Raw genomic sequence first — 72,089 nt, forward strand, 5'->3', positions numbered from 1 at the left:
TAAATTCTTAGGTACACACAACCTCCCAAAACTGAACCAAGAAGAAACAGAGAATCTGAATAGACCAATCACAAGTAAAGAGATTGAAACAATAATCAAAAACATCCCAAAAAATAAAAGTCCAGGACCAGATGGCTTCTGTAGAGAATTTTACCAAACATTCAAAGAAAATTTAATACCTATCCTTCTCAAACTATTCCAAAAATAGAGGAAGATGGAACATTTCCTAATACATTCTATGAGGCCAGCATCACCCTGACACCAAAGCCAGACAAGGACAATACAAAGAAGGATAACTACAGGCCAATATTGCTGATGAACATAGCTCAACAAAATATTGGCAAACCGAATGCAGCAATATGTTAAAAAGATCATACACCATGATCAAGTGGGATTTATACCAGGGATACAGGGATGGTTCAACATCTGCAAGTCAATCAACATGATACACCACATTAACAAAATGAGGAATAAAAACCACATGATCATCTCAATAGATGCAGAGAAGACATTTGACAAGATCCAATATCCATTTATGATAAAAACTCAACAAAATGGGTATAGAAGGAAAGTACTTCAACATAATAAAGGCCATATATGACAAACCCACAGCCAACATCATTCTCAGTGGGGAAAAACTGAAACCATTCCTCTGAGAACAGGAACAGGACAAGGGTGCCCACTCTCACCACTCTTATTCAACATAGTATTGGAGGTTTTGGCCAGAGCAATTAGGCAAGAAAAAGGAATAAAAGGAATCCAAATAAGCAACAAAGAAGTGAAACTCTCACTATTTGCAGATGACATGATTTTATATACGGAAAACCCTAAATAATCCGTTGGAAAACTATTAGAAATAATCAACAACTACAGCAAAGTTGCAGGGTACAAAATCAACTTACAAAAATCAGTTGCATTTCTGTATGCTAATAACAAACTAACAGAAAGAGAACTCAAAAAGATAATCCCATTTACAATTGCAACAAAAAGAATAAAATATCTAGGAATAAATTTAACCAAGGAGGTGAAAGACCTATACAATGAAAACTATAAGATATTACTGGAAGAAATCAATGATGACATAAAGAAATGGAAAAATATCCCATGCACATGGATTGGAAGAATAAACATAGTTAAAATGTCCATTTTACTTAAAGCAATCTACAGATTCAATGTAATTCCAATCAGAATCCCAATGACATTTGTCATGGAAATAGAACAAAGAATACTAAAATTCCTATGGGGAAACAAAAGACCCTGAATAGCTAAAGCAATCCTGAGAAAAAAGAACAAAGTTGGAGGCATCACAATCCCTAACTTCAAAATATATTACAGCGCTATAGTAATCAAAATAACATGGAACTTGTACAAAAACAGACACACAGATCAATGGAAATCCCAGAAATGAAACCACACATCTAAGGACAGCTAATCTTCAACAAAGGAGCTAAGTACATACAATGGAGAAAGGAAAGTCTCTTCAAGAAATAGTGTTGGTAAAACTGGACGACCACGTGCAAAAGAAGGAAAGTAGACCACTATCTTTTGCCATACACAAAAATTAACTCAAAATGGATCAAAGACTTGAAGGTAACGCCTGAAACCATAACACTCCTAGAAGAAAATATAGGCAGTACACTCTTTGACATCGATCTTAGAAGGATCTTTTCGAATATTATGTCTACTATGACAACGGAAACAAAAGAAAAAATAAACAAGAGGGACTTCATCAGATTAAAGAGCTTCTACAAGGCAAATGAAACCAGGATCAAAATGATTAGACAACACACCAGCTAGGAGAAAATATTTGCAAATCATATATCCAACAAAGGGTTAATCTCCATAATATATAAAGAACTCACACAACTGAACAACAAAAAAACAAACAACCCAATCAAAAAATGGGTAGAGGAAATGAACAGATAATTTCCAAAGGAAGATATACAGATGGCCAATAGGCATATAAAAAGACGTTCAACATCACTAATCATCAGGGAAATGCAAATCAAAACTACACTAAGATATCACCTTACACCGTTAGAATAGCTATAATCACCAAGACAAAAAATAACAAATATTGGAGAGGTTGTGGGGAAATGGGAACTCTCATTCACTGCTGATGGGAATGTAAATTGGTGCAGCCTCTATGGAAAACAGTATGGAGATTCCTCAAAAAATTAAAAATAGAAATACCCTATGATCCAGCTATCCCACTACTGGGTATCTATCCAACGAACCTGAAATCAACAACCCAAAGAGGCTTATGCACCCCTGTGTTCATTGAAGCATCATTCACAATAGCCAAGAAGTGGAAGCAACCCAAGTGTCCCTCAACTGATGATTGGATAAAGAAGATGTGGTGTATATATATATACAATGGAATACTGCTCAGCCATAAAAAAAAGACAAAATTGTCCCATTTGCAACAACATGGATGGACCTGAAGGGCATTATGTTAAGTGAAATAAGCCAGACAGAGAAAGACAAACATCGCATGATTTCACTCATATGTGGAATATAAACCAGCACGTGGACAGAGAGAACAGTTTGGTGGTTACCAGGGGCAAGGGGGTTGCCGGGTGGGCACAAGGGGTGAAGGGAGACATTTATATGGTGACTGACAAACAATAATGTACAATTAAAATTTCAAAGTGTTATAAACTATTAAGACATCAAGAAAAAGAAAAAGAAAAAAAAAAAATAGACACCATACGTATTTGCAGTGCTAAGAAACATTTTTGTGGAACATTTTGTCCTGTGAAGAGGCTGAAAATAGTACTTACTGATCATTTATCATGTGCCAACGATTGTTCTAAATCTGTGCAGTCCAGTAAGGTAGCCACTAGCTATGCATGGATATTTAAATATAATTTAAATTAATTTAAATTAAATTAAATTATAAATTCAGTCCCTCAGATTAGCCACATTTTAAGTGTTCAATAGCTACCTATAGCTAGTGGCCATGCTATACAGTAAGTCCACCATCACAGAAAAATTCTATAGTAACCATTTTTATCCTCTCAACAATCAGAAAGTATAGTTATTAGTATTATTCTTAATTTATAAATGAGGAAAATGAGGCAGAGAGGTTAAGTAACTTGCCCAATATATATTACACACTCAGTGGAATGTAGACAATTAATCTACGCATATTTTCCAGAAATAAAATGTCAATACCCAAATATTCTAACTTACTAAATTTTACCTGAAGATAGGAATTTTACTATGAAACAATAGAGTCTCTCAGACATGAAACAAGATCATCTTCTAATATTGCTTTATGCTGTTTCAACTCCAGAATAAATGTCTTTCTTGAAAAAGCAAATTTGCAGTGGGATGTTGTCCTAATAAATGAAAGAGGTGAGTATGCTTTACTAGTCTGTTTCATTGTGGCATTAACTGGAAGTGACATTGTGAGTATTTTATAGGATATGTATTCTTTTATCTATATACTTGTGGGTTTGAGTTATAAACTGATAATGTCTTCTTTGGATTTTCTGGTGACATGACAGATATATAGCTGGAAACAGATGTTCCATGCTCATAATGGCTGTGACGGAGGTAGGGGTACAGCAGTATTGCTAAATTCTCTCTTCATAGGAGATGTCAGATCCATTGTTATTAGATATAGGGATGAGCCCACAGTCTTTGTGGTTTAAATTTATGACTTTCTTTGCTGGAAATCCATGCCAATTTTTAATACTTGTCTAGCCAACATGTATCTACTCCAGAACTTTCTCTCATGATAATGTTTAGCTTCTTTGCAACCAATCTCTCACAATCTCAATCGTACTCTTTAAAGATTGAGTCAATATGTCCTCCAAGTGCTAATTACTTTCATCATATAGAGAAAAATGACTTACATATATAAAATCTAAATCCAGAAAAGATCTAATAATTCAAAGTTTTTCCAACACGTCACCATAGAATAGTATATATTTTTTGTGTGAATTATATTTACTGAGAAAATGTGAGCCCTTTTTTTGATTGAAGAAAATCTATTTCTTCTAGACTATTTTGCTCAGGAAGTTAGACACAATTGTGTGATGAAATTATAGAACAAGAAATCTGTAAAAAACAGAACTTTCCCACTACCAGGAAACTGCTCAAATCAGAAAACTTAGGGTTCATCTGACTAATTTTTAGACGCTTAATTTACCTTCTCAGGAAATAAATAGTAACAAATATAAGGTCTGGTGCTTGTTGCTTAGGATAGGACTAATGCAAAAATGAATACATTACAGCCTCTGCCTTCAAGAAGCCTACAATCTTACATAATAGTTAAATAATATAAAACAGTGTTGCTTGATAAGGGGAAAATCATTTTTCATTCAACGGTAATGGATAGAATCATTAAGAAGTTTATGTTGAAGATTGACCTGGAAGGCTGGGTCTGATTTTAACAGGCAGCAATTAGAAAAGGGTATTTTACAGGATAAAAAGGCAGGAAAGATTGGACTATACCAAGGAGTTGGATGTGGCTATCATGTGGTTGAAAGGAAATGGTGGGAAATCAAGCTGAAAGTTGATTAGAGCTGGAGCATAGCAAATCTTGAGTACATGAGCAGATACTGTTGGTGGCCTGCCTTTTCCTGGATGACTCAGTGATACTAATCCTATCCTCTGATCCAAGACTGAATTCTCAGTACCCCACCTAGTTATGGTAGCCCTATCCCCCCATAATTAGTTGGTTTAGGAGAAGCATATGGTCAATTAGATAAGAGGGCTGTCTGCTGTGGGCCTTCTGGCAAATGTTACTTGGCTCTTAAACATTAGAAGGAAATGGTCCCTCTTCTTCTAATGTTGGGTGTGCATGTGATACTTGAAATTTCTACAGCTATCTCATCATCAACCTAAAGTAGAAGCCAATGAGAGAGAATATGGACCTAAAAGAACTGCTAAGGAGCAAAGACTGGAGTTATGAATTTCTTAATATTTGAGATATAATAAATCCTTGTATTGCTTAATGCATTTAGAATTGGATTGTGTATTCTTTTGCATATTAAAGCATCTTAAGTGATATACCCAGGCTAAGCAATTTGGACTTACCCGTAATAGAGCAGACATAGGGGAACCACAGATATTTGTAAGTAGAAGATGAGTATAAGATAAATCTGAGCATGGTATGTGGGATGGATTCAGTTGGAAATGGATTCACTTGGGGTGGATTAAGAGGAAAGTAGATAGGAGTTAGTTAGGAGATTGGCCGGGTAAGAGATAATGCAGTTCTGAGCCAGGGCAGGGGCCATGGGAAGGAAAGCTTTGAACAGATATGAGACATTGAAATAAAAGTGGATTAGCAAAGAATGTCTGCAGGTAGGGAAAAAATTAACCAATAAAGAGAGAAAGAGGAAATGATGTTTAAACTGAAAAATAAACATGTTCTTGCCCTTTTCTTGCCCAAACTGAATGTCAGCAGCCAGTTTTTATGGATTCTTGGAGGAGAGTCCTACAGATTGGAGCACTCAGTTGCATGTACATGCTGACTTCTTGACAATATATCTTCACATCTCCTTCCTGCCTCATCCCCTTTGTCTCTCACTCTGCTTCTTAGGATTGTACCCTTTAGTAAAGTAGGAGTATAAGGCTTTACCTCAGGCTCTGCTTTCAGCGGAACCCAAAGCCAAGACACTGTCCTAAAAGGAAGGCTGTACCAAATAACATTAAATTGCCTTCCACATTTAAAATGCTATGGTTCTAATAAACAAAATAATGTGCTTTCTAAAAGCAATTGCCCCACAGAGGAGGTAAGGTAATTTCCCCTCTCAAGATTATTATTAGAAGATAAATCCTATTATTACAGTCAAACACAGGGCCTTCCAAGTTCCTCTGTTTCACTGATATTTTGTTGAGTTTAGTGCTTTTTGATTTCCCTATGTTATTGATCTTGGGTTTAAAAATGGTTTTTCCATTCTGGGACATTTGTTCTAATGGTTTCATTGTGTTGGAATGTATCCTGTAGTAAGAATTCTGGGACATACTCAAGAGATTCCTCAAAAAACATATTCTAATCTCCAACTGGATTAGCTAGTAAGAGTGAAGTAAATGAAGCTGAAGGAAGGCAAGAGGAGACAATATTGAGATTTCCAACTTACCAAACATGAATACAGTCATGGTTCACAGAGTGGATAAGCAGTTCACAATCTAATCTACCTGCCTCCTCAGTGCCATCAGTTCCAACCATTTCAGTAGGGTGGTGAACCACCTCTCACGTGGTGGTAATGGGGTGAACCAAGAACTCAGCAATTGCTTAGGAAAAGCATACAGACCTCAGCCATGGCAAGCAACTGTGAGCTGCACGTGCTAATTTTTTCTAGCTGAGACTAGTTATGAAATAATTCTAGGATGATAAATACTCAGAAATAAAATATCCTAAGTCCTGAAAGAATGAATATCTGAGAGAAAAAAATGAATAAGCATGGACTTCACTCCTCAAAACTGGCAGTTATTCAGGGTTTTTGTCCTTTAACTTCAGAGATGCCCCATCAAATCTGAAAATGAAACCCCTTGACTTAAAATAAATTGAGTTAGAATAGTTTTCACCTGTTTCAGTAGCATGGGAATTTTCCAGAATGCCTATGAAATGTAAGGCATGAACTAGATTCACTCATCCAGAATTAAATAGTAATGTTCTTGTCTCTAGCATTTAGTGAACAGTTTTCCAAAGAATGAAGACAAACTCCAGCATATTTAAGAGGACTTACATACTCAACTCCCACATCTCCAGTTGCTTTGCCATTGGGGGACAGTTGGCTGAGCTGGCAAAGGGCATTATTAGGCAGCACAGGCATTCTTTTGGATACATAGCAATGATTATTAAGCAGGCTTGCTTTTTCTCTGTAAGAATTTGTCTCCCCTTGTAAAAGACCCTCCTTTCTTATCTTTCTTTGATCAAGGATCTGGTAAATTCATTTATAGTGACATAAATTTAGGATCAGTTATTCTAATGCCATATCCCTCTAATACTAGTGTATTGCACAATGGGCAATTTATTTCTTCTCCCAGCACTATTTGCATTATTTTCCCATCCAATGGAAAAAAATACCAACTGTGGAATTATAGGCTTAATAGGTCGTGGAACTATAGGGATAAGAAAGGTCTAGCCGCCACATTTCCCAAAAATAACACCAAGGTGTCATTCTCCTATCCTGCCTTCACACTCACACAACTCACTTTATGGCCTTTTCTGAATGACAAAGACCTAACTGACTGTTTTTTGCAAAAGATCTACTGCAGAAGATCATATAAGGAGGAGGGGCATTTTCACTCTGCCCTAAGGAGTCTTTACATGAGGAAGAAGGGAAATGAAATGATTAATCCTAGGCCATGCAATTTTACTTTTTGTTAATACAACCTTCCTACAAGAGCTTCTTCCTTCCTCCCTCTATTTCTCTTGTGGGATAAGAACGCCAAGCTACAGAGAGCCAAGCTAATGGGAGGTCAGAATCTGGGCAAGGGGCCTAAGATGAGCAGGGGGCACCAACAGACCATAAAGAAAGAGTTGGGTTTGGTAACAAGCCAGCAGTCTGTTGAGCCAGAGGCTCCCTATGGACTCGTTCAGTCATAGAACATTCAACACTTATTAAGCCCTTATAGACTGGGGAATGGGGACAGAAAAATGAAAAGATAAAATGTTTTCCAGTTGCTCAAAGTCAAGCAGAGTAGCTCTTCAGCCTAGACCAGAACTGGAGGGGAGAGTGGTTGGGCCCCGGTAACAGGGAGAGGAGCTCTGACTAACAGTGAAAGGGCAAGGTTGGAAAAGAACCCTGAAAGCTTTTGCTTTTTGCTGTACCTTAATTTTAAGCGAAATGGTCTTTGATATTCCTTGCAATTTGCTTATCCTTTTTTACTTACAACTTCCATGGTGTATTAACGAAACTCTTGTCGGGGTATTTGAAGCTGAGAATAATACCCTTTCTAGTATTCTGTGGAATTGCCATCTCTCCCACTGCTTTGTCTCTCTTTCTTTTTTTTTCTTTTTTAAGTCAAACGTGGTTTACTTTCTAAAGGAAAATGTATCTTCCTCTTTTTATCCTGCTGCCTCCAACTCATTTCACAAAATGTGAACATTCCTTCATTATGCTGCACACCAACTCCAAGAAATGTCATCAGAACTGCAAAGTTATTCAGTGTCTTGTGACTGTTTTGCAGTATTTACCCAAGTCTCCTTGCACATCTATTCATGAATAAATTTTGCATGCTCTATAAAGTTAACTGCATTCTCAGATATTGCCATTCATAGTTTTATGAGATACTAATTGTAGGAAGTTGATGTTTTCCCTGTCACATATATGTCCTTGTTGATTCCAGAGTATTTTACTTCGGAAAACAGCTAAATGGGAATAAACACAGCACGTAAACCAAGTGGTTGCCAGCAGGGAATGACATGCTTAATTACTGCTGGCTGTGGTCCTTTAAACTAAGGAGATAACCTTTGAATAATTAAAAACACACAAACACATATTAGTTCTTTCCAACACAAATCATTTCTAAAATGCCGGAAGTTAATGATCCTTCCCAGTTCTATCAAATCTATGATCCTTTTATTTCCAGTCTAACTCTGGTAGACAGTTCAGGTTTTACGCTTAAGCCCAGCGCTAATGCCTTTCTCATCCGCGCTCTTGACTTATGGAAATGACCAGGAGCGGTTGCTATGTAAGTACAGGGCCCATCAGTGTGCCTAACTGGCTTGCTTCCCAGATGCTCCTGCCATCTGTTGGAAACGCAGCCCAGTGGAAACAGAAGGTAGACTAAAAAATGCACTTTTCCTCACGTCTTTGAAAAAGTGTGTTTATCATGCTTTAATAATTAGCCATATAAACAGGCTTTAAATCGTGGCCTCAGACACTAAAATGAACATTGCTTGTTTTGGATATTTTTCTGCTGTAGGATAGCTTTGCACCATGATACATTTAAAGAAAGTTTCAATCTCTTTGTCTCCAAGCTCCGTAAAATACAATATTCACCATTAAAAGAATAAGTCATAGAGAGCAAAATGCAAGATGAGAGAACATTTTTTTCAGAAGGAAGAGGTCAATTAAGAAAGAAGGAATGAGCAGAAAAGCAGTTTGTGAGCAAGACGGGCACTATTTTATTTCTCTTACCACATGGTCTGTAACTCTTGGTAAAAGTCACTGTTGGAATTCAGATGTGTTTCATAGGACACTAGTCTACTCAGTATCATGCACATAGACTTAAGAAATAGGATTTTTTTCAGCACTCATATTTTCTGAACCATAGAAGATATAAATTGTATTAGACCTCACTCCTGCCCAAGTATGCTAAAAAACATAAAAATAATTGGAGTCTTGGATCAGTAATTCTCAAACTTTAATGTGCATCAAAATCAGCAGAGATTGCTGGGCCCACCCCAGAGTTTCTGATTCAGTAGGTCTGGGGTGGGGCCCAAGAATTTAGATTTCTGACAAGTCCCCAGATGAGGCTGATGTTGCTTTTCTAGACTACAAAGCATTAAAAATAAGAAAGTAAAAATTCAGAGAAGAGAAAGACTGATGCAGGCTAGGAAGAGAAAGCCTCCAAGGATCATTGAGTTTTAGAGCTGAATAGCACATTAGTGTTAGTAGTCTTTAAATATAACCCCCTTCAATTAACAAGTTATAAAACTGAACCCCTTAGGATCACCTGACTTGCTCAAAGTCACTTAGTGGGCTGGTCCAAAACAGGGGCAGGTGAAAAAGTTGGTTGCTTTCACCATGACTCCTGGAACCGAAGATACACTTGTGAAATTTGTGTGCTAGTTGCACTATCCGTGGATGTTTCTCCCTTTAGATAAATTTAGGGCAATGCACAAAGGGGAGAAAAAAGAGCCTGACCCCTGACCCCTGAAAGATCATGTCCCTTTGGAGAGGGGATGAATAAATGTCGTATGTGCCCTCCGCACCTGGTGAGAGGAGTGCTTCAGAGAAGGGATTTGGGGAATGGATTGGCTTCACCTCCCAGTTTTTTCAATTCCTTTCTTAGTTTGGTCTGCCTTTTCACAGGCAAGCTGCAAAAGCGCAAAGCCCTCTTCTTGTAGTATGTTACATAGGGCCCGATGCTCTGACTGTCCCCAAGAGCTGAAAAATAAGCCTCCCAACGGCAATCAATTCCCACTGAGCGGTGGGCGCAGACACCAAGTGAGATGGCCAGGAAGCGCCACTGTCATCTTGCAGAAGAGCTTGCGGCATCTTTGTAAAAATCATTTTTCTAAAACATATAACACCAAGACGTTGCTGCTATTAGTAAAATGCTTGCTGCCCATAACCCTGAAGGTGTGTTATGTGGGTTAGTAAAACCTTGTCAAATGCCTCTAGCATTGCAAAATAAGAAATTCCCTCTTGTTACAAACACAAGGATTCATTTACATGGGAGGAATTCCCTAACAGGCAAGGCTCATTTTTCCACTAATCAACCATTACTTAAATTTTGGTTCTGCATGAACCACACACCCCTCATGTAACTTTGAACAGCAAAGGTTGAATAAATGCAGTCACAAAATTCGATCTTGCCGTGCAGCTCTCGGGCAGGCAGAGCAAAGTCAATGATGGGCAAAAGACTGTAGCAGAGGCTACCATAGTTCAGCCATTTTCTAAGTTGTTTCCATTTGAAAACACTTAAATGTTAGAGATGTAATCAGCCCTCATTGCTCGTTGCTATTTCTGGTGGTTCTGAGAGGCCCAGGCTCTCCGAGGGCACATCTGGTCACACTAATGGCTCTCACAGGCAGGGTACTGCCCTATCTGCCAGGGCCTATGGAGACAGAGGCAGGGCATCTCTTGCCCCCCAGAGGCTCCCAGCTCATCACACAGCCTTCTGTGGTTCTGGCCATTTGCCTATGCAGAGAAGGGCACTGGAGCAGAGGTATAGTGCTGTGGGTCAGCTCAAGGCATAGATTTAATGAAAGGTCTGCTGGAAGCCACATCAAACAGCAGCATGAGTCCACAAATCTGCTCAGCAAGGTAACTTGGAGGGCGTCTGTCACAATTCTTTTCCCCTGATGGTTAGCCCTTGATATGCCTGGGGAGAACTCTTTGCAGCATTTTAAAATATTTACTGTTGAAAATATTTACCTCTCATATTGCCTACAAACAACTCTGAAGCCATAATACAAGGCTTGTCGCCTGTCTCAGGCATCCACATGGCAGGTGTCCAGGCCCACCCGACACACTGAGGAAGGGAGAGGTTGTCTTATGAAGTCATGGTTGGGCAGAAACAAAGCAGGTCATGTGTCACACCTGTGCTTGAAGTCAAGCTCCTGAGCCAGCTGGTAAACTTTCCTCAAGCTGCTTTTCAGAATTGCTCTATGGATGGAACAGCTCAGGAGATGGAGAATTTAAACATGCAACATACATATACTTTGAAATTTCCGAATATACAAGTTTGTGTCACATTTCATGGCTATATGGAAAGCCATTAGGCATTTTATAAAACACATTACATTAATGTTCCCCCTCTCTACCCAACTACATCATTGTTTCTTTAAGTCTCTTTTAAAGGGAAATGTTTTTAAATGATTTTTTAGGTCATTGAGTAAAGCATATTTTATGCTTCGGCAGATCTCTACTTTGCCATCAAGGGAAAGGAATAACAAAATACACTCAAAAATAATTTATGAGGAACTCTCAAATCTAAAACATAGTAACAGATGTAGCCAGGGCCTCAGTATCTTGAATGGGTTAGATGTTAAACCAGTATCAAGATGAGCTAGAGAGTGCAGGCAATCAGATTTGAAGTCTTAAACAGTACCATTCCCAAGGAGAAGAGGACATTCAACTTATGCCAGGGACTGATCAGCCTCATATCAGAGCTACCCAGGCCCCGAAGAAGATTCATTCAGTGTACCCAGAAACTCCTTCTTATGTATTAACCAGAATTTATTTTCAGTTTATTTGATTGATTTACATTCTTATTTATATATTCTCACTGTGCATCTACATGATGCATTTATTCCTGAACTGAATGTTAATTAAGTGCCTATAACGTGCAGGTTACTGGACTAGAGGCAGTGAGAGTGCAAAGAATAATCACTTTATTGTTAGTTCCAAGAGTAGGAAGTCTCTTATTACATAAATAGATGAGGCTGTCTGTGCCCACCACCTCCTGGCCAGTTCCTGCTGCTGTGGTCATCCTGCTGCTCCCATCTCTCCACCTCCAGTGGTCCTGTGATGTCCCCCCTCCTCCCCCTCCTCTCCTCAGAGTACTCACCGTCCTTGGTGTTTGCCTCCTCCCCCCACAAGTTCCTTAACCCCAATTGTTTTGTGAAACCACATGTTACAAAGTAAATAAAGGATATGTTAAGGCCTGAGACTCAGTGTCACCTCAATAAATATTTGGTGGATAAATGAATGAATAAATGACCGAGAAAAACAGGGGCCCTATTCTGAATGACTTTATGGTCTAAATGAGATAAGTAATATGAAGATGTATATTCAATAAGACTGGAAGAAAGTGATGCTTCATAAGGAATTATTAAGTGCATGGGAATGAGAGACAACCCTGTAGGAGCAAATCAAATCTGACAGTGCTGTCTGTAGTTATTGCAGGCAGCACTAATTTTAAGACCCGACACACTGCTACCATCCAGCACTCCAGACCAGAAAGACATGGGAGTCTGACTTGGTCTCGGTCAAGTACAGCAGAGAGTTTAGGCTGTAGTACGAAAGCCTGGATTCACAGGCTGCTTTCATCACTTACTGGCTCTAGGAACTTAGGCAAAGGAGCAACTACAGTTTTCTGTTGCTCAGGTTTCACAACTGCAAATAATGGCACCAACCGCATAAAGACGAGATGAGGATGAAGTAGGATGATCCATGCAAAGCACTTAGATCAATAGTTTCTCCATAAATGTTAGCCATTATTATTACTGCAAAATACTCTGCATGGGTGGTCTCTCCCACACAGGGAAACCAAAAGGATCTCCAGGTGCCTGTGTTAAAGGCGTACATCAATCTGTCTTGATTCCCTGCGGTTTTGCTTCTCTGCAAGTCCCTCCTGGGCAGAGGCTACCTAGTTAATGAACACAATTTCACATGGCTACGTAATAAACCTGACGCAGGTACAGTGAACCAGCCAACACCACACGGGTCCTGAGGGAAGTGTTCTTTGTACAGAGGAAGAGAATTGGGGGAACACATTACACAGTGGAATATGCAAGAAAACCCCCAGAGATTCTATATGGATATGAAACAATTAGATTTAGCACTTACTGCAATTGCTTTCAATCGTTCAGATAAGAAACCACTGCAAAGTTTAAAGTGAAGAAGTTAAAATGTAAAATATATGTGTTAACACCTGAGCTAAGGTCTCCTACTCTAGAGAGAAACTTCACTCTCCTTTTGTTTTGTTTTTTGTTTTTTGTTTTTTTGGGTTTTTTTTGTCTCTGTTTGTTTATTGTTGTTATTATCTACTACTTAATGAAGGAAATCATACGGTATTTGACCTTCTCCCTCTGACTTATTTCACTTTGCATAATACCCACAATGTCCACCCATGTTATCACAAATGGCTGGATTTCATCGTTTCTTATGGCTGAGTAGTATTCCGTTGTGTATATATACCACAGCTTCTTTATCCATTCGTCCCTTTATGGACACTTAGGTAGCTTCCAAGTCTTGGCTATTGTGAATAACGCTGCAACGAACACAGGGGTGCATGTATCTTTATGCATTGGTGTTTTCAAGTTCTTTGGATAAATACCCAGCAGTGGAATAGCTGGATCATATGGTAGTTCTATCTTTCATTTTTTGAGGAATCTCCATACTGTTTCCCATAGTGGCTGCACCAGTTTGCACTCCCACCAGTAGTGTATGAGAGTTCCCTTCTCTCCACATCCTCTCTAACATACGTTGTTTCATGTCTTGTTAATTATAGCCATTCTGACGGGCGTGAGGTGACATCTCATTGTAGTTTTGATTTGCATTTCCCTGATAGCTAATGATTTTGAACATCTTTTCATGTGTCTGTTGGCCATCTGTATATCTTCTTTGGAGAAATGTCTATTCAGGTCTTTTGCCCATTTTTTAATTGGGTTGGTAGGTTTTTGTTGTTGAGATGCATGAGTTCTTTATATATTTTGCAGATTAACCCCTTATCAGATGCATGGTTTGCAAATATCTTCTCCCAATTTTTAGGTTGTCTTTTCATTTTGTTGATGGTTTCCTTTGCCATGCAGAAGCTTTTTAGTTTGATGTAGTCCCATTTGTTTATTTTTTCTATTGTTTCTCTTGCCCGGTCAGACATGGTGCTTGAAAATATATTGCTAATACCTATGTGGAAGAGCGTGCTGCCTATGTTTTCTTCTAGAAGTTTCACAGTTTCAGGTCTTACATTCAAGTCTTTAATCCATTTGGACTTAATTTTTGTGTATGGTGTAAGGTAAGGGTCTACTTTCATTTTTTTGCATGTGGCTGTCCAGTTTTCCCAACACCATTTGTTGAAGAGACTTTCTTTTCCCCATTGTATGTTCTTGGCTCCTTTGTCAAAGATTAGCTGTCCATAGATGTGTGGGTTTATTTCTGGGCTTTCGATTCTATTCCACTGATCTGTGTGTCTGTTTTTGTGCCAGTACCATGCTGTTTTGGTTACTATAGCTTTGTGGTATATTTTGAAATCAGGGAGTGTGATACCTCCAGCTTTGTTCTTTTTTCTTAGGATTCCTTTAGGTATTCAGGGTCTTTTGTTGTTCCATATAAATTTTAGGATTCTTTGTTCTATTTCTGTGAAAAATGTTGTTGGAACTTTGATAGGGATTGCATTGAATCTATAGATTGCTTTAGGAAGTATGGACATCTTAACTATGTTAATTCTTCCAATCCAAGAGCATGGAATATCTTTCCATTTCTTTGTGTCTTCTTCAATTTCTTTCAGCAATGTTTTATAGTTTTCCGTATACAGATCTTTCACCTCTTTGGTTAAGTTTATCCCTAGGTATTTTATTCTTTTTGTTGCAATTGTAAATGGCATGGTATTCTTAATTTCTCTTTCTGCTACTTTGTTGTCAGTGTATAGAAATGCAACTGATTTTTGTATGCTGATTTTGTATCCTGCAACTTTACTGTATTGGTTTATTACTTCTAAAAGTTTTCTGGTGGATTCTTTAGGGTTTTCTATATATAAAATCATGTCATCTGCACATAGTGACAGTTTCACTTCTTCCTTTCCAATTTGGATCCCTTTTATTTCTCTTTCTTGCCTGATTGCTCTGGCTAAGACTTCCAGTACTATGTTAAATAGGAGTGGTGACAGTGGGCATCCTTGTCTGGTTCCGGTTCTTAGAGGGATAGCTTTCAGTTTTTCACCACTGAGGATGATATTAGCTGTGGGTTTGTCATATATGGCCTTTATTATGTTGAGGTACTTTCCTTCTATATCCATTTTATTCAGAGTTTTTATCATAAATGGATGCTGTATCTTGTCAAATGCCTTCTCTGCATCTATTGAGATGATCATGTGACTTTTATTCTTCATTTTATTAATGTGGTGTATTACGTTGATTGATTTGCGAATGTTGAACCATCCTTGCATACCTGGAATAAATCCCACTTGATCATGGTGTATAATCTTGTTATATGCGATTTGCTAGTATTTTGTTGAGTATTTTTGCATCAATGTTCATCAGTGATATTGGCCTGTAATTTTCTTTTCTTGTGTTGTCCTTGTCTGGTTTTGGTGTCAGGGTACTGTCGGCTTCCTAGAATGAGTTAGGGAGCTTCCCCCCCTCCTCAATTTTTTGGAAGAGTTTGAGAAGGATGGGTATTAACTCTTCTTTTAATGTTTGGTAGAATTCACCAGGGAAGCTGTCTGGTCCTTGACTTTTATTTTTGGGGAGGTTTTAGATTACTGTTTCAAACTCCTTACTGGTGATTAGTCCATTCAAATTCTCTATTTCTTCTTGGTCCAGTTTTGGAAGGTTGTATGGTTCTAAGAATTTATCCATTTCTTCCAGATTGTCGAATTGGTTGGCATATAGCTTTTCATAGTATTCTCTTATAATCTTTTGTATTTCTGAGGTGTCCGTTGTAATTTCTCCTCTTTCATTTCTGATTTTACTTATTTGTGCCTTCTCTCTTTTTTTCTTGGTTAATCTAGTAAAGGTTTGTCAATTTTGTTTATCTTTTCAAAGAACCAGCTCTTGGTTTTATTAATTTTTTCTATTTTTTTTTTTAGTGTCTATTTCATTTATTTCTGCTCTGATTTTTATTATTTCCCTTCTTCTACTGATTTTGGGCTTTGTTTGTTCATCTTTTTCCAGTTCCTTTAGGTGCATTGTTAGATTGTTTATTTGAGATTTTTCTTGTTTGTTGAGATAGGCCTATATTGTTATAAACTTCCCTCTTAGAATCGCTTTTGCTGTATCCCATAAATTCTGGCATGTTGTATTTTCTTTTTCATTTGTCTCCAGGTATTTTTTGATTTCTTCTTTGATTTCTTCATTGCCCCAGTCGTTCTTCAGTAGCATTTTGTTTAATCTCCACATATTTGTGCCTTTTCTGATTTTCTTCCTATAGTTGATTTCTAGTTTCACTCGTTGTGGTCAGAAAAGATGCTTGGTATTATTTCAATCTTCTTAAATTTATGGAGACTTGTTTTGTGGCCTAATATGTGATCAATCCTGGAGAATGTTCCATGTGCATTTGAAAAGAGCGTGTATTCTTTGGTTTTTGGATGGAATGCTCTGTATATATCGACTAGGTCCATCTGTTTTAGCATGTCATTTAAGGCCAATGTTTCCCTATTGATCTTCTGTTTGGATGATCTATCCATTGGTGTAAGTGGAGTGTTAAAGTCCCCTACTATTAATGTGTTACTGTTATTTCTGTTTTTATGTCTGTTAAAAATTGCTTTATATATTTAGTTGCACCTACATTGGGTGCATAGATATTTACAAGTGTTATATCCTCTTGTTGGATTGTGCCCTTGATCATTATGTAATGCCCTTCTTTGTCTCTTTCTACAGTTTTTGTTTTAAAGTCTATTTTGTCTGATATGTGTATTGCTACCCCAGCTTTCTTTTCATTGCCATTTGCCTGGAGTATCTTTTTCTATCCTTTCACTTTCAGTTTGTGAGTGTCTTTAGGTCTGAAGTGTGTCTCTTGTATGCAGCATATATATGGGTCTTGTTGTTTTATCCAATCAGCCACCCTGTGACTTTTAATTGGAGGCACTTAGTCCATTGACGTTTAAAGTAGCTATTGATAAGTATGTACTTACTGCCATTTTTTAACTTTTTTTTCTCAGTGTTTGAGTAGTCGTTCTCTGTTCCTTTCTCCTTCTATACAGAATTGATGGTCTCTTTAGTTTGACCTCTGTCTGAAAGCTGTACTCTTTAACTACCCTCCTCCCTCATGTTTTTGATATCATATCTAACCTCTTTTTTGTGCATTTGTGTCCATTATGTTCTAATCGTGGAAATAGATAATTTTTCCTATTTGTGGTCTTCTCTTTTCCCCTTAAATCAGTCCCTTTAACATTTCTTGTAGCACTGGTTTCTTGGTGACAAACTCCTTTAATTTTTGCTTATCTGGGAAAATTCTGATCTCTCCTTCCATTTTGAATGATAACCTTGCTGGGCAGAGTATTCTTGGCTGTAAGTTTTTTCCTTTTAGCACTTTAAATATATCGTGCCATTCTCTTCTAGCCTGTAAGGTTTCTGCTGAGAAGTCAGCTGATAGCCTTATGGGGTTTCCTTTGTATGTAACTTGACTTTCTCTTGTGGCTTTTAGGATTCTCTCTTTATCTTTAATTCTGGACATTTTGATTATGATGTGTCTTGGTGTGGGCCTCTTTGGGTTTATCTTGTTTGGGGCTCTCTGTGCCTCCTGTACCTGGATGTCTGTTTCCTTCCTTAGGTTAGGGAAGTTTTCATCTATTATTTCTTGAAATAGATTCTCTGCCCCCTTGTCTCGCTCTTCTCCTTCCGGGACACCTATAACACGGATGTTAGTGCGCTTGATGTTGTCCCAGAGGTCCCTTAGACTGTCCTCACTCTTTTTAATTCTTTTCTCTTTTACCTGTTCACCTTGGGTAATTTCTTCTAGTCTTTCTTCCAGCTCACAGATCCGTTCTTCTGTATCCTCTACTCTGCTTTTGAGTCCCTCTAATGAATTTTTCATTTCCAGTATTGTATTCTTCATTTCTGATTGGTTCTGTTTTATATCTTCCATTTCTTTGTTGACATTCTCACTGAGTTCATCTATTCTTCTCCCCAGATCAGTGAGCATCCTTAACTCTCTTAGTTTGAACTCTCTGTCGGGTAGGTTGCTCATTTCTGTTTCACTTAGTTACTTTTCTGGGGTTTTGTCCTGTTCCCTTACTTGGAATGTATTCTTTTGCCTCCTCATTTTGCCTCTTTCCCTGTGCTTGTGTCTACGTATTAGGTAGGTCAGCTACGTCTCCTGCTCTTGGATAGGTGATGTTATGTAAGTGCTGCCTTAGGAGGCTTCCAGTGTGCTTCCCTCAGTTCTCAATGTTCCAGGGGTGGCCCCTATGTGGGCTACGTGTGTCCTGCTATTGTGGCCTGTTAGTTCTCCCTATAGGCGCCCAGGGAGGCTGAGTTATGCTCCTGGCCAGCTGTTGTAATGCTCAGCTGCTTGTAGTTGTTGTGGGCCCTTCAGTCTCTTTATCAGGTGTGGGGAGCCCCAGCACAGTTGGCTGTAAGTTCTAATACCACATTTGTGTTGCAGTATTTCTTTTAAGTGAGTATCCCCCAGTGTGGCAGGTTGTTAGGCTCAGGGCCTTACGATTGCTGTAAACCTCTAGCCTATTAGGTCTCTTGTCAGCTCTCTGAAGATTGCAGCTGGGTGGGGCTGGCCTCAGGCACAGGAACACCCAATTGTTTCAGGCTTTGGAAGGTGGGGCAAACCTCCTATGTGGGTCTTTGAGAAGCACAAGTCTTCTGCAGCTGACAAGCCCTGTTGCCCACAGGTCCACACACACAGTCAACACAGTCCTGCCCCATGTGAGCGCCCCGACCTCCCCAAGCGGACCCAGTCTCTCCACGGCGGGAGCCCCACACACTCCGCCACCACCCCACACTCTCCACCCGCTCCTTGTGCACACCCTGCCCCACTCAAGTCAGCTCAGTTGCCAGGCTGCAGAGAATCCAGTCACCAATCTATGCAGGCCCACAAGTTGCCTGAGGGCTTGTTGTTGGGTGGGGCCAGTCTCTAGGGTGGGCTGCCTGCCCTGGCTGAGCTGGATTAAATCGGTGCTCTAGCGGGTGGAGCAGACCCTGGGCTAGCAGGTCTCAGGGAGAACTCCAATGGCGTCTGTGTCAGCACGCTCACACCAGGCCACAACAATGGCCGCCGCCAATGTCCCAGTCCCTGGAGAGGTCTCACCCCTCACCGAGATGCACTCAGGGCCTATTAGGTGAGTCTCTTGTCACCAAAGCACTGTGCACCTTTCTTTCTGGTGATTTTAGGATGCTTTCTGGAACGGGTGAGTTTGTGCGCGGGCCCTTTAAGAGCCAGTTTTAGTTTCTTTGTGAACCGGGTTTTCTGGGGGTGCTCCCCAGCGTTTTAGTAGCAGGCACAGTCAGATATTATGCCACTGGTGTCGACTGTGCTGGGTCCACAAAATGCCCACAGCGGGGGCGCTCCCCGGCTCAGGGCCCCGCACCTCCAGGGAGGCTGCGTACCTGTGAGCTGCTCCCGGCGGCCGTGAAGCTGGCGGCTTGTGAAGGCGGCGTTTTTCCTCTCCAGAAGGGAGTCTCTGCCTCTTCCACCCCAGTTAGGATTGTCCGTTGTTGCAGGAGTTCCTCTCATCCAGTTTTCAGTTCTGTCTCAGGGGTAATTTTTCCACTAGTAGTTGTAAATTGGCTGTGTCCACGGGAGGAGGTGAGTTCAGAGTCTGCCTACGCCGCCATCTTGACTCCGCCTCCAGAAAGTGTCTTTAAAGAATTTATTTCAAAATGGATGAAATAACAGTAAGTGAAGTAATAATACTTTCATAAAGCTGTCTTGAAGGAAAACTAGCTAACTTATCACTTTTCAAATGTGAAAAGATTGGAAACTTTCCAGCACACATATAGCATTTTTGGCTTCTACAAATTAAAAATGGATGAAGCACCTTTTCATAAAAGTAGAAGAAAAAAATAAATTTCAGACTGAGATCAAAGCCTTTAAGCTTGAATCTAGAAGGAATTTTAATCCCAAAACAATTGAGAATTATCTTAAAATATTTTAATCATGCCTACTTTTAACAATAGGAACCTGCTCTGATATCAAAAGGAAAAAAGTATCTAATGATCTTGTTCCTGTCTCCAAAGTGGTGATTTTTCAAGCACTCTAGAAGAGTTAAATGAGGGCTGTTATAGAATTTCACACAGGATGATCAACAATATAAATGCAGAAAAGAATCTCATAATTACCAAAGAAAACTTCCAGCTGTGGGCAATTAAAGATTTAACATATTAACAATGAGAATCTTCCAAACGTGGTAAAAAAGAGGCAATTCACAGAACATACAGTCTCAATGAAAACAATAGCATAATCAAACTTCTGACCCAGAGATGTCATGAAATAGTTGTGTTAAATTATCAGATGCCCTTAACTCTGGATCAAATACTGCATAAACTCAAACATCACTAGAATGGTTCTCGTTAAGTTTTCGTAACCACAGAACATTTAGAAATGTTTACTGCTTATAGAGTCCAAGAGTAGCGGTGGGAGAATGTTTCACTCTCCTCCTTCTCATTCACATGTAGGTGAGGAAATAGATTTCTCCAGGTAAATGGCCTCCAACTCTTTTTGCCTCAAGTATCTCAGGCTAAAATTTTCATTTCTCTTCTTCTCTTTATGGTAATACCCCCCATTTAAGTGACTATTAAAGCAAGTACTTTTTCTAAGTTGTTTTATAATTTTTTTTATCCAGTTACTTATGAATACTAGTAAAATAAAAGCCATAGTAATTCTAAACATTTCCAGACTTGAGCTGTTGGTCCAAATAAAAGTCTAAAATTCATGATCTGGGAACAATTATTTTGAATGAATATACTTGTATATTATGAGTAGCTTTCAATGGATAATTTTTCTGTATAAATTAGTGTAGTGAGGTCCAAAATTCACTCACACCACAATTTATATAGGTCTCTTAATGTATCAGTAAGTAATCTTTTCTTATTGAGCCCCTACTGGCTAATTAGAGAAAAAAATTAGTTCAGAGATCTATTTAATTTAAAATAAAGTTTGACCCATTCTTTCAAAAATCCTTTAAAATAATATTGTTCAATTTATTTTAAAATGTTCTCCAGATTAGTGGTTACCAGAGGGGAAGGGGGTGGGTGTGTGGGCAAAAGGGGTAAAGAGGCACATATGTATGGTGACGGATAAAAACTAGACTATTGGTGGTGAGCACCATGTAGTCTATACGGAAACTGATATATAATAATGTACACCTGAAATTACAGTGTTATAAACCATTATGACCTCAATAAAATAATTAAAAATAAAATGTTCTGGACTTGGCCCCCTCATCAGCACTGCTGGGCATGCCTGAGGTATGGGGATGGATAAGGGCTATGACTTCTAAAATCTTCTTGTGAAGAGAAGAGTAGGCTTCCTCAGTCTGTCTCCTTGGCTCCTCTCATCTCTAGAGCAATGATAGTTGGTGGTATTGCCTCCTTCCCTTGGCTTGGTTAGGGCCTGGTAGCTGGCTTTGGTAAAGGAGATCTAACCTTGGCTCTCATATGTGCACAAAATCTTTGACCCATCTCCGTTTAGTCTCTCAACTGAAGGTTCCGCTCTCAACCTTGGCTACAGGATCACATTGCCCCTAACCAAGGAAGTCTCCGTGACAGCCCTTTTGCTTTCACCTCAGCTGCATTCCTGGACACGCTCAGGAGAGTCAGAATTCAGGGGTCCCTTCCATACCACACAGAGACAGAGAAAGGCCTGCAAGACTGCCTCTCCTGATTCACCTCACTTACCTATCACAAGGTACTCTAAACACTCCTCCCATAATCCTGGGAGAGTGGAGGGAGACTTCCTCTACCTCATATCCTGTTTCTCCTGCTCCTTGGACTCTGACTCCATGGTTAAGCCTTAATAACAATCATAAGTCGGAGTATTTTCTCTACACCTGGGGAGATCTCTGCAATCTGAGTCTCTCATATTAACCTGTAATATGTTTTCATGAGAGCTCAAAATAATGTATAAAATTCTTTCTTTCCACCCTGTGTCCCTCCCCTTCCTCCCCATATCCCATTCCACTAGTTTTCAAGCACGTTACCTTGCTCAAGAGATTAAGTAATCACTTTCCGCTGTCCTGGGGTGATAAGCCTCTGGGCTATATAAGTAATCCCTTTTACTTTTCCCCCTACTTCAATACAGTTGACCTTTTGGCTTGAAGACAGTTTAAGCAATGATGCACATAAGATCAGGCAGGAGAACCACAAGAGACTTTGAATCAGAAGATTCAGATTCCAGATTTTTGGGGTTCTAATTTAGATTCTAATTTTATTTTCTACTTTTAAATACTTTCTAATGGTATGACCTCAAATAAGTCACTTAACCTTTTAGAATCCTTTGTTTCTCTCTGTAAAAGGGAGGGAGTAATACATGTTCTTTCTACATTTTAGTATCCTTCTGAGAACAGTATGATTTCCTGGGGTTGAAAGCAATTTGTAGATGACAAATACAGGAAATGTATGCTTGTTCCCTCTCAGAATGTAAAACTGGTGCATTCCACAATGGACCCATGTAAAGCTAGTTGTGTGACACAGGCGCTTAATACCTCATGCTATTTGCAGTTTGGCCTCCAAAATCTATGTCTTTGTTTAAAAAGACTGAAATAGAGCCACACGTGGTGATAGATTATCTCACACCAAGGTGTTCTATCAACTACCACTGTACTAGGAAGTTGGCTTCTTAGAATGCATTGAAACAATTCTCCTGTGCCTTCAAATCACCATAAAAAGAGAATTGGATATCCAGTTATCATCTGTATGGTTAGTTTGTTCACTGCTAAGAAACTAGCAGGTCCTTATCCCTGATTACCCTGTTGAGGTAGGAATGGTCATGTGGGGTGTAAAGAAAGTACAAGTAAATAATTCAAGAAGGAATGTTGTTTTAGGAGACCCATGTTTCACATAGTGGAGGAAATAGTCACAGTTCTGATCTGGAAGACTTCATCTGCAAAGATGACCAAGACTTTGAGACTTACCGCACTGGTCTGTTCTAAATTCTTATGCAACTAAAGAACACAAATCATTCAATTCTGTATTTTTCCTTCTAGTTTAGCTTCATATCACTGAACAATACTGAATGTAACACAGTCATAGGGGGAAATTTTCCAATTTTTAATGCAAAAAAATCTTCAGTTGTTCACAAGTTTTTCCATGTAAAAATGATTATATGACAACCAACTGTAATATATAATTCACTGGGAAAATTATTACCTACTAGTGTTAAAAAGACATATCAAGGTGCCGGCCCAGTGGCGCAAGCGGTTAAGTGTGCGCACTCTGCTGCAGCAGCCCCGGGGTTCGCCAGTTCGGATCCTGGGCGCGCACTGACGCACTGCTAAGCAAGCCATGCTGTGGCGGCGTCCCATATAAAGTGGAGGAAGATGGGCATGGATGTTAGCCCACGGCCAGTCTTCCTCAGCAAAAAAAGAGGAGGATTGGCAGATGTTAGCACAGGGCTGATCTCCTCACAATAAAAAAATAGACATATCAAGATGAACATATAAACCACAAATTTGCTTGTCAGAGATGCAAAAGAGAAAAGAAAATCATTGCTTATTTAATTATCTAAGTCAATATCTTATTTTTTAACTAAAAATAATGAATTTTAGGGAGGGATAATTACTCATCATAAGGTAATACAGCCATCTTGTTTTATCAAAAGTAATACTTTCTAGTCATATATGACTATATCCTAAAATTTATCGGATAATTACCTACAAACCATGATCACATTTCTTTGAGGCCCACAAAGATAGTTAATTATTTAATTCCATCTGTGACATATCTTGGATAATAATACACCTCAGTTTATAGAAAATACCTGTAACTTACATTTTAAATTCGTAGACCCAAGAATGAGAATAAAAGTCTATTTATTCCTTTTCTTGTTACCTTTTTGTCTAGGTTGTCTTTGTAGATTTAACGATTGCCCTGAAATTTTTCCAAAGTTTAAAAAAATTTAGTAGAGGCAGAATATTTTGTTATTTTCTGAATGATGAGAAAAAAGATAATTATTCCAACTAAGTCTCCCCAGGTTCTCTTAGTTCTTAGAACCACGTGGTTCTAATAATCAGACAAGTTTCAGAACTCCTCCTCTTATCTGGCTATTTCTGGTTGTGTCCTAATCTCTTTCTGTAGCCTACATCCCCTTTCTATAGCCTACTCTTCTTGGCAATTTAAACTTTAATGAAGTGTCGAATAATCCACCTCCCACTCCTCACTGTTAGTTTGTGTTTATAATTTTAACTCTCCCTGAGTATTTGTATTTTAATAGAAGACTCCAGAGTAAAAAAGCTTTTATAACCAAAGTAATGAATCCCTGGTGTAAGTTTAGACACCTCGATCAGTTAATTCTGGTCTTTTTCTCATGAGCATATAACATTCTACTTATGAAAGTCTATATTTTTATTCTGAATGTAAATAAAATAACACCACCAATAGCACCAAAAACCTAAAGATTGACATTTCAGAAATTAATATTCTTTCCCAGAAAACAATCCCCAGTCAGGAGACAAACATCTGGAATAAGAGAATTTTTAGTTTAATTTACAATGGAATTCAAAATATTTTTTAGTCCATTTTTATTGAGAGGGCCAGATGCAATGCATTACAAATTGTTTGCCTAATTCAAACCATAAGGAAAATTATCTCTCTTCCATATGACATCAAATTTAGAAGAGAGAGCTTGAGTGTGGAGCAGTAATGACAATCCCTACTTTTAAATGATTGTGGGACTGTACTCAGCAATTCATTCAATGTTACATGAATATTCTGGAGTGTTTCTCTTTAAGATAAGCTTTTACTTTTTTATTTCTCTAAAATAAGTTATTACACACATCTCAGATTTTATTCATAAGGCCACAATATACATGTAGCATAAAATATGTCCTCTAAAATGAGAAGCTACTTCCGTAAATTTGATTAGTAAAACTTTTTGGAAAAATGAGAAAGCTTTTGTAATTCCAACATAAAGCTATCATTTGTACCTAAAGTAGATTTTTCTAAGGTAAGTTGTGTTATATATTCCAAAAACATACTTTTTTAGATATTCTTTACATCTTAGGCTAAAATGATTTAAATAAATAGAAAAGAAAAAATTCTCCTATGAAATTGTAGTTAATAGACTTATCCTATCGAGTTTTTCACTGACTTGAAAATTATTCCTCTGGCTGACTAGGCCATATGACAAAACTAAGCCCACATCAACTTTAGAATTTCAGTGGAAGAAGGCAGCGTTAATATGTTCACACATTGGCTCTATAGGAGTTTTCTTCAAATGTCATTAAGTGAAAGAATCAGACACTGAATTCTCCTTTGCCAGATCAATTACTTAGTCTCTTCTTGCTAGACTAGCAAAGGAAGTCATTGTTGCATAAAAACAATAATTTAATATTTACATTAATATTTTTACATATGTTAACACATATTGCTGTATCTGGCATGTTAATTGTTGCAAGAGTATAAGGAAGTATATAAAACCCAAGCTCCAACACTCTGCTAATGGGGACAACTTAAAACAAAACATTGAAATAAAAATAGAGAGCGAATATGACGTAATACTGAACAATTTGGTATATGATACTGAAATCCAGAGAAAGAGTAATGGAGGTGGACAAGAGATGACAGAATATTCTATGAAATACGTGATACATGAGTGTGATTGTTGAATTGCTAATAAATAGATCAATTTGGGGGACCTATTTGGCATAGCCCAATTCCAGGACTGTGATCTATCATGTTGTGTCTTAACTGGAACCTGAACTAGAGCTGATCTGAAAACTGGTGGTTCAAGTATGCAAGATGAGTTGACGTTCAAAAAATTATCCCTGGTGAAAGCATAATTATGGTTAAAGAGTATCAATAGTGTATGATCCTGGCTAAAATGAATTTTGTTAAGTTTAGCCAGAGATTACGGTTCATATAAAAATGATTTTACCCAGCATAGCCCAAGTTGCATTTAACTCTCTGAGGACAAGCAGACAGACATCTTCATCTGGATGAACTTGACTCCAGAGGCTAAAGCTCTCATACCGTGTAGCCTTCAATGTGCACACCTTGTGAGGCCCCACCCCAGTCCCCTGCCTAGGCTGCTCCTCCAAGCTCTCTTTGGCTTGAAGCTGATACTGTTCCTTCCAGAATCCGGGAAGCTACTCCCAGTTTCATGGCCTTCAGAACAGCTCCTTAGCCATCTTGCCAATGTGACAGCTGCAGTTTAGGAAGCAAAGAACCGCCTGAGTCAGGATGAAAAGTACTGCCTTGTCTCTTTGAGTCCTTGCCTGACTGAAAAACACAAATGTGCAGCCTCTAACACCCCATTTCAGACACTTGTTAAATGTGATGCCATCACTCCCTCTATGTGGCACCCAAGGCAGACATTGATAATTCACAGAATTCTTTCCAACTGAACCCAAACACAGCCTGGCTTACAACCCTCAACCCAGGGCACCAGGCAGCCATTCCCATTTATTCACAGTTGGCATATGGCATGGAGCCTGTTTGGCATTTCTGGCCTAAGTACCCCTTAGGGATGATGGGACCAGGGGAGAGTCCCAGCACAAACTGACTTAGGGACAGACAGATGCAAATCCAGGATTTTTGAGGGGCTACATTTACCAAATGTGGATCAAACTGCCTTAGCTGTTAGAGAAAACAGTCACTGTTGAGATAAATTATAGATTTTGAAAGAGTAACAATATAAGAAGAGAAAAACCAAGCATTGGGCTTGGTGCTATCATTTGTGAACTGCAGAATACACTAAACACCAATTAAAAAAATAAGTCATAAGGAACCTATAGACTGATTTCACCATCAAAATTCCAGAAGCACACTTAGCTATCATGGGGAGGAATGACTTGTCAGGGTCACCTCGATAGTCAAGAGTGGGGTCTAGAATTCACGATTCAGAACCATAAAACAACAGAGCTTGTTACACAGGCAAAGTCAGCTCCTGTAGAGAATCAATCCTTTAAAGACCTCTTTTCAGAACATCATTGTTAGCATGAAAACCTTCTACCTGGTAAGAAATGTTCTTTAAGGAGAATAAAGTTAAGTTGGCTGTGAAAATTCAACTGTTTCGCCTTAAACTCATTTAATTACAAATAGCTAAACCTCCAAATGCAGCAAATCATCATTAAATGTGGTTTCCATTCTCATTGACCCTCGGCATCTTGTCGCTGTCACTGCCCTGAACAGTCTGTGCTCCAAGGAGGAGAGGCACAGAGCGCCCACTGCTGCAGGTGTAAATAAAATCAATCTGCTCATTTGGGCAAATGTCTTATTGATTAGAGCTGTTAAATGTACACTTCTACCTCCACCTTCAGTCTGAATGTGGATACCTTTATGCTCGGAACATTAAGTATCAAGCAGTATGTCTGCATTCCTGTCAGAACGGCTGCAAGGACCAGTAATAATATGGCAGCAAATAAACTTAAACTTCGACATACTACAGTGAGAAATCAATGGAAAATGTGGGGACAAAAATGAGGATAACATGAGGCATGATTAGTCAAAGGCTAGAAATGCAGGCATTATAAATTGTATCACCATTCCCACATGCAGCTTCCTCTGTCACCTCCCGTAGTATTGAAGCAGAATGACAGAGTCGAGTTTAGAAAATTCCCCAGTGTCCCTGAACCTCAACTTCCACTGCTTTAAATCTAGGCAGCATAATCCTTACCTCTGAGGATTGCCTGAGGATTAAATGAGGTGATATATGGAACATTCCTCATAGCAAGAGGCACTTAATGAATATTTGTTTCACTTCTGCTCTTAAGTGTCTTTATCTGCAGGGCAGTAAGAAAAGTCCCTCAAGGGCAAACAGTACTGTGATCTAAGATCTTCTATCAGTCAGAACTTGTCCAGTTTCGAGGAAGAGAAAACCCAGTGCAAACTGGCTTAAATAATAAATAAATTTATGGCAGCTGTAACCACAAACTCCAGAAATAATGTTAGTTTCAGGCAAGTTTTGAACGAGTTATGTCATCAGGAAACTGCTCTGTCTCTCCTCTCTGCCTTGCAGTCTCAGCTTCATCTTCAGACCTCATGAGGGGTCTCCCAGCAACTTCAAGGCTCACCCCCACGCAGCAGCACAATGGACTCATGTTCCAGGCACATACCATGTCACCCCACACTGTCTGGAGAAAGAGAAGGCACCTCTTCTACTAGATCACACACCAGGCCTCACATTCATTATACCACATGCATGGCCATCTCTGAACTAATCCCCACAGCCAAGGGGATGGGAAATGTCAGATCCAAACAAACTGCAGGTCTGAGAAGTAGAGAGGTGTAGAAACTGACGGGATCAGGACATCATTGGAAAAATGAAACAAATGGATGGTGTGACTGTCAATTATCTACCAGAACTGACTGACAGGCTGACCTGCCAACCTGTAGGCATAAAAATAAATCTTTGTTGGTCTAAGACACTGAGTTTTGAGAGTGATATGTTACATGGCGTTGTTGTGGCAATAGTTAACCAGTACAGTAAACAATAGATAAGTAGCTTAGGGGAAATATGACAGTAGATTAGTTGTGAGTGATAACCATGGAAGAGAGGAGATACCATCAGATTTGGGACATATCTTAATGGTAGAACCCTCAGAATTTGCTAATCGATTGATTGATTGAATACGCTGTGAGAGAGAAAGAGAAGAAACAAAGAAACCTCCTATGTTTTTGGCCTGAGCAATTCAGTGAATAGTGGTGCCATGTATTCTGAAGAAGGAACAGGTCATTGGGGAAAGGGATAGTAATTACAAATCCAGTTTTAGCATATTAATTTTAATTTTGAAATGCCTTTAGATTTCCAAATTGAGATATAGCAGAGGGTGTTCGATAATGTGCTATCTATAAAATGACAGATTAGACATCTCTAAACTCCTTTCTAGTTTTAATACTTTGAGAATCCTTACCACATCCACAATCTTTTGGTTTTGCAAGTTTCAGCATAGATGATTTCTATTTAAAATGCTTTATGCTGGGCCGGCCCCGTGGCTTAGCGGTTAAGTGCGCACGCTCCGCTGCTGGTGGCCTGGGTTCGGATCCCGGGCGCGCACCGAGGCACCGCTTCTCTGGCCATGCTGAGGCCATGTCCCACATACAGCAACTAGAAGGATGTGCAACTATGACATACAGCTATCTACTGGGGCTTTGGGGGAACAAAAAAATTAAAATGCTTTATGCTGAGGATATTGCTTTTACCTGAACCAGAGAGAAAGCCAAGAATAAGAATCTTCATAAAATATGCCTTCTAGACAACAGATCACCCAGCCTACCATAGGTTATGGATTAGCCCATCCCACTTGGCATCCAGAGGTAAAATTTATTTCTGCCAGTGGACTGCCTACTCCCCTAAACTAAGGGAGGATAAAATACTTACCCCTGGACTTCTCAATTGGCACAGAAAATAGCGGCCCAATTCTGAGGACTGACCCTTCAGAAATGACTATCCTTTCTTACTTCAAAACCCAAACCTGTATGATGTATAGGGCTTAGGCTGTTGTTCAAGCTTAGCCAGTATTCAAGCTGAGTCTTGGACGCTGGTGAGTTCTCCATGGGCTTCAAATCCAACAGTCTTGGAAACTCTTGACAGCCAGCAGCTGGAAGCCGTCTTGTCCTGTAACCAAGTGCCACCACTCTACACAACCCTAACAGGAAGAGACTCCATCTCACTATCATGGCATGCATGTCAGATAGATCTATGTTGTCAGGCTAAGCAGCACCTGTCACACATTTCCAATTAAGAGGGAAGAGAGAAAGAATTAAGGTACAGAGAAACAAAGTCTCAGGCAGAAATAGAAAGGTGCAGGTGGAAAAAGCCTAACAAATACGGTAAAGAAGATCCTACATTTATACAACGTAATTAGACCTTTTAGACCTGAGAGAGTTTCCTGGAGAGGTCTAAATGTTGGGTACGTTACGTCTCAGGCTTTTCCCTCTCCTCTTCTCTATCTCTTCTCTCTCTCCCTAAGTGATCTCATCCCACTCCATTCTTTTAAATATCATCTGTATGTCAATGACTTCCAAATTTATATTGCCATGACCTTTCCCCTGATTTATATAGCAAATCACCCACTTGACATCTCTGCTTAGATGGGTAAAAGACAACTCAAATTTCATATATCTTAAATGAAACTTCTTTTATTTCCACTACCCCAGCTCTTTCTCCCTCAACCCCAGTCATTTCAGTAAAATTACCCCATTTACCCAGTGGCTGAAATATAAAATTAGGCTTCATCCTTGACCCCTCTCTTTCCCTCATCCTTCATTTATACCCTATCAGCAAGTCTTGTGGAATTTATCCACAGAATATGTCTTATTTTTTTCCTACTTCTTTACATCTACAGTGTCATCAGTGTCATCTCACTGGACCCCTGGAAAACCCTCTTAACTGGTCTTGTTTCCATCTGCCATCAGCAACTAGAGGAACCATTTTAACACATATCGGATCTTATCCCTCCCTGCTCCTAATGGTCAAGTGCCTTCCCATTTGTTTCTATGAGTCCAAACTTCAACATAGCCTAAAGCCTAGAGCTGACATGGTCCCTGTTTATCTTCAGTCTTAGCTCCACCACCTTCCCCCTCGCTTACACTCCAGCTGTGTTGGCCTTCTTTCTGTTCCCTGGAACAAGCCAAGCTGTTCCTCCCTCTAAGTCTTTCAGGACCCAGCTTAAAAGTCACCTCCTCAGTGACACTTACTTGTCTACCCTCACTGAATAGTGATACACACAGGTCCACCAAGTGCTATCACAGAACCCTATTTATCTTCTTCATGTCATTCATCACTCTTCAAAAATATTTTATTATGTGCTTGCCTTTTTCCCTTTCCCTATCAGAATATAAGCTCCAGGAGAGCAGTGACTATTTTGCTTTCTTTATCCACTGTTGCATCTCCAGTGAGTGGCACACAGTAGATGCTCAATGACTATTTCTTAAATGAACCATCTATTTCAATGGTTTTCAAAATACCTTCTGGGGAGTCCCGGGGCACTGCCCAAGTTCTTCAGTGGCAGAGGGAGGGAGAGAAGGGAGGCAGGCTGGTGAAAACATCAGTGCTGGCTGAGTGTCGAGCCTTCCACTGATTCAACTGGAACACTTCTGCTTTTATCTGTTTATGCAATGGCTTCCATGTAAGATTTTGTTTAAAAGTTTACACTATTCAAACTATTTGATAACCAGTAGTCCCTTGCCACCATCTCATTTGATACAGGAGCTACTTGCCTAGGGCCTCGAAGTCTGTTGGTACAAACCACGACCAAAATCCAGGTTCCCCTGACAAGTGCACAGACTTTTCACTAAATCTAGTGCATTCCAAATATCCTAAGTCCAAAATGCAGCTGTTGTTTCTCACTGTTATTAAATAATAAAATCACACTTGCCTTGTTACTGTGAAAAGCAGCATACCATCCAGTCTGCTGGATTTTCTCCTAAACCCACTATAGAAATTTGTTTTAAATGATAGACTGATGGTCTGAACCAAATCTGAATTAGCTATTTAACCATGGTTTTCTAACCAAATAGTTAAGACTAAAGGAAGAAAGCAAGTGAGATTTTCTTCACATTTAATGTCTTCCTCTGCAAATCAAGCTGTCAAGTGATAGAATATACCTTATAGATACAACATAGAATAAATGTCAAACAGATTGTAAATTATGATAATAATTTTTATAAATCAATATACAAGGATTAATTTGAAAGTATTAACTTCAGCTTAATTCATCAAGGTATTTACGAATATAAGATAATAAAATATATGTCCCCTGATCTGTAGTACTCAGGAGACTTGAAAGGGTTTATTACAATAAGAAGAGTTAAACTATCATTTTGTCCCAGCCTATTAAGGATTAAAATTTTTTACATTTCCTAAAATACAACAAATTGAGTGAATGCCACAAAGCACATTCCGCACAAGGCAGATTTGAAATAATGTTTAAATCTCGAAAACTCAATTATGGCTCACCAAACTGAGCTCTAGGAAAATACATGTAATGTTCAAATATGGGAAGTAGCCTCCAAAAGAAATGTCAATGAAAACTGTGATAAATATACAAACAATAAGAAGAGATAATATTTAAAAATAAAAGAAATTGTGGTGTAGTGGGAGGAGCATCTCCTTGGAAGTTAGAAGCCCTGCATTCTGGTACTGTAATCAATGGACAGGCCTTTTAGATGTCTATGTGTCTCAATTTCCCTATCTGTAATTTAACTGCATATTGAACATTTACTGGCTGCCTCCCTGTCATCCACTTCCTTCTTCTTTTCATTGAGGAAGCATCCAACCCTGTTCTCTGCACTGAGGTCTAGATGTGATGAACTCTGCCTGAACTCCGGGGGTGAGCCCTTGATGACTTAAGCCAATCAACACATTCCATCTCCTAGTCACAGCTACTGGTCTAAGAATGGGTACAAATCCCAGTTAGAGCAAATGAGCCATGAGAAGACATTTGCTATAGTTTCTGGTATCTAAACTTCCTCTCTCTTCTGCAGTGACCTGAATGGAAGCCTCTCTTCCTGTAGATGGCATGATATGAGAATACAAAATTGGAACTGCTGCAGTCGATGTTGCTACCAACAAGCCTGCCTGAAGACAAAGATGAAGCTGATCTACAGAATAAAGCAGGTCCAGAGACCCATAGAGAAATGGGGCTGAAACCATGATAATATCCTGAGCCTCTGCATATAATTATGCCTAATATCAGTGTAAATCTGGACCTTTCAGTTATTGAGCCAATAAAATTCTTTTGTTGATTAAGCCAATTTAGGTTGGATTTTGTTTTGCTAAAGCATAACGTGTCCTAACATATACAGAACTGATCATAACTGAAGCCATGTTTAGCACCAACTCTTGGTTGCTACACAAGAGTCAGTACCCCCCTTCTTCCTTGCCCCAGTCTAGATCTCAGTACTGCCATGTATGGTCATGTGACTCACAAAAGGCTGATCCTCTTCCTCAGCTTGCAGGGGTGGAGGAGGGAACTGGTTAGCCTAAAACAACCATTTCAATCCAATGTTTCTTGCCAATGGTTGGCAAAAAGGAAAATGCATGAAGGGAATTCTGTTGGAGAGGAGATTAAGGTTTCAGGGAATGGCTTCATAGATCTTAAAAGAGACACAAGGACGCTGCTGTATATGGCATCTGCTATGGATTGAGTATTTGTCCCCCACCCCAAATTCCTATGTTGAATCCTAAGGCCCAGTGTGACAGTGCTTGGAAGTGGGGCCTTTGGGAGGTGATTAGCTCCTGAGGATGGAGCCCTCATGAATGAGACTAGCATCCTTATAAAAGAGGCCTGAAAGAGATCCCTTGCCCCTTCCTCCCTGTGAGGATACAAGGAGAAGTCTACAGTCTGCAACCTAGAAGAGGGCTCTCACCAGGCACAGATCCTGCCAGAACCTTAATCTTGGACTTACCAGCTTCCAAAACTATGAGAAATAAATGTTGTTGTTTATAAGCCACCCAGTTTATGGTATTTTGATATAGCCGCCGGAACAGACTAAGACAGCATCACACTCCTGGAGAGGTGTAGCCATATTTGACCGTGAGGTGAGCTAGTTGGCAAGCTAAAGGTGGGAAGATTTTATAATAGGAAAGTATCAGAATCCAGGATCATGCCATTGTTAACACTGCAATGTTGTTAATTCTGCAGCTACCCAACTCTGGACTTCCTGTTAGTTGATATGATAAATCCTCTTCTCTTTAAGCCACTTGGAATTGGGATTTCTATTACTTGCAGCTGAAAACATCTGAATTGATATACCATGCTAGTTCTCAAATATTTAAATTAATAAAACCTCACAACAGTATAGCACATTGCACTTTTAAAATTTTTTTTCAAAAAAATTACCTCATTACTCTCAAACTGGTTCTATCAGGATGAGGACTTTTAATGATTTTCTACAGATAAGGAAAACATGGATTTGAAAGTTTTCCTAATATTCCAAGGCTTTCTGACCCCTAAATTAGTGTTGCTTCCACCTCAGACAATGAAATTATAGGCACATCTTGCCATAAAACCTACTATTTAAACATATTTATTTTTCACCAATCACAAATAAATGGTGGGATAAATGTCGCAAAGTTCTGAAACAAGAACAGTAATAAATGGCAACTAGAACTTTGAGTAAAGTACTTCTAATTACCACCTGAGGTAAATTTCATGCTGGGCTTGCTAAGAAAGTAAAATTTACAGTTATATAGAAGAACTGTAGTTTAACACAACTACATTTAGAAGAAAACAGGAGGGATGCGCCTATCATTAATTTTATGGAATACAAATTGATTGCAATTGATCAACTTACTTTTATAACTTTAAACTGGACTTCCTTTCCTTCTTAAAACAAGAACTAGTCAGCTGGTAAAGTAATGGTTCCCCAGAGTGTAACAGCAAACAATATGGACTCTTGCCTGAGTGGCTGCTTAGGCCTCTCCTCCAGTTACATTTTCATTACTTTTTGCCTTGCAGGCAAATGTTGCATCAATTTTGGATTTTGCCACCGGCTCATATGCATGCAGAAATGTAAAATAATGCATTGTACAGAGTGGAGTGAGGAAACTGATGAAGTAGTTTAAGTCTCTGTGCTTTTAATACGGTAGGATAATAAAAATGTTTCCTCAAGTTCATCAGTTGGCATGATATCAAAATGTATCCTGTGGCTTGGTAGAGTGTCCACCTATGCTGTACACACGTATTACATCATCCTTATCCACCTTGCAACAAACTCATCTGTTTCATGGATGTTATTAATTTCTACTCCTCTTCAAACTCTTCATTCGGAATTAAGTGACTCCAGGTTTTTACTTTCTAGGATCCATTGGTTGAATGTGACTCTGCCTTAGTACAGACATTATCCAACTTTGGAACTCCCAGGCTTGGCGCATCAAAGGCTCCACAAACATTAAATGTCTGTCAAATATCGAAGAGCTTTTTGGCCAGAGTAGCTAATTCATAGTCTTTTACTTACACTACTTCTGTTCAGATTTAGTTTGAAATAAAAAAATCAGCTGCTAAAAAAAGGCATATTGTTTATCCTTGACAAAACTTGGGCCCTAAATTATCAAAGAAGATCTTCTGAATAAATTTACATGAACTCATTGCCTCAAACCCCATGGGAAAACTGAAAGCATTTTTGTTTTTCTCCTTAGAAATCCCCTGCTAGTCTTTTGGATGCTCCTTTGGGATGAGCGGGAAGTATTGTTTCACAGGAAGGTGGGATGACCAGAGCGCTGCATGTAATTACAGGAGCATGTAATTCAGACAAGAAGATTGAAGCCCACTGTAAGTACTAAAAAACCTCACTCACTCTTGAACACATTGCATTTCTTCCCCTTTATTTTTTGTCTGTATTTTATATTTGCACATCACTTAGACTTAATCTCAAAATTTATAATTTATTGTCTTTCTACTTATTTTCTGAAATACAGTCTGAACCCAGATATTGCCTCCCAAAAACTGTCAAGTAAATTGTCAGGATACCTGACTGAAAGCATCTATTTCAGTATGCATTATTTATGTCCGGAAAAATGGTGAGTGTTTTATAGGACAAATAATAAGAGAGACAGTTTCTATATTCTAAAAAGCTAAAAAAGTAAAATATAGATTAATAACATATGCTTTACAGACACAAAAATGAATGTGTAAACATAATTAACTTTCATATTTATAGTTATATGTATACTAATTGTATATTTCTACATTATATATATTTATACATAAATATATACATATATGCTTTTAAAATGGTTCAATTCCAAATCCCAGCTAATGATATAATTAACCAGATAATATTGGCATCAGACATCTATATAAAGGAGAGGAAAACTGACTGAATCTTTCATCAGTTTGAAAGCTGTTTCCTGAAAGTAACAGTAAACTCAGACTAAAAGTGATTTAGACAGGAAAAATTTATTATCTTACAAAAATAGAAAGCCCCAACTTTGTTGATTCAGTGACTCAGCACTGTCATAAAAAGCCCAGGTTGACTTTTTCTTTCTGATTGCCTTCAATAGCATCAGCTGGGTTCATTTTTCATTGTGGGATGGAGGCCAGCAGCATCCAATGGAACAGAAGGAGAGAATTCCACAATTATGCAATTAAACTTCTTCCCTTCAGACTGATTGGGCCAATTTACGCCAGCACCCATGACTGGACAAGAACAGTTCCAATTAGCTGATTAGCTCATGCCTGGATTCCTGAACCAATCATTGATAGTGGAGATGGGATTACCATGATTAAACCAATCAGAAACCACACCTCGAGTCAAATGGGTTGACTGGAAAAGGGTTGATATCTAAACAAAATTGAGGTTCTATTAGGAAGAAAAAAGTATTGGAATGGATATTGAGTAGCAAACAAAGAGAGTCTCTACAATTCCATAAAAAATGGCAAGAAAAAAATTTTCAAATGTCATATATTTGAATATTATCATAACAAATGGTAACAATGACTGACCTGTACATACAGTATTTAAACTACAGTTTTCTGAACCATGACCTGGAAATTAAAAGAGACTAAGTTCCGCTCCCTATGGCTAGTTATATAAGCCTACTCTGTTTTCAAACGCACCTGGTACAGTGGAATCAACTTCTCTGAGTTACCAAGATGAGATGGAAGATTCCACCACGGAAAGGAGAGCATTGCCTTTTGAGCCACACCAAGCTGAGTTCAAATCATAAACCACAGGATCTATGGCCAATGCCTACCTGAGGCCAGTACTGTCTTGCAGTCTGGAGCCAATTAAATCCACCACCACCACCACCCCCCTAACCCCCACACATAGAAACATTCATCTAAGGCTAGGCAGCAATGGTGCCCCAGGCAGAACTGCTGCTCTACCAGCAAAATTGCTGGTACTAGGATGAAGCAAGAGAGGCGCATCCAGTGCACAATTTAATGAGGCACTTGTCAAACCCTGAGAATTGTCCTAGGTACCTCTCTTGCCTCACCTCCATCCCAGCCCTGGGGCACACCTATTTCCCCCAAATCCACATTCAACCCCTTGCACATCACTGAGTTCAATAAGCTTTCATTCCATTTGAAACATCCTTGGTATTTTCATCCTTTCCTTATTTATTTTACTTTTGTAAGTTTTAATTTCTTTTGCTGAACATAGTAGAACACATAACTGCTGCACTTCACCTGACTCCCACCTCCACCCCCAGCAAGAAGGGATTGGGTGATTGTGTGAATGTGTGAGTTATTCTTTTTGAAGTGTTTTGTGCTTTGTGGATGAAAGGTGTTTTATGAGTTCAAAGCATTCCCATCATTATTTGTCCACTATTGAGGACAATCAGAGTAATTTGGCAACAGCTTGTCTCCTTGGCAGAAGAAAAGGCTGATTGCAGGGGTGGCCAGGCGGGGGATTATGTTCAGTTTTTTCGAGGTGAAGGTCACAGGCACTGCACAATAAAAAAGCTCTTTGTTTTATGAATAAATAAAAGATTTCTGATTTATCCCCTTATTTCAGAATGCCAGCATACCCTCATTTTTTAAATGTTTGAAATACCTTTTTCCCCACAGCATTATAAGAAAACTTCCTCAAATTATAAATTTGTTATCCACAGTTTATATTTTGCAGTCGTGAATCTTTACTGTTCAAGCAAACTTTGATGCAGATTTTGATATTCACTATAAATTATGTCACCCTCGGTGATTCATTGCATTAAGATTTGTTGTTTAGAATAATATAAAGACTGATATCCATAAGTTAATGCAGGGACACTGAACATCACTAAAAAGAGGGTGATCAGAACCTCAGGACTATTTGCTTCTAGTAGAAAATTAAGTAAAAATCAGTCATTGGGGAAGGTGATTTATTTTACTTATATCCTAGAGGTACGTCCAGTAATTTTCAGCTTGCTCCAATAATTGAAATTCTCTGCCATTGCTGGAAATTTAGCTCTCATTTCCCCAGGAAAAAGTTTTCAAGATAAATTTTACTCACATATAAATCTAGGAGCTATATCATTAAATATAGGAGCCTATAAATCTAGGACCTTTTTTGGTTGTTGTTTTTTTTAAGGTATTTTATTATGCATCTCTATTTTAATTAATTTCAGTCTAGATATCATTCTCGAACAGCCATCTACTTTTTTAGAAGGTAAATCTTTTCTGTTAAAAATGGTGGCTACTTCACACTTAGAAAAATGCATCGATTTCACTAGCATCTGGTCTAAACACTAGTAGTTGTGATAATAGATATTCATACGTAAGTCTGCAAGTTGTCAGTATGTTATCTACTGCTCTCTGTCTACTCATGCACCAACAAGTATAATTAGAAGATGAGGGGGTTTTTAACAAAGCTAAAGCAAATTGAATTTCTACTTTGTGTACAGGAGATCAAATAAAGAAGTTTTCAAATAAGATTACATGACTTTAAGTGCTATTCATGTTATTAAATGCATAGTTTTCCACCCTTACATAACTAGTCCTTGGATAAAAATACAGCAATGTATTCCTTTTATAACATTTATTTCTATAGAAAATAATATATTAATAATTTGGCATAATCATAGGGAATATTATTCCCTCACTCTCTTTATATCTTTGTCTCTCTCTCTTTCTCTTTCTCTCTCTCACACACACACAGACACACACATTTTCAAATATATTTACACAAATATATATACACAAACATTTCACTATATCCTGACTCATCACATTGTTTTCTCTCTCCCAAGTAGCATACCACCTTGCTCTTAACTCCAATCTACTTCATACTTAAACATATGTTTACCTTCCATCCCCATCTCATAAATAAATAAGATTCATCTTAAAGAGTAAACCATTCTTCAGTGGAGTTCAGAGTAGGCCTTCACATCTAAATCTTTTTAATTCTAGCCTCTTGGATGCTAAAAGCCTTAGTCTTCAATGACCTTCAGCAAGTCTCTTAGATTCATTGCCTCTTACTGTAGAATATGGTTCTCAACTTCACAGGAGACTGGTGATGACAATATGATTTATAAGAGATCTAGAGTTTCCAGTTGAGAGTTAACTGTGGCGTTTTCATTTTTACAACTCTCTGCACTCATTACATCATATTCCCTCTGATGTCATTACAGAGCTGAATTCATGACTCTGCAACTAGGTGGGAGCCTAACAGAACATATATTAAATAGCAAAAAGACTATTTCCAAGTTTATTGCCATATAATATCTTAAGTCTTTAGTGAATGATCTGAGAAAACTACAACAACAGCACAGAGCTGTCCCAGGTTGCCCCCCATTCTCAACTACCTTGCAGCAACGAGAGAGGAGCTCCTGAGTTGGGATTCAAGCGAGACTTATCTGAAACCAAAATCTACAGTGCTCATTCCTTTAAACTTGTACCTTATTTGATACTAAGTTTTGTAACCCTCCTTCTATAGAAAATATAAATTTTTTTTCTTTTTAAATTCACAAATGTGGGTGTCATGATTATAAGCAAGATCAGCCTTGTTTGACCACTGGTCTGCATCTTGTACAGCCAGGAAGAAGACCAAGAGTAATTGTACTAAAGCTAATGTCACCACTTTTGAAAGTCATGGCCCACCCGTTAACTGTAATGGCTATTGGTTTTACTATAACAACTTACTCATTGGTCCATTTAACTGAATATTAGACTTTTAAGATGGGCTTATTAATAATTTATTTCATTTTCATTGTTTAAAAGTGGAGGTGGCTATTTTGTTACAGCTGATTGGAATTTTTTTCCTGGAACAAAATGGTTGCATTCTTCGTTTGTGTTATAAAATTTTATTATCATATATCTTTGTGTCATAGAAAACCCAAGCTCTCTTTTTAAGAAAGGTTTGACTATGCCTGCTGGGATTGATTGCCTTTCTTCCTAGCAGAAGTACTATGGCCATCTATTCATGTACCTATCCTTGTAAGAATCCTGAATTTTCACAGAAGGATGTCAACCCTACCCCACGTTTGATGATGATTAAAGCCCATGAGTCTGCATTTATCTGGCAAAATTGTTCAAGTATACTTTGGTTATATGTTATAAATATTAGTTTTTTATTCACGAAAAAGACTGATTGGAAGTTTAGTTTTAATTACTGTTAAATTTATTAAAGTTAAAAATTAAAAATTCTCATTCTTCCTTTCACTTGTAAATTTAGGTTTCCAATCATATTATCTATTTATAAATCTAGCAGATTTTAGCAATAATTTCTAAAGGGCCTTTGAATAATATTTGGTTGTATTAAACTTAGCTAACACCTTTAAACATGTTAAACAGCGTTTATTAAATTTGTGACATTTACTTGCTTCTTAAAGTTCTTTTCTGTGACTTAATATGAATTGCCACTATTTAAATAACTCATAAACATGATTAAGTTTATAAATACAATGAATCTAATATTATTAATATCCCAACTTTGTTTATTCACTTGGTAAAATTTCTTAAAATCATAAGACTGAATCAATTACTCAGTTATACATTCTCCCAGTTGCAGCAGCTGCCAACCTTATGCCATATTCTCTTACATATTTATAACTATTTAAAACAGCAAATATACCAAATTCTTTTTGAACACAAAAAGATTAATACTCTGATTTTTATTGTCTTACCCTTATAAGAATGTTGTCATTATTCTTTTAAATCTAATATTTAATATTTTAACTGAGTACATGCAATAAATATTAGTTGTAAAGCATAGTCATAAAAACGAATACCTTGTGAACCTACCATTCACATCAAAAGTAGAACACAGTGATATCTACACTGAATCTACCTAAGAGTTCCACCCCTATCCTGTTACCCTACTTCAGCACAAGCATAACCACCAGCAGTATTCAAATACTTCTTAGTTTATCATCCCCTTGCCTTTTTTTATGTATATATTATTTTATCACATACGTATATGTTCCTCAACAAAATATTATTTAATTTTTCCCTTTTTGGGCTTTGTGCAACTTTTTAAATCATTTGTACATAATTATAAATCATCCTGTAGTTATAAGATGCACTCTCACAAAAGAAGACTCCAATAGACTATAGCTACTCAATTCTTATTCTTTTCACACCTAGAGAGATTCTTATTTCCCCCAACTGCTATACTGAAATCCTTTTTGTATTCCCTATATCATGGGTTTCAAAACTTTAAGAGAGGTCAGTATCTTAGAGCATATTATGGAAATCTCTGCTCAGAGAAGTTTGTGACTGTCACCAATATTGATCATTTGATCAGATTTTATATGTACATATATAGGTATGTACATATCTAACTCTGAAAGCACTTTGACTTCATCATACCCTAAAATATGAAAAACTTCTGTTTAACTTTAAGGACTCTTGAAATTTATGAGATCATGCTTTATTTCATGGTTAGGTGTCAGTCAAATATTATAGATATTTGAAATGATATTAGATTGATATTGTGAGATCTCGAATTGCTTTACTTACTTGGGATCATTCTCCCATAATAAAAAAATAATCACATTATAGGAACTTTTAATTTACTCTAACTGTAGATCATAAACCACTTCTACTCTCCACCAATACAAAAGTGACTCCACTATTTTATTTAATCCTCACAAGAACAAAGTAATTTATTTATGTGTATTTAGGTTACAGATATTTACTCTTAAAATGAGATAACCAAACTCTGCACCTCCAGGCCACATTAGGCATTTCCACTTTTACCCTATTTAACCTAGGAATTGGAAAGCCTAAACAGGGGTGTTTTGGAAATCCAAACACCTACACGTAAACATTCCTTTTGTTCTCTTTAAACTCAAGTGTTCTTAAATTTCAGCATGTTTAAGAATTACAGAATAGGATTGTATATACAAATATTTCACTTTACAGCAGATTTAAGAGATTTTCAAAAGTAAATCTAACTGTACGTAATTTTAGCTGTAGGTACTGACTATAGAACCCAGCCCTTGATTAAAGACGCATTTCTACTCTTAATTTTTAAACACAATTTTTGTGCAGGATGGTCTGCAGTCTTTCCGTCACTAAAATAGAGAGCCTTAACTGAGGGAATCCAGGAATAGTTTCCAGGAAGTCTAAAAATGCCCCCGAATTATATGTAAAATCGGATTTCTGTGGGCATTTTTCAAGAGAGAGAGCTCACTGCTTTAATCAGATTTTGTAAGTCTCTACTTCCCAACATTTTTCATGTCATGGTACAACTAGAAAATTATAATATTTATAGAGCTCACTGGGGAAAACTGGAAAGATTTGGGGGAATCTAAGTGGCAATTGATTTTAAAATTCATTACATTTTCTTGTATTATGTAATTATAAGCATAAAATTCAAAGCATTAGAAAAGATAATTATTAGATGTGCATGAAACATATGTGCAAATAACATACAATCAAATACTTAACAAGAATCTTTAGCTTGCTTTTGTAAACATAACTTTTCAATATCAAGCTTAATTCTTAAAATGACTAGATGCAATTCTCAAATTTTTTAATGATATATTCAAAATCCTGAGAGTCATCATCAATGAGGAAATTTGTTTGTACAAATAGGTAACAAAAAAATATAAAGCCAGCCAGAGATGAAGTCACAGGGACCAGACATACTTTCCCAACCAAAACAAATAATAATTCCACACAAAATATATGAAAGAATAATATCCGAGCACTGGATATCAGGCAACAAGGATAATCTCTGAGAGGAAGAAAAAAATGAGGTGAGCCCTGTGATGGCCCAAGCCTACAACTTTGAAAGAATTTTAGGGAGAGGTGTAGGAGGGAAGCCCAAGAAGAACCCAGAGGACTCCCTGAGTTGAGGAGATGGAGGTAATTACTTGGGAAGATCAGGGCAGCTGGAGTTCATAGACAGAACACCAGAGAGAAGAGAACTGCACTGAGAGAACCCCAAGGATTTGCAGATGGTCCCACACAAGCATTTAGCAAAGTACTGATGAGTCTGTGCATGTGAGGAAAATTACCCAAAGCCAGGGACTGCCCAAAATCACAGAGCATTGAATAGAATAATGAGAAAGATCTTGTTTCAGTAATAGGGGACAAATAGCCCTAGACTGAGCACTATTCTGGACTTGTCTAACAAATCGTAAATTAATGACTCAAAAGGATCAAACGGCTTCCCAGAAAAAAGCACAACAATATCTATAGGAATATAAAAATATTCAGCATCCAAAAAGTGAAATTTACAAGGTTTGGCATCTAATCAAAGGTTACTAGTCATGCAGAGAAGAAGAAAAACACAACATAAAATGAGGAGAATAATTAGTCAATCAAAATAGACGTAGTACTGACATAGTACTGATACATATGTTAGAATTCGTTGGCAAAGATATTAAAATAGTTATTATAATTGTGTTCCACATATTTAAAGAAAGTTAAATAGAGACATGAAAGATGTAAAAAGCACTCAAATCAAACCACTAGAGATAAAAACTATAATGTCCGAGAAAAAAAATATACTGAATGGGATTAGTGGCAGATTAGACATTACAGAAGAAAAGATTAGTGAACTGTAAAATATAACAATAGAGACTATTCAAAACAAAACACAAAGGAAAAAAACTAATTTAAAAAATGAAAAGAGCATCAGTGAGATATGGGAAATTTCAAGCAGCCCAATATACATGTAATTGGAGTCCCTGGAATACAGCAGAGAAGTGGTAGACAGAAAAAATATTTGAAAAAATAATGGCCTAATGTTTCCAAAATTTGACAAAAACTACAAACTCATAGATGTAAGAACTTCAACTAACTCCCAGCACATAAATCAAGAATAAAAATATACCAAGAACAACATAATCAAATTGCTCAAAACCAGTTTTAAAGAGAGAATCTTAAAAGCAGCCAGAGAAAACAGTTATGGTTACTATAGAAGAATAAAAATTACCATAATGATAGGTATATTATCAGAAATAACACAAGTGAAAACATAGTGGAACAACATCTTTTAGTACCGAAAGAAAAAACTGTCAACATAGAATTCTACATCCAGCAAAAATGTCTTTCAAAAATAAAGACAAATTAATTTTCAAACAGAAAATTTAAAAGAAATCATCACCCTCACCTCACTTAATATAAATGGAAGTCCTTCAGCCAGAATGAAAATGATACCAGCTGGACTATAAATCTACACAAAGAAATGAAGAGCACCAGAAGTGGAAACTACATGGGTAAACATATGTTTTTTTATTATTTTAATCTATTTAAAAGACAACTGATTGTATAAATATGGAGGCCATGGTGGGAAATGGAATTATGCTATTGTAAGGTTTTTACGCAATACATGAAGTGGCATAATATCACTTAAAGGTGAACTGAGATAAGATAAATATGTGTGATACAAACCCCAAAGGAATGACTAAAATGGCCAAAAAAAATTGATAGCTAATAACCCCCCAAAGGAGATAAATGGAAATATAAGTTATATTTGATTAATTCAAAATAAGACAGAAAAGAAAAAAGTGAAGAAAGAACAAGTGAGACAAACAGAAAACTTATATCAAGATGATAGAGTTAAATCTTATCATATCAATAGTCATATTAAATGCAAATGATCTAAACACTCCAACTAAAAGTCAGAGATTGTCAGATTGAATAAAAAAGTAAGACCACTATATGCTTCCTATAAGTAATGCACTTTTAAATATAAAGACACAAATAGGTTAAAAGTAAAAGTATGTAAAAATAGTTATTATATTAATACTAATAAAAAGAAAGCTTGGGGCCAGCCTTGGTGGCCTAGTGGTTAAGTTAGGCACTCTCCGCTTTGGTGGCCTGGGTTCAGTTCCCAAATGCAGACCACACCACCCATCAGTGTCCATGCTGTGGCGGCAGCCCATATACAAAAAATAAAGGAAGATTGGCAACAGATATTAGCTTAGGGTGAATCTTCCTCAGCAAAAAATAAAAAAAGAAAGAAAGAAAGCTGGGGTGGCTATATTAATATCAAAGTAGATTTCAGAGCAAAGATTATTATTAGAGACAAAGAAAGTCACTTCATAATGACAAAGGGGTCACTTCATCAAGAAGACATTATAATCCTACATGTTCATGCACCCAATATCAGATCTTCAAAACTCATGGAACAAAAACTGATAAACTACAAAGAGACATATATAAGTTCAATAATTATAGCCAGAGATCTTGACATCCCACTCTCACTAATTGATAGAAAAAGTAGAAAATCAGTAAGGCGAGTCCTATCAACTACTTTGACCTGAATGACATTCGCATAATACTCCACACAACAAGAGTAGAATACACATTGTTTTCAAGTGCACAAAACAATTACTTAGACCATATTCTAGACCAAAAAACAAATCTCAATAAATTTAAAAGAATTCAAGTCATGTAAAATATGTTCTCTAACCATAATGGAATACATCAGAAATTAATAGCAGAAAGATTTCTGAAAAATCCCTAAATATTTGGAAACTAAATAGCACTCCCCAAAACATCCATGGGTCAAAGAAAAAAATCAGAAGGCAATATAAAAAATATTTTGAGCTGAATAAAATGAAAGGACAACATGTCTGAATTTGTGGGATACCACTAAAATTGTACTTAGGGAGGAAATTATAGTAGTAGCCTACATTAAAGAAGAAGAAAGGGCTCATAGTAATAATCTGATAGTAATTTCCACCTTAAGCAAGTATAAAAAGAAAAGCAAATTAAACCCAAGGTAAGCAGAATAAAGAAAATAATAAAAATTAAAGTGGGAATCAATGAAACAGAAAATAGAAAAGCAATAGAGGTAATCAATGAAACCAATTTTACTGAGAATATCAGTGAAATAGATAAACCCCTAGCCAGACTGATCAGAAAAAAAGGAGACAAATTACCAACATCAGGAATGTGAGAAGTAATTTCACTACATATTATTCAAATAATAAAAGGATAGTTAAGTGAATGTTATAAACAACTTTACGCCAATAAATTTGAAAATTTAAATGAAATGTACAGGTTTCTGGAAAGACAAAAGCTACCAAAGCTTACTCAAGAAGAAATAAATAACCTAGATAGACATGAATGTAATAAAGAAATCAGATTTGTGGCAAAAACATTTCCACAGAGAAAAATCTAGTCTGAGATGGCTTCACTGGTGATTCTGCCAAATATTTAAGAAAGAAATAGTGTCAATCTACACATCCTTTCAGAAAATTGACAAGGAGGGAATACACCACAGCTCATTCTATGAGGCCAGCATTAACCTGATGCCAATAGACAAAGACATTACAAGAAAGGAAAATCACAGACCAATATACCTCACGACCACATACGGAAAAATTCTGAACAATATTTTAGCAAATCAATCCAACTCTATATAAAAAGTGTAATACACCATGACAAGGTGAGGTTTACCCCAGGAATGCAGAGTTGGCTTAATATTTTAAAAAATCAATCAAAGTATTTCAACACACAGTCACACACCACCTAAGGACAGGGATATGTTCTGAGAAATGGATCATTAGGTGATTCTGCTATTGTGCAAAGATCATAGAGTGTACTTACACAAACCTAGATGGTGTAGCCTACTACACACCTAGGCTATATGGTTCTAACCTTATGGGACAACCATCACATATGCAGTCCTTCATTTAATGAAATGTCATTATGCAGCACATGACTATATTAATAAACTAGAAAAGAAAAACTATATGATCATCTCAATATATGTAGAAAAAGCCTTTGACAAAATCTAGCACTCATTTCTGATAAAGAAAATTTGAGCAAACTAGGAATAAATGAGAGCTTCCTCAATATGATAAAGGACTTCTACCAAAAAACAAAAATCTACAACTAACATCATACTTAACAGTAAAAAGCTGGATGATTTCCTCCCAAGATCAGAAAAAAGTAAGGGTGCCTGCTCTCACCACTGCAATTCAACACTGTACTGCAGGTTCTGGTCAGCAGAATCAGGCAAAAAATAAACATCAAGACTGGAGACAGAGAAATAAAACTGTCTTTGTTCACAGATGACATTGTCATCCATGTAGACAGTCAATTGGAAGCTACAAAAAGTTATTGGAACTAAAAAATGAATTGAGCAAGATACAAGATCAATATACAAAAATCAATTGTATTTCTATCAATTAGCAACAAACACAAATTTAAATTATAAAATAAAGTACAGCATAGGAAAATATGAAATACTTAGGAATAAGTCTGATAAAAAGATGAAAGACCTGTATATTGAAAACTACAAAACATTAATGAGATAAATTAAAGAAGACCTAAATAAATGCAGTCATAGGTAGATACAGCCAATGTTGTTAAGATGTCAATTCTCCCCAATTTGATCTACAGATTTAATGAAATCCCAATCAAAATCCAGCAGGTTTTGTAAAAACTGACAAGCTAATTTTAAAATTCATATGGAAAAGCAAAGGACATAGAATACTCAAAACAATTTTGAAAAGAAACAAAGATAGAGGGCTAGTGTGACTTCATTACAGTATTTATGAATCTAGAGTAATCAAAAGAGTGTGGCATTTGTGTAAAAATAAAGAGATAAACAGGAGAGAATAGAGTGTCCAGAAATAGGCCTATGCATATCCAGACAACTGACTTTTTACAAAAGTGCAATGGTAATTTCAGTGGATAGACCTTTCAACCAATAGTATGGGAACAACTGGATATCCATATGCCAAAAAAAAAGAGAAAAGAAAAAAAAAAGAACTATCTGCACTTCACACTGTATACAAAAATTAACTCAAAATGAATCGCAAATCTAAATGTAGAAAATAAAATTATAAAATTTCTAGAAAAAAGTATAAGAGAAAATCTCTGCGACCTTGGACTAGGTAAAGATTTCTTAAAGATAACATCAGAGGCAAAATCTATAAAGAATAAATTGATAAATTGGACTTCACCAATTTTAAAAACTCCTGCTTTCAAAAGATACTGTTAAGAGAATGAAAAGATGAGCTACAGCCTGAAAGATGATATTTGCTAATCATATATCTGGTAAAGGCCTTGTATCCAGAGCATACAATGAACTCTCAAAACCAAACAATAAGAAAGCAAACAACTCAATGAAAAATGAGCAAAAGATACAGAAGTCAAGATGGCAGCGTAAGCAGACTCTGAACTCACCTCCTCCCGCGGACACAGCCAATATACAACTACTCGTGGAAAAATTACCCCTGAGACAGAATTGAAAACTGGATAAGAGGAACTCCTGCAACAACGGACAATCCTAATCTAGGTGGAAGAGGCAGAAACTCCCTTCTGGAGAGAAAAAAACGCCACTTTAACAAGCCACCAGCTTCACGGCCACCAGGGAGCAGCCCACAGGTCCGCAGCCCTCCCTGCAGGAGCGGAGCCCTGAGCCGGGAGCGCCCCGGCTGTAGGCATTTTGTGGACCCAGCACAATCGAGACAAGTGGCATAATATCTGACTTTGCCTGCTACTAAAACATTGGGGAGGACCCCCGGAAAACCTGGTTCACAAAGAAATTAGAACCAGCTGTTAAAGGGCCCATGCGCAAACTCACCCCGTTCAGAAAGCAGCCTAAAATCACCAGAAAGAAAGGTCTACAGTGCTTTGGTGAAAAGAGACTCACCTGATAGGCTCTGAGTGCATTGCAGTGAGAGGTGAGACCTCTCCAGGGACTGGGACATTGGTGTGGCCATTGTTGTGGCCTGGTGTGGGCTTGCTGACACAGACACCATTGGAGTTCTCCCTGGGGCCTGCTAGCCCAGGTCTGCCCCACCCGCTAGAGCACTGATTTACTCCAGCTCAGCCAGGGCAGGCAGGCCACCCTAGAGACTGGCCCCACCCAACAACAAGCCCTCAGGCAACTTGTGGGCCTGCATAGATTGGTGACTAGATTCTCTGCAGCCTGGCAACAGAGCCCACTTCAGTGGGGCAGGGAGTGCACAAGGAGCAGGTGGAGAGTGTGGGGTGGTGGTGGAGTGTGTGGGGCTCCTGCTGAGGAGAGACTGGGTCCACTGCAGGAGCTCAGGGCGTGCACATGGGGCAGGACTGTGTTGACGGTGTGTGTGGACCTGCGGGTGGCAGGGCTTGTCAGCTGCAGAAGACTTGTGCTTCTCGAAGACCCACATAGGGCTTTTGCCCCACCTTCCAAAGACTGAAATAATTGGGTGATCCCATGCCTGAGGCCAGCCCCACCCAGCTGCAATCCTCAGAGAGCTGACAAGAGACCTAAAGGCTGGAGGCTTATAGCAATTGTAAGCCCCTGAGCCTAAAAACCTGCCACACTGGGGGCCTACTCACTTAAAAATATACTGCAACACAAATGTGGTATTAGAATTTGCAGACAACTGTGCTGGGGCTCCCCACACCTGATAAAGAGACTGAAGGGCCTACAACAACTACAAGCAGCTGAGCATTACAACAGCTGGCCAGGAGCATAACTCAGCCTCCCTGGGCGCCTACAGGGAGAGCAAACAGGCCACAACAGAAGGACACACGTAGCCCACATAGGGGTCACCCCTGGAACATTGAGAACTGAGGGAAGCACACTGCAGACCTCCTAAGCCATCACTTACATAAGGTCACCTATCCAAGAGCAGGAGACGTAGCTGACCTACCTAATATGTAGACACAAGCACAGGGAAAGAGGCAAAATAAGGAGACAAAGGAATACATTCCAAGTAAGGGAACAGGACAAAACCCCAGAAAAGGAACTAAGTGAAACAGAAATGAGCAACCTACTCGACAGAGAGTTCAAAGAGTGTTAAGGATGCTCACTGATCTGAGGAGAAGAATATATGAACTCAGTGAGAATTTCAACAAAGAAATGGAAGATATAAAACAGAACCAATCAGAAATGAAGAATACAATACTGGAAATGAAAAATTCACTAGAGGGACTCAAAAGCAGAGTAGAGGATACAGAAGAACGGATCTGTGAGCTGGATGAAAGACTAGAAGAAATTACCCAAGCTGAACAGGTAAAAGAGAAAAAAATTAAAAAGAGTGAGGAGAGTTTAAGGGACCTCTGGGACGCATCAAGCGCACTAACATCCGTGTTATAGGTGTCCCGGAAGGACACCAAAACCAGACAAGGACAACACAAGAAAAGAAAATTACAGGCCAATATCACTGATGAACATTGATGCAAAAATCCTCAACAAAATACTAGCAAATCGCATATAACAATACGTTAAAAAGATTATACACCATGATCAAGTGGGATTTATTCCAGGTATGCAAGGATGGTTCAACATTCGCAAATCAATCAACGTAATACACCACATTAATAAAATGAAGAATAAAAATCACATGATCATCTCAATAGATGCAGAGAAAGCATTTGACAAGATACAGCATCCATTTATGATAAAAACTCTGAATAAAATGGATATAGAAGGAAAGTACCTCAACATAATAAAGGCCATATATGACAAACCCACAGCTAATATCATCCTCAGTGGTGAAAAACTGAAAGCTATCCCTCTAAGAACAGGAACCAGACAAGGATGCCCACTCTCACCACTCCTATTTAACATAGTACTGGAAGTCCTAGCCAGAGCAATCAGGCAAGAGAAAGAAATAAAAGGGATCCAAATTGGAAAGGAAGAAGTGAAACTGTCACTATGTGCAGATGACACGATTTTATATGTAGAAAACCCTAAAGAATCCACCAAAAAACTTTTAGAAGTAATAAACGAATATGGTAAAGTTGCAGGATACAAAATCAACATACAAAAATCAGTTACATTTCCATACACTAACCACGGAGTAGCAGAAAGAGAAATTAAGAATAACATGCCATTTACAATTGCAACAAAAAGAATAAAATACCTAGGAATAAACTTAACCAAAGAGGTGAAAGATCTGTATACGGAAAACTATAAAGAAGACACAAAGAAATGGAAAGATATTCCGTGCTCTTGGATTAGAAGAATTAACCTAGTTAAGATGTCCATACTTCCTAAAGCAATCTATAGATTCAATGCAATCCCTATCAAAGTTCCAACAACATTTTACACTGAAATAGAACAAAGAATCCTAAAATTCATATGGAACAACAAAAGACCCTGAATAGATAAAGGAATCCTGAGAAAAAAGAACAAAGCTGGAGGTATCACACTCCCTGATTTCAAAATATACTACAAAGCTATAGTAACCAAAACAACATGGTACTGGCACAAAAACAGACACACAGATCAATGGAATAGAATCGAAAGCCCAGAAATAAACCCACACATCTATGGACAGCTAATCTTTGACAAAGGAGCCAAGAACATACAATGGATTAAAGAAAGTCTCTTCAACAAATGGTGTTGGGAAAACTGGATAGCCACATGCAAGAAAATGAAAGTAGACCCTTACCTTACACCACACACAAAAATTAACTTCAAATGGATTAAAGACTTGAATGTAAGACCTGAAACTATGAAACTTCTAGAAGAAAACATAGGCAGTACACTCTTCGACATCGGTCTTAGCAACATATTTTCAAGCACCATGTCTGACCGGGCAAGAGAAACAATAGAAAAAATAAACAAATGGGACTACATCAAACTAAACAGCTTCTGCATGGCAAAGGAAACCATCAACAAAATGAAAAGACAACCTAACAATTGGGAGAAGATATTCGCAAACCGTATCTGATAAGGGGTTAATCTGCAAAATATATAAAGAACTCATGCATCTCAACAACAAAAAAACTTACAACCCAATTAAAAAGTGGGCAAAAGACCTGAACAGACATTTCTCCAAAGAAGATATACAGATGGCCAACAGACACATGAAAAGATGTTCAAAATCATTAGCTATCAGCGAAATGCAAGTCAAAACTACAATGAGATATCACCTCACCCCCGTCAGAATGGCTATAATTAACAAGACAGCAAACACCATGTGTTGGAGAGGATGTGGTGAGAAGGGAACTCGCATACACTGCTGGTGGGAGTGCAAACTGGTATAGCCACTATGGAAAACAGTATGGAGATTCCTCAAAAAATTAAGGATAGAACTACCATATGATCCAGCTATTCCACTGCTGGGTATTTATCCAAAGAACTTGAAAACACCAATGCGTAAAGACACATGAACCCCTGTGTTTGTTGCAGCGTTATTCACAATAGCCAAGACTTGGATGCAACCTAAGTGCCCATCAAGGGACGAATGGATAAAGAAGCTGTGGTATATATACACAATGGAATACTACTCAGCCATGAGAAACGATGAAATCCAGCCATTTGTGATAACATGGATGGACATCGAGGGTATTTTGCAAAGTGAAATAAGTCAGAGGGAGAAGGTCAAATACCGTATGATCTCACTCATTAAGTAGTAGATAATAACAACAACAAATAAACACATAGAGACAGAGATTGGATTGGTGGTTACCAGAGGGGAAGGGGGGAGGGAGGAGGGCGAAAGGGATAATTTGGCACATGTGTGTGGTGATGGGTTGTTAGTCACTGGGTGGTGAACATGATGTAATCTATGCAGAAATAGAAGTATAATGATGTACACCTGAACTTTATACAATGTTATAAACCAATGTTACTGCAATAAACAAAAAATTTAAAAATCAAATGAGCAAAAGATTTGAAGACACTTCACGTACACACAAAAAATAGATGGCAAATAAGCACATGAAAATATGCTCAACATAATTAGTAATTAGCTAAATGCAAATTAAAACTATAATGAGATACCACACACATGTTCATGTATAGAATGGAGAAAATTTTAAAGACTGACCATCCCAAGTGTTGGTGAGGATGTGGAGAGAGTAAAACTCTCATCCACTGCAGATGGGAATAGAAAAATGGTACCCCCATTGGAAAAGAGTTTAACAGTTTCTTACCAAGTTAAACATATACCTACTATATGGTCCAATCATTCTTCTCATAGGTATTTATTTAAAAATCTAAGTCATTACCTTCCTAGTTATTTATCTAAAAGAGTATGACCATACAAAGTCTTGTACATGAAAGTTCATTGCAGCTTTATTTGTGATAGCCCCAAACTGAAAATATTCCAAATGTGCATTAATGGGTGGATGAATAAATAAGTCTTAGTATAGTCATATAATAGATTATTACTCAGTAATAAAAAAGAATAAACTATGATACATGCAACAAGATGGAGAATCTCAAAATAATTATGCTAAATGAAAGAAGTCAGACCAAAAAAAGGACATATCCTATGATTCCATTTATACAAAACTCTAGAAAAGAGCTTAACAAACCTTTTCTGTAGAGGCCCTGATAGTAAATATTTGTAGGCCATAGGGTTTCTGTTGCAGCTACTCAGTTCTGATATTGCAGAGCAAAAGCAGCCATGGACAATGGGTAAATGAATGAGTATGGCTCTGTACCAATAAAACTTTATTTACAAAAACAGGCAGTTGACTCACAGGCATGTAGTTTGCCAATACCTGCTCTAGAAAATGCAAACTGATCTACAGTAACAGAAAACAGATCAGTGTTTGCCAGGGGAGGGGTGAGCATCAAGGAGCAGGAAGGAAGGATTACAAGGGGACAGGAGGAAACTTTTGGGAGAGATCCATATGTTCACTCTTAATTGTGGTGACGGTTTTGCAGGTGTATGCATATGTCAAAATTATCAAATTTTACACTTTAAATATGTGCAGTTTATTGTCAATTTCACCTCGATAAAGCTGTTAACAAAAAGCAAACAAAAAGCTTGAGACTTTTTCATATCCATTAAAAAATTTATGAGTTGACATTTTTAGTTCAAGAATCTAACAGCTCTTGTTTTTCTTCCATTATCCAATGTAAAGTTGAAATGAATTTTAAATCCAATCATACTCTTTTATACCATGTTTTTGTTTTTGTTTTTAATGAAGCTCTCATTTGCAGTAAGTTAGAGTCATCATCCTGCCACTTGGAAGGGCACATCAGACCCAAACATAAGTATCAGTTACAGGAGAAAAGAAGTATTTAGGTGCTCACCTGAGCTGTACTTGCCAGAAACCCCTGGCCCCCACTCACCTTTCCTGACATCTGAGTGGCCACAATTGGGCTCAGCACCTCCAACAGCTTCCTCGTTACAGATGGGCAGTGGTGTGTTCTATAACCAGATGCTAAAGTAGATGGCAAGGAAGTAGCACCTCTTTGGACAGGCTCAGGGAGTTTTGGAAGAGCAATAACAGCTGATGTTCTTGGTTTCTGCCGTCTGTTAGGTTACCATCCAAGTACATGAGCCCTGAAGTAAACAGCCTGGGGCTGTGGCTACCCCAGACACACCAGCTGCCCTAAGGACTTACATGATCCTCAACCCATCCCTGTCATCCACTCACAATGTAACAGAACGTCCAGCAAACTACAAAGTTCTGTGCTAAGCTTTGGCCCAGGAAGAGTTCAGCACAAGAAATACATTTTTGACTCTTGCCTTGGCAGCCACTAGGATGGCTTTTGCCTAATTCTGCCTAAAATGACTTCATTGTACTCTCTTGAGGGGAGCTCTGAGAAACAGAAAGCTCCTTTTTCAATGCATCCCAGTGTACACTGTACAGAAGCTCTCAAGAATTTGTGTGATTTGCTAGTTAAGAGCACTGGCCAGGGACCCAAAATAGAATCTCAGTTCTGGTACTTACTAGCTGTGTGATCTTAAGCAATTCTCTTAACTTCTCTGTGCCTCAGTTTTCCCATATTCAAAATTAGAATAACTCCCAGTTTTCTATGAAAATTAAATGGGGTAATAGAAGCAAAGTGATGAATTAAATGTTAGTGATTAATACTATTTATTTATGAGGTCCCTTTGGAGAAATTTACTTCTGGTCTCAGTATCAGTAGCAGTCAAGTTTTCCAAAAGTTACTTTATTTTTACTTTGTGTACCCTATGAATCTTGTAATTTACTTAATTTCCTTCTTCATATTGGTTGCTAATGTGACCCGTTTTTAACAAATGTGCTTATTTTATTGCTTTTATTTTGCACACTTTCCTTTTTCTGGCTCCTCCTTTTTTCCTAACCTATGACGACTTTCCCTCATTTTCCTTCTTTTAGATAAATTATCATTCAAAGCAATCAGTTTTTCTGCTGCTGCTGTTGTTGTTTGGTATAGGCTGGGGTATATGTGAACAAACTAAAGTACATGAAATAGTGGTTTACATAATCAAACGTAAGGACATCAATTTAACATTTTTAAAATGTTTTCTCATGTTTAAAATTGAAATAATGACAATATCTCCATTATATGGCAACTACAAGGATTAAGTAATGCACGGGAAGCACTATGTTGCTTGGCATACAACTAACAGTCAATAAATGTCAGTTATAATTACTATCCTGAAGTATAGGCTATAGTTTTCTGACTCCATTGTTTTTTTCCCATCGAGTTGTCTAAGCCACATACCTCCAAATAGTATAAGATCGTCATTGCAGTGCCCAATATCTTAATCTGTGATGCCCTTCTCCTTTTTATTCTTGTTTCTGTCTATAAATTATATATTTCACTTAAAATAAATGAATATCAGACTTATGGCAAGCATAAATTCAACAGGGCCAAAAATAAATATATTTCATGGTGAAAACCACCAACCTCTCACACATGCCAGGCATACTTTGAATTTGAGGAGCAGAACACAATACTGATTAGTATAGATTTGTTTCTGATCAATATGGACAGATAGTGTTGAAAAGTCTAATGTAAAGGGCATTTGGGCATGAGAAGAGAGGCAATATATTTCTATAATGAGCCAGAAAGAAATAGACAATGGAAAAACTCAGATTGTACCTCTAATTTCCCTGATGTTAACTTTGTGGATTTAATTCAGGTATTTAACATCTCTCAAGAGTTGGTTTCTTTAGGGGTAAAATGAGATAGAAAACATCTAAAATGTTTCTTTAGATGTAAAAGCCTACATCTAAGGTTGCTTTTCCACCTTCAGAAATCTCTGGATCTCCTAGAGCAGTGCTTCTAAACCTTGATTGTGCAGAAAGAATTCATGAAGAGCTTGTTAAAACAGATTCCTGGGCACCAGACCCAGAGATACTCCCACTCAGTGGGTGTGAAATAAGCCCTGAAAATCTGCATCTCTAACAAGTTCTCAGGTGATGTCAGTGCTGCCTGTCCAAGGACCACAGTTTGAGCAGCTCTGTCCCACAGCAGAACTCTTCTACTGCAAAATCTTCCTTACTAGACTCTCTTCTCTCCATATTGATTTTCAGAGGGATATCACCAACACAATTCCCCTTTCTTAATTATCTTCTTATCTAGACAATAAGAAAAATAAGCTATGCAATAGATTAAAAAAAAATTTAAAGCCTCTCATATGGCCATTTTTGTCACATTTTAAAGAAATGTTTACCTACTGTTTCTCTTTAATGTCTAGCAAGCCTACTTTAGTTTAGGATGGACGTGTCAGGAATAGGGGGACTATAGTTCTCCGCTTGCCCACAGTCCTGGTTTAGGCCTAGTGTCCCAAAGTAATTATAAATAGTTTCTGCTTTCAATATCAAAAGTTCTCTGGCTTGGATGATAAATTACATCGTCACCCTAACCAGAAAGGACCACTGAAAGTTGTTTTGATAATAGTTCACCATTTCTTATGCATCTAGAAACTGGGCTGAAACACTTTTCACACATCTTATTTCTTAATATTCACCAACCCTAAAAGTTAAGTATCATTATGACCATTTTCATATGAGAAAAAACTGTGAGAGTTGACAGTAATTGCAAAGCAAGGTCTCTCTGACACCAAAGTCCATGTGGTGGACTTATTGATAGAGTATATCAAATAAGTATATCTTATTGATTGGAGTAAAAAATTGATAGATGAATATTTCTACCTATTAACTGACTTGACTTTAGGGCAATATCAAAGTTCACCATTGACAATGAAAAAAGAAGTCTGTGAATAAGTTGAATTGTGAAAACTGAAAATGAAAGACTTTATGGCATTTTTTGTTTATTATAGACATTCAACTTTAGACACCATTAATTTCAGCATTCTTCTATCTATTTTTAAATTCCAAATACTCAAACAGATACTGAAGAATTATTCACAAAGTTCTGATTTCCTCGAGTTTACCACATTGGCCGAACACTAATTTTCCCAGTACATTTCATTTGTTAAGAGGAACAAAAGATTATATAACTTATAATCATCAAGAGATGGAAATATAGTGCCGTTGAATAAAAAGCCTTCCTGTTCATAACCAGGATCTAGTCTAGTTTTCCACTGCTTTTATTGTGCATTTTTCCTTCAATCATTCCAAAACCATTACTGAGTGTCTATTATATGTCAGGTAGTTTCATAAAGCACTTAACAATGTGTAAAGCCTTTTTATTAACGTTGTCACTACTATTAAAATCTACCAAGTTCTAGATCAGACAAACTTTTCCTTTACAAGGGAGAAATCTGAAGCAATTTTGAATGTGGAAAAGTTTATTTCCTACTTTCTTCCGAATCACCAGTATAATCCTTAATAAAAGGTAGGCTAAGACAATAGATAGCCTGATATTATCAAGTTTTAAATGTTTCCTATTAGAAGTATTTTGGAGAAGGACCATGTTTCTCATCGCATAACAAAGACACAAAATGACACCAAAAGAGAAAATGACATAGGCCAGCATGAATCTTGATTCTAGGTAAAAAGGTATTTATGTGAGAATCCTTCTGCTAACATTCATTCCCTTAAAAACATCTATTTCTTTTTAATTAAAAGTTGTAACAGAAAATGCTATCTGATCTACATTTCAAATTTCCACGTAAGTATAAACTTTTATAGTGGTGAACAGATGTTGATGTGAATTTTACAAAGCCGAGAAATACTTTTCAAATTCATATCCGAGGAATGTCAAATTGAACCCAGGAAACAAATACTAAAAGACATGCAAAATCCCAATGTCTTCTGGGATTTGCTTAGTATGACAATGTCTTTTTCCAACTAAAATCCTAAGTGGCTAATAGTTTAAAGAAGACTTCATCAATGTGAATCCAAGTTTACAGACACAAGCTTGTGACCACGTTTATAGCTTTACAATTAGTAAACAAACACACACATATCATGACTACAGGTCCTTATGCACACATGGTGTTTTTGGTTTTCAAAAGATTTTTGAATTTTAACTACAAAGTTCCCATGCATTGAGCTTTAATAAATTTTAACACCCATGAAATCAATCATTTCAAAAAGAAACCAGCAGTACCTAGCCAGTCCCAGCACAAACACTGCTGGATCTTGCCTCTCATAAATCTGATCTAGTGAAAAAAAAAAACAACAATGTGAACATGATATAGCTGGTGTGAACTCAGAACTGGCGCCTTAGACTACTTCCCACCCCCGAGTCCCTCATTCATTTGAATTAATCCTAAATTTATAAGGAACAACTCCTAAGAACATAGAAGCCAGGCAAAGCGAGAAGCAAGAAGTTTATCGGAAGAGCATCTTGTGAATAGGAAAACAGTCTCTGCTACATAGGCAAATATTTAAAATCATGTCATAGGCCATGTTAAAAACACCAAAAGGAAATTTAGGACAAAGGCAGCATCCAGTTTCCTGAACTTCCTTTAAAATTATGACTATATTAGCCCTTGGCCTCTTAATCTGAGAACTTTTGTTTGGGTAACAAACCAAATTGAAGATTTTCTTACTTCACTATGTTCCTTCCAAAGCTCAGATTTATTTTGGTGTATTATTAAAGAGTAGGTTGCTGATATTTAAAGAAACAGATAAGGACACAGGATATTGCATGCAGAATATTATCTGTTAATTCCTAGATCAGTAAGATCTAGTAATAGGCTAGACTCTATTAATTATGTTTGTCAGAGTCGGATAAGATGTGTTTTGCACCTAACTGTTTTCTAGAGCTGGGCACAAACATCCACAGGGGTCCTTGTTGAGTGTTTGCTCTTTCACCTAAAATCTCCACGTAAAATTCCTAATATGAAAAATAAGTCAGTTTTGAACCAACTTCACACTTTAATGCCATTTTATTGGGTGTTCTAGTTTACTTCCACTTGTGGTTTAATAATTTCCTGTTCTCTCTGTTCATGTCCAAGGAGTCATCTCATGGTATTTACCAGGCATTCATTGGTCCTGAAGGGTTGCCATAGTCCTGACACACAAGTCATAAAGCATCTATGCGGAAGCAAATGGTACTCCAACTGCTGCTCTTTTACGTACAGCAAGAATCACCCAAGGGGCTTAGAACAAACATAGCATTGTGCAACACAGGGCAGCTGGTTGGCTAAATGTGTCCCCCAGCTGTCAATGAGACAACTGATGATAATTAATTACTAGAGACTCAGAAAGATTCTGCCTGTGTTTAAGTCCCTGGTCATATGACGGGCTCTCTAGGAAGGTCTGTCTTCACTTTTTCAGACCACTAGGGGAAGTTTGGGGCATGAAGGCAGAACAACAGATGCATCAGCAATGCAGATTTACCTCAAATCTGGTGGTAAAATAAATCTGTGGAATGTGAATTATAGATTTCTTTATATTTAAGAGGAGTTTTTTTAATGGAGATCTGAGTAAGCTTGTTTTATTGAAGTTGATGCTGACTATATTCACTTCCCATGCATATACTTAATATTTTTTTAATAAAATTTTTAAGTACATAAAGGCACCAATGGAATGTAGGAGAAGTCTTTGGTTGGTCTTTAAAGCAGTTCTGTAATAATGAAAAACTCTTTGAAAGAAATTTAGAAAGTCTCTAAAAATTTATGCGGCTTGCAGCAGAAGCCTCTAATAGTATGTCTCTTAAGAATGGCTTATCCTTTGTGAGAGGAAGTTCTGTCCTGTACTGACTTTGTGACTCTACATTCACTTTTCACCTTTGTAGCCAAGGTTCTCAGTCTCCTGTCTCCCATATCTGGTCCAGAAATCTATCACACCTCTGGGCATCTTTAGATAAGGCTGCACACCCACTGAGATTGTCACTGGGATTTTGAGTCATCATTTGTAGATGCTCAATTCAAAAATGTATTCTTTTCAGTGATCTCTTTATCTGACATTTGTGATTGTGTGTGTATGTGTTCCAGGCAACTTTCACATGTGAATTACTCCTGGTCTGAGCAGAGATGATGCAAGACCACCTTTTCAACTTATAGGAAATATTCTTGTTCCTATTGTTTTGACATAATATTATTATTTATCATTTTATAGGCCACATTACATTGATTATATGTATCTCTTCACCACCAGTCTCAACTGTGGGAAACAATGTCTTTGCAAATAACTGAATATTAATTGGAATAAAAAATATTAAGAGAAAATAAGTTTTAAGATGTTCATGTTTTTCAACCAGGTAACAAAAATGGGATTGAGTTTTGTTCTATTTTGCTTGCTTTTTAGCTTATCTAGCTAGGATTTTGTCAATTGAGCAGAAAATAATCAAAATGAAAAGCCTTTATAACTACTCCTACAAAATTGTAAGCTTTGTTGAGCAAGTGTTACAGTTCTTCATTCTCATCTCTCCCATTATGCCCTGTGCAGACTTGGCTCTCAGTGATATTAGGTATGAAATACCGGAGACTAAGTACAGGAAAATCTCTTTATGAAAATTCCATAATGTCAGGAAAGGTTAAGTATCCTGTACACAAAATGAATTGTTCTCAATTCACGACCAAAAGCAAAACCATGGGAAAAGTAGGAAAAATTATTTATACTTGTGATTTGTTCTGAAGCTTGCCTTGCCTTATGTTTTCTTGTTGCTGTTGTTAACATAGCTCAACCTTTACCATACCTTTGCAGAGAGGCATACTAATATGGAACAATTTAGGAATAAAAAGCCAATAGTTTTTTGTTGGCAACTCAGATGCTATCTACAGATGAAATAGTTTTCTCATTTCCTTTTATACAGCAATCCAGTTGTTGAATGGACATTAAATAAATGGACACTAAATAAGAAAAAAAATTAGGCCCAGTGCTGATCAAGAAACAGTACTGGGGGGCTGGCCCCAGGGCCTAACTAACTGTTAAGTTTGACACGCTCCACTTCGGTGGCCCGGGATCGGTTCCTGGGTGTATACCTACACCACTCGGCGACGGCCATGCTGTGGCAGTGACCCACATACAAAATAGAGGAAGGCTGGCACAGATGTTAGCTCAGCGCAAATCTTCCTTAGGCAAAAAAAAAAAAAAAAAAAGGAGCGTTAGGATGTTTTCTTTGCCAGATTAACAAACATTTGAATGGGGTAGAAAAAACCCAAGCTATTTAATTTTATTTAGGTTTGCTATCACACCAGAAAGTTTAATTTTTCAGTCCAACTTTATTTCGGTATTCACAAAGAATTCATACTCCTTAATTTTCTAACAAATTACACTAAAATCCAAGACATTTTGGAATCATTCGGAGGAAATTTTTGCCTGGAGTGGAGATTTCCTAAAGAAGTTTTTTTTCCACAATAAAAAAAATATTTTGGGGCCGACCCGGTGGTGCAAGCAGTTAAGTGTGCACACTCCGCTTTGCTGGCCTGGGGTTCACCGATTCGGATCCCGGGCGCGCATGGACGCACCACTTGGCAAGCCACGCTGTGGAGGTGTCCCATATAGAGTAGAGGAAGATGGGCACGGATGTTGGCCCAGGGCCAGTCTTCCTCAGCAAAAAGAGGAGGATTGGCAGATGTTAGCTCAGGGCCGATCTTCCTCACAAAAAATATATATATATATATTTCCCCCAGAAATGTCTTGTTGGAAAATTATTTTTTCTTATTTGCTATGAAATAAAAATCCATCAAGTAGGTACTCAAGAGAATTTCTATATAAACTTGCTTGTTTTGTTTGGATTCTGTTTCTAGAAATAGCCTTAACAATACCTATTTTCCACTCACTCAGGATGATCACAACATATCCTGGACAAAGAAAGAACACGGGGATTTCAATAATTTTCACTCCTATCTATCTCTCAGGCACTGGTTAAAAACTGTGTGGCCCATCCCTATCAAGATCCCAATGGCAGCTTTTACAGAAGTAGAAAAAACAATCCTAAAATTTGTATGGAGCCATAAAAGACCGCAAATAGCCAAAGCAATCCTGAGAAAGAAGAACAAAGTGGGAGACATCACACTTCCTGATTTCAAGTTATACTACAAAGCTACAGTAATCAGAGCAGTTTGGTATTGGCATAAGAAAACAGACAAGTAGATCAATGGAACAGAATCAAGAGCCCAGAAAAAAACTCAAGCATATACAGTCCACAAATATTTGAAAAGGAAGCCAAGAATATTCAATGGAGAAAAAATGGTCTCTTCAATAAATAGTGCTCGGAAAATTAGATATTCACATGTAAAAGAATGAAACTAGACACCTGTCTTACACCACTCACAAAAATTAATTCAAAATAGATTAAAGACTTAAACATAAGACCTGAAACCATGAAACTCCTAGAAGAAACCATAGGAAAAAGCTCCTTGACATGGGTCTTGACAATGATTTTTTGGGATATGACACTTAAAGTATAAGCAACAATATCAAAAATAAACAAGTGGGAGTACATCAAACCTGAAAGCTTCTGCACAGCAAAGAAACCCATCAACAAAGTGAAAAGACAACCTACGGAATGGGAAAAAATCTTTACAAACCATATATCTGATAAGGGGCTAATATCCAAAAGATATAAAGAACCTGTACAACTCAATAGCAAAAAAACAATCCAATTTAAAAATGCTCAAAAGAGATGAATAGACAACATTTTTCCAAAGAAGATACATGAAAGGCCAAGAAGTACATGAAAAGATTCTCAACATCACTAGTGATTAGAGAAATGCAAATCAAAACCACAATGAGATATTAATTTATGCCTGTTAGAACGGCTACCATCAAAAAGACAAGAGATACATGCCGGAGAGGATGTGGAGAAAAGGGAATCCTTATGCGCTGTTGATGGAACTGTAAACTAGTACAGCCGCTATGGAAAAGAGTATGGAGGTTCCTCAAAAAATTAAAAATAGAACTACCATATGATCCAGCAATTCCACTTCTGGGCATATGTCCAAAGGAAATGAAAACACTAACTCAAAAAGACAACTGCATCCTCATGTTCATAGCAGCATTATTTACAATGGCCAAGACATGGAAACAACCTGAGTGCCCATTGATGGATGAAGGGATAAAGAAGGTATGGTATATATATATACAATAAAATATTATTCAGCTATAAAAATTGAGGAAATCCTGCCATTTTTGACAACATGGATGCATCTTCAGGGCATTATGCTAAGTGAAATAAGTCATGCTGAAAAAGGCAAATACTGTATGGTCTCACTCATATGTGAAAGCTAAAAAAAAAAAAGGAAACCCCACCAAACTCACAGAAAAAAAGACCAGATTTGTGGTTACCAGAGACGGGGGGTGGGGGGAGGGGAAATTGGAGAAAGGTAATCAAAAGGTACAAACTTCCAGTTACAAGATAAATAAGTACTCGGGATGTACTGTATAGCATGGTAACTATAGTTAACACTGCTGAATGATATATATGAAAGTTGTTAAGAATAAATCCTAAGAGTTCTCATCACAACAACAAGAAAATTTTTTTTTGTTTTCTCTTTTTATTGTGTTTATATGAGATGATGGAAACTAAACTCATTGCGGTAATCACTTCACAATACATCTAAGTCAAACTATTATGATGTACACCTTAAACTTATACAATGATATGTGCCAATTATATCTCAACAAAACTGGAAAAAAATAAATAAAAGCACATGTATTTAAGATGTTTATGAAAGTGTTACTTGCAGGATACATTGAGTGGGGTGTTTTTTCAAGGAATGGAAGAGATAGTGCTTCTATACTTCCTTTAGAGAACTGTATAAAAGCATATAGAATAAAGGTGTCTATGAATATGGAAAAACACAACTATGTGGTCCAACATAATTTAATTATAATACTAATTAACTCAAGAAATGGGGAAGGGATGCTAGAAGAGTGATGAGGTAAGGATGAAAAGGAACAAGAAGAGCAAAGAAAAGAAGAATGATAATGCACGGGAGAAAGGTGGAGGAAAAACAAAGAGAGGACGAAGTCAGGAGAAGTTGGAGTGAAGTTCAAAACCTGTGGAGTTGTCCTTCATCCATCAATTAAAGAGATGAAACATCCCAAGCAATGGCCAAAAATATTGTTAGTAAAACACAGCATAAATACATACATAGATACATACATACATACATACATACATACATACATACCTTCATGGAATCAGGATGGGAACATGGGAGCCTGTACTACGTCTTCCCACAGGAAATCAATACACGTATCTTTCTAATGGGTTTAAAATACTTTCTTTCAATATAATCACAAAGAATTTTACTAAATGATTTCCCCAAATTCAGCCTTTCACTTTCATTGAGTGGACTGGTGGGAGGGTAAGGATGATAGTCTTCCAATTAAATTTTAACCCATTTTGTCTGTCAATTCCTATCCCCCAGGCTTTGAATATTTACACAAATAAAATAAGATATACCCGCTGCCAGGATACATGGCAAAAATTATATATATATACACACACACACACAAACACACACACAACACAACCTAAGATTCACCAACATATACTTCAGGAAAATGAGCAGGTCTTTCAATGCTTCCAGAATGCAGAGTAAAGATAGGGAAAGCTTCTGAGAGAAAGTCTCTGAAAGGATTGGTAGAATGGAATAGTAAGTGAAAAAGAAACAGCAGGTAGGAATGTACAAATGAGAAAATCATTTCATAATCATATCTGCATTACTGACTAGAGCAGAAGGCCCAAGTAGGATAATAACGTGAAAATGATAGTGGACATCTGTTGTTTGTGACCATCCAGGATTCCATTACTCTTCTTTCCTAATAGCATCCTGATTTTCCTGTGGACGAACACCCTTCCTCCACTTCTAATTTACATGGTTTGGGTAAGCCTAAGGCTCAAAAATTTGAGATTAGTCCAGGGATGAGCATGTGACTGAAACCAACCAATCAGAACAATATTAGGGAGTATTAGGCAAGTTTTGGGAAAGACACACTCTTTCACATGGTTCTACTAAGCCAGTACAGTAGTTCTCTCTTATCCATGGGGGATATGTTCTAAGACTCCCAGGAGATTCCTGAAACCATGAATAGTACTGAACCCTATGTATGTTTTTTTTCTATACGTACATACCTATGATAAAGTTTAATTCATAAATTAGGCACAGTAAGAGATGAACACAATAACTAATAATAAAATAGAATAATTATAACAATATACTGTAATAAAAGTTACCATAGATATTAGCAACCTCAGCATGCAAATTTTTTTCTTTCCTTATTAAGTTGAGAACTTTCACCTTTTCACTTAAAGGAAGCACTTTAAGGCTTCTCTTTGGCATATCCGAATGGCCAGCATCACTGCTCTTGCACTTTGGGGCCGTTGTTAAGTAAAATAAGGGTTACTTGAGCACAAGTGCTGTGATACTGCGAATACAAACGGCCATACGCAGAAAAGCACAGATTCCTGACAACCTTCCTTGAACACCCTGGATCCAACTATGCCTGAGTTCCAATATCCCCAGATCTTTCAATTATGCGAGCCAATAAGCTGCCTTTTCTGCTTCCAGATGATAGAGGACTTTGAGCTCTAATCTGAGGCACTGGACCAAAATACCCAGGAATGTAGGTAAGGCTCCTATGTTGGTAGGAATAAGATCAGCACAGGGATTTGAAAGTGCAAGAGTTTTGGGAAATTTTTCATTCAAATTCTGGCACTTAAATTAGTAATGTAAACTCAAGCAAATAATTCAACCTTTGGGGCCTCAATGTTCCCATCTGTAAGTAGGGATAACAGAATCTACTCTAGAGGATATTGGTGACTATAAAATGAGATAATATTTATGTAAGAACATAGTAGATACTTAGTAAAAACTATTTCCCTTTCTCATTCCCTACTGGAAATGCCAATGCCAATATCCTTTTACAGCCTCTGGACACTCAAGTTATTTTCTAAATGTCTCAGCGTAGCCCATCTTGCCATGCTCACGCTCAACAGTTATATTCTTTCCCATTACAATCTTCTCTATTTCTTCTGAATAGTTTCATTCACAACAGAATGTTACATCAACAGGGAAGTTTGTATTTTAAAGAGGGTCAACTAAAACGAAACTATTTAAACCTATAAGAATTATTTGCTAAAGCTGACATTTTAAGCACGTTGGAGCAAGTTTGTTGAGACAGGATTAAGTTCACCTAGATGCTAAGAAAGTATGTGAAAAAACAAAAATAGGTCACAAATCAAGTCACATACACATAACTTTAGGGTTAGAGAAAAATGATTAACAGGAAATAATTCACCTGCATGAAATAATTAAAGCTGCATGTCTTTGAATTACAGAATAAAGTATGTTGTACATTCAAACACGAAAAAAAATACCAATAAAGTAGATGTATACTAAAACATTGAGATAAATATTGAAAACAACTAAAACATTTAGAAATTGTTTCTCCTGTCTCACTTTTCCATTAACTTTTCAACCCAAGACTGACCACTTTTAGCTAACATAACTACACTGAACAGGCTCTGGAAAAGGTACCAGCTATCTCTTAATGCCCACATGGAAGAGACTCTGCTGCTTCAACTTATCTGAGCTCTCTGGAGCTTTTACACTGCTCGCTACTTTCATCTTGCAACTCTGTCCATCCCCAGTTTCCGTTTCCCTCCTGCCTGGTTCTTTTCCTTGCTCTCGAGTCTTCATTGCTCCGTCTTCTTCAATACCTTCTCCAGTTATAAGAGCTAGCTGAGCTCACGCATTCAGTTGCTACCTAATTGTTGATAAATCTCAAATCTATATGTCCAATTTCAGATCCTTGAATAGAATCAAGGGCATCTCCACCTGGATTTCCCAAAGATGTTTGAAACAGAGATTCTTCTAATCCCGCTCTTTCTGCGTCATTCCTTCCTTCATGAATAGCACTTCTGTCCACCATGTGCCCTAGCCAGACACTTGGGAGTCATTCTAAACTCTTCTCCTTCTGGGGCTAACACCCAAATAGTCAGTGAAGAAATCTTATAAATTCTACCTTCTAAATCTTTTTCATATCTGATCTCACATCTACCTTCCTGTGCATGCCTTTTATTTTTAATATAGGCCATTGTTTCTCAGCAAGAAATAGACTCTCATAGGATTTACTGCCTCTAATCTCACACTCCTCCAATTCATTCTCCATATCACTGCCATGGTATTTTGTTTTTCTAAAATGAAAAGCTGTTCATGTCTCCTACGTCCATCTGCTTCATGTCACCAGAACTTGCCTCCCTCTATCTCAAATACCCTGGGATAAGTTTCATTTATTTCTAAGCCTCATCTTCTGTCATCTCCACTATTAACCTTTTGGTAACCACTCTCCATCCCCTTCTGTACCAACCCACACTGAAATGACTTCTCTCATTGTACCTTTAACAGTCCACTATGTTTGTTTAGATATCTTTTTTTCCTACTTCATTTGCTAGATCGTAGACATTCTGAGGACATGAAATGTGTAATATTCATCTCTGTAGACCCAAGGACTAGATGCATAGTAGGTGCTTAATAAATATTTATTGAAATATTTATTTCATTTATGCAACTTGTATACACAATATAGAGGAAGAGAGAGTACAGAAACCTGAGCACAAACAATGCAATGACAGAGTAAACAATTGGTGCCGAGTTCATTTTGTAGTCATAATAACAATTGGGTAACACAGGTGGCATTTTATCTGAGGGTAGAGTGGAAACTTCACTCCTAAGAGATTAACACACGTAACATACCAAGGCAGATAGTATTTTCCAAAAATGTCACTACAGTATCTCCCATCCCACATGGTCTTCTGCAATGTGACCTTGCCACTCCCTCAAGAATTAGAGTCTCCGCCTCTTTAAGCCTGGATGAGCTCTCTCACTGCTTTGACCAAAAAATATGGCAGATGTAATGCTGTGCCAATTTTGGGAACAGCCCTTAACTGGTCTGACAATTTGTTTCCTGCTTCTTAGAAGCTAGCTACCGTGTATGAAATACAACCACTGGACCACCATTCTTTTATTTTATTTACTTATGTTTGTAGTAATTTTACTCCATGTTTTTTGCTGGGAAAGATTTGCCCTGAGCTAACATCTGTTACCAATATTCCTCTCTCTTTTCTTTTTTCCCCCCAAAGCCCCAGAGTATAGTTGTATATTCTAGTTGTAAGTCCTTCTAGTTCTTCTATGTGAGCCACCACCACAGCATGGTTACTGACAGATGAGTGGTATGGGTCCACGTCCAGGAACCAAACCCGGGCCCCTGAAGTGGAGTGTGCCAAACTTTAACTGCTACGCCATCAGGGCTGGCTCTAGACCACCATTCTTTAAGAAGCCCAATCCACAGGCTGGCCCCGTGGCTCAGCGGTTAACTGCGTGTGCTCCGCTACTGACGGCCCAGTTCGGATCCCGGACGCACACAGACACACTGCTTCTCCGGCCATGCTGAGGCTGCATCCCACATACAGCAACCAGGAGGATGTGCAACTATGACATACAACTATCTACTAGGGCTTTGGGGGAAAAAAAGGAGGAGGATTGGCAATAGATGTTAGCTCAGAGCCAGTCTTCCTCAGCAAAAAGAGGAAGATTAGCACGGATGTTAGCTCAGGGCTGATCTTCCTCACAAAAAAATAAATAAATAAATAACCTGGGTGTTCCACAGCACTGTTGAGCAGTTAAACTCACACCAGCAGCTGTCTACACCTGGAATCCTTGTTCTGCAAGCAAATAAAGCCCTTTAAAAAAAAAAAAAAAAGCAGCAGCCCAATCCACATGAAAAGGAAATGAAGAGTGTGAGAGCAAGTAGCACTGAGATACCTGACACATGAATGGAGAAGTCCTCTTAGATACCAGCCCAGCTGAGCCTTCAGATGACTCCAGCCCCAGGCCCCATCAGCCTACAACACCGCGAACAATCCCAAGTGAGAACAACCCACCAATGCCCAGTCAACCCACAAAACCAGAGAGAGAATAACAAATTGTCATTCAAGGCTCTAAATTTGGGGATGGTGTGTTAGACCACAACAGATAACTGAAACACACCATTTGGTTTTCAGTTTTCTCTAACATTGTTAGAATTTTTGAATTGAATAATAATAGAGGCTACCTTTCAAATACTAAGTCATCTATCAACTTCACGAAAATAAAACAAGAAAGAAAGGCAATAACAATAAAAGTAGAGCAGTATTTAACGATCTTTTTAATTGAAAATATTCATTGTCTTTAAGTAACAAAAACAGAGAAAAAAATCAATATCCACTTACGCTGAACTGATTAAAATAATTATGATATATCCCCCCAAAGGAACATTACACACTATAAAAGGAATGTTTTATCCCTATATAAATTGATATGGAATGATGCCAATGTAATAAAATAAATTGCAAAACAGTATGCACAATATGGATCTCATTTTTTAAAGGAATATATAATTATAAATTCAGAGAAAAAATCTAAACATATCATGGACATCATTACCTCTGAGAAACTGATTGAAGATGAGGATTTAATTTTACTGTATTTATGTCATAGTGATTGAATATTTTTACAGTGAATATGTATCATAACTTTTGTAAGAAAAATACAAATCTGGAAAAAAATAGATGTTTATTAAATGTCTGATTTTGTCTCTCTCCTGTCCTCCCCTCAATATGGCCTTATCTAGCTCTGTCTTTAAATTTATGTACACTTTTATTTATCTTGAGCTTAACAATACCATGGAATTCCAGGATGTACATCACATTATTATTATTAGGTGTCAAATTATTTGACAGATTCAAATTCAAACTCCTTGACCTGGAGACAGAAGAATCCACAAATTTTTTTCCAAACTATCATCACATTTTTCCAGTTTCTTATACTCTTGTTTCCAACTGAGCAAAACTACATCTGTTCCCAGAACTGTAGCCTGTTCTCTTTCTTTTTTCTCAGCATCTGGACAGCTTGTGCTGTTCTTTTATGAAATGCATTTTCTCCAGTGTCATCCCCACGTCCACACACACCATCCAACCTTCAAGGCCAACAATACCACCATGTTTTCCTCCATCAGACGTCAAATAGCGCTTTCTGCTTTTTCTTTGCATTTGTCACTTTCTACCCAGTATTTTTTGAAATTTTATTTTAATTTTTAACTGATATTTCGAATAGATAATTAATTCATATATTTCAAAGATGAAATGTATTTTAAAATATAAAATGAACATTCTCTCTCTACAGCCACCTTATTCCTCATCCCTCCATCAACCAATGATTTGTTTTCTTGTGATCCCTTTCAGGGATGTTTTATGTACATACCAGCAAGGACATGCACATTATTTCTCCACCTTTCACACAAATAATGGTGTACTGCACACATTGCCCCACATTTCACATTTTTCACTTAATACATTTACTCATTCACCCACAAATACTTAAAGAACATGTACGCTATATACTGTTTTAGGTACTAGAGATACAAAGAAAAAAAAAAGTCTCCACTCTCATGGAACTAACATTCTAATAAGGGAATCAGACATGGAACAAAACAAATACAATATATAACATGTTAGATGATAAGTGTTAAGTATAAAATAATAGCAATAATAAAGCAGAAGAGGGGAAATAAATATTATGGGGGTAACATTTTAGATAAGGTGACAAATAAAGGCTTCACTGAAAAGGTACTTTTTTAAATAACATCCTAAAAGCAGTTAGGGTACTAATCACATGGCTCTCTGGAGAAATAGCATTTCAGACAGAGGGCACACGTGCAAAGGGCTGAAGTATGACAGTGTCTGCTGGGTTCTAGGAATAACAAAGAACCTGTTGTGGCTGCAGGCAACTAAACAAGTGACCTACTAGTATAGGAAACATTTTTATTCATGTTTTGCTTATTTTCAAGACTAAAAGTTCATATAATTTACTAAGACTAGTATGTATGGTTCACCTTCGTTTCTTTTGTTATTTAACTCAAAGCTTTATGAATAGCAAGTGTTCAAGAGTAGCCAAATGATAAGTGGATATATGAATGAGTTAATGAATGAACAAATGAATGAATGATGCATAATCTAAGGCCAATAATATTTACTAGATTTGGAGCCTTTGCACTTGCTCCTTTCTCAGCGTGGAATGCTGTTCTCCTACATACTCATGTGACTTGTGCCTTCAGTTCTCCATGATTTTTACTCACACATCACTTCTCAGTGGGGCTTCCCTGAATACCATGTCTATAACTAACCAGTCAATGAAAAGCAAGCAAAAGAAAGACCAAAAGCTGATTAATAACTCTACTTATGCTTTCGAACCGGAGAACCTTGGCATTGCTGCACAATTTCCTAGCGAGCTGATTTGGAGGAAGAAGGCACATATGAAAATTGACAAAGCACAAACAATTCTCCATCCTTCCACCACAAAGGTGATGTAGGTTTGTCTCGTCAGTTATCACGGACTATAGAATAATTATTAGGCAGTGGGTTTATGTCTATAATATCCCGAAGGCATGATCAATTTTCTCAAATACAGACTTGCCGTCTCATGACAAAGAAATGGGCTTGAAGGTATTTCTCAGTGTGACTGAAGGAGCTCTAACAACAAAATTTTCCATTTGTCTCTTACATGCCACATGCATACATCTTCAGCCTCTCTACTGAGACTTGTTTCAATTAAACTGAGATAAACTAGGTCTCTCTCTTGATGAAATTTCAGAAAAAGGAACTACTCTATTTAAAAACCAAAAAGATGATAGGCAAAGAATGTAAAATTCTTTTTTAAATTTTTTAAAATATTTTAATTTATTGAGGCCACATTGGTTTATAACATTATATAAATTTCAAGTGTATGTCAATATGTTTCTAGTTCTGTATAGGCTACATCGTGTTCACGACCAAAAGGCTAGTTTCCATCCGTCGTTGTACACATGTGCCCTTTTACCCCTTTCACCCACAACCGCTCCCCTTCGTCTCTGGTAACCACCAATCTGTTCTCTGTATCTATGTGCTTGTTTGTTGTTGTTGTTTTATCTTCCACTTATCAGTAAAACTATATGGTATTTGGCCTTCTCCATCATACTTATTTGAGACAGAAAACATGGAC

This window comes from Ceratotherium simum, chromosome 4, assembly GCF_057802395.1.
Source record: "Ceratotherium simum simum isolate JZ-2026a chromosome 4, ASM5780239v1, whole genome shotgun sequence".
Classification (NCBI taxonomy): Eukaryota; Metazoa; Chordata; class Mammalia; order Perissodactyla; family Rhinocerotidae; genus Ceratotherium; species Ceratotherium simum.